Source organism: Vicugna pacos, chromosome 1 (genome assembly GCF_048564905.1).
Source record: "Vicugna pacos chromosome 1, VicPac4, whole genome shotgun sequence".
NCBI classification, from domain to species: domain Eukaryota; kingdom Metazoa; phylum Chordata; class Mammalia; order Artiodactyla; family Camelidae; genus Vicugna; species Vicugna pacos.
Genome location: NC_132987.1, coordinates 72,692,785 through 72,764,873, shown reverse-complemented (window position 1 = coordinate 72,764,873; position 72,089 = coordinate 72,692,785). Strand labels below are relative to the sequence as shown.

The 72,089-nt window shown below is 42.4% G+C and overlaps 1 protein-coding gene across 1 annotated transcript; it reads right to left on the bottom strand.

Moving 5' to 3' along the window:
* Window positions 1-17,195: 17,195 nt before the first annotated feature.
* On the bottom strand, window positions 17,196-50,654 carry DRD3 (dopamine receptor D3). The gene is made up of 6 exons (XM_072967571.1): window positions 50,385-50,654; window positions 40,255-40,367; window positions 29,302-29,444; window positions 22,904-23,100; window positions 18,603-18,885; window positions 17,196-17,452 (listed from the first exon to the last, which is right to left on the bottom strand). The coding sequence occupies exons 1-6, from the start codon at window positions 50,652-50,654 to the stop codon at window positions 17,256-17,258; spliced, it is 1,203 nt and encodes a 400-aa protein (XP_072823672.1). The 3' UTR covers window positions 17,196-17,255.
* Between the last annotated feature and the right edge of the window lie 21,435 nt (window positions 50,655-72,089).

The following is a 72,089-nucleotide window of genomic DNA, read 5'->3' as shown; positions in this document are numbered from 1 at the left end:
TGATTTTTTACAGAGTAATTTAACAAACTTGCAACAAACATAATCTCTACCTTTTGAAAAAGAAATAACCCTGACCAAGATGAACTGACCCCCAAAATGCAAAATGATTTCACATCAAGAAATCTATTAATATACTACACCACACAACCAACTAAAAGGGAAAAAACTATATGATTAACTTAATAGATACAGAAAAAAGAAAGCACATTTGATAAAATTAAACATTCATGCATTCTCTTATTTGTTCATTTAAAGGATAAAAGCAGCAGAGTAAGTTGGAGAGTTGAGAATTGCTATTATATATAAAGTGTGCCTTTTATAGGTGACCCTTGAGTAGAGACCTGAAGGAGGTGAGGCAGAGAGCCATGCTGATGTCTGGGGAAGAATGTTAGGGATATAGACTCTGAGATGAGGACACGTGTGCTTTTTAAGTCATAAAGACACAAACAACTAAACTTTAAGGGTAAAAAGAAACACCCTTAATTGGACAAAAGTTATCTATCAAAATCTTGCAGAAAGTTAATAATGAAACTAGTAAACTATATCACCACTTCTATTCCTTATTTTTCTGAACATCCTAGACAACATAGTAAGATGAGAAAAAGAGTAAGAGATACAAAAATTACAAAGACGTTCCAAAACAGATCTCATCATCAGTCAACTTATCTGATGACATAGGAAATGTAGAGAATCTATAAGAGTTAATCTGAGAGTCACTGAGGATTTCTGGATACAAGAGCAATATAAAATGATTACTTGTATTTCTATATTCCCCTAATAAGCAAATTGCAATTGCAACAAATAATGATATTTCATCAACAGTAACAAGAAAACTAGAAAGTGTCTAAGAACAAATAATACCCATTAGATCAGCAACTGAAGTAGTTAACAACTCAAAAGATTTGAAAGAATATGAATAAATGGGAACTCATACACTAAAGATGGGGAAGTAAATTAATACAACCACTTTGGAGAAAAAATTTGATAATATCTACTAAAGTAGAAGCTGTGCAAAGCTTTCTACAATAATTTCTCTTATAGATTTATATCCTAGAGAAAATTCAGCAGGTATGCTCAAGGATATATGTATAAAAATATTCATGATAGCTTTTTAAAACAATAAAGACGGGAACAGATTGAATGATTATCAACAGGAAAATGGTATGTTTATACAGAGTTAAAATGAATGATTGAACTAAACCTACATGTATCAACTTACGTGAAAAGAGAATTATCAGAGAATAGTACTTATATATGCTTCAAAAGCGTAAAATACAGTACAATGTGACTATATTCATATGTAGCAAAGCATAAACCATGATGAAAATGCTAAACATTCAATGCCAAATAGTGATTCCTTCTGGGCATGGAAGGAGGAAAATGATATGAGGATGATTACTGAGTGTATTTGTAATGTAACATTTCTTTTAAAAGATCTGAAATGAATATGGCAAAATGTTACGGCAAAATGTTAACAGCTGATAAAGATAACAGGTGCACTATTATTCTCTAAAGTTTTCTGAGTGTTTGATACTTTTATAGTATTTTCAAAAGTGAAATAAATCATCTAAGAAGACATTTTTAATGTCATGGACCACTCCCAGGGTTGCAGAGTTTAGTATTCCTACCATTTGGATGTTCCAACTCCCTTCTGCGCTCCTTGTCTTCTCTTTAAAAAGTTAGTATGAGGTCATGTCTGTGTAACCGCCAGGGCAGCCCGACAAGAATCAACTGTTTATTTGTTCTCTATAGTTTTTTTTTTTTTCCCCTCTCCTGACAGGAATTAAAACTCATGTTCTATCTCCAACCCCATGATGTTGCTCATGGATTGATGTTATTAAATGAATAAGAATTTTGAAGTTTCTCCTACATTTTCTCAGATCAAAACCTGATAAAGGTTTGAAGGTGATGGTAGGGGGAAGTGGGAACATGCGTGGGACCGCATTACCTGACAAGCTTTGTTTTCTTCATTGAAAGGATTTACTCCTCTGCATTTGTAGCTTCTTTCTAGCTTCTCACTGAATTCTTTATTTCTTTTATTAAAACTTTTCTTTTTAAATTGAAGTACTGTTAGTTACAATGTGTCAATTTCTGGTGTACAGTGCAATGTCCCAACTGTGCATATACATACATATATTAGTTTTCATATTCTTTTTCATTTAAGATTATTACAAGATATTGAACATAGTTCCCTATGCTATACAGAAGAAAATTTTTTTAAAATCTATTTTTATATATAGTGGCTAATATTTGTAAATCTCAAACTCCCAAATTTATCCCTTCCCACCCCCTTTCCCCAGTAACTGTAAGATAGTTTACTATGTCTGTGAGTCTGTTCCTATAAAACATTTTTTACTGGTGTAGTTGATTTACAATATTAGTTTCAGATGTACTGCCAAGTGATTCAGTTATACATATACACACATATATATTTTCTTTTCAGATTTTTTCCATTATGTTATTACATAGAAATCGAATATATCTCTTTTTGCTATATAGTAAGTTCTTTATTTCTTACTAACATATCTTGCAACTTCTCTTTTTTCTAAACCATAATTTAATTTGTTTTCACTTGATAAAGCTGTTTTCCTACTTCCTTTCTATTTCTACTCTAGGCAGCACAATATCCCTTATCTCCCAGAACCTTTGCTCCCTCACTTGACCTCTTTTTGCAAATCCTGAGCAAGCCTCACCCTTATCTCCCCTCTCCTCACTCCATCTCAGTCTTCTGGACAGCTTTGTCTTTATATTTTCAAAAGTGAAATGAATCACCTAAGAGGACAGTAACATTGTTATCTCCTGAAACACTCCTACTTCCTCAGCCTTTCTTTAATTCCCTTGTGTGTGAGGACAGGGTAATTTTTTATTAAAAACAAACGAACAAACCCTTAGTTCTCAGTGTTCCTTGCTCAAAATCCTCCCTAAAGATTGTTCATTTCTACCAGTTGTACACTCAAAACTCTCATCTTTGCTATTTTCAGGCAACATATCCATGGTTAAGCACAAGTAGTAGATATTCTTTTGTAGATAGATAATGTTTTCCAGTTTATACTTTCTTACACATGATTTTTTTTTCCTCCAACAACTCTGTAGACAGGACAGAGATCCCTGCCCTCATTTTACCCCTGAAGAGGCTGAGGCATAGATTTACTCCGTAGAGTTAGTCAGCAGAAGAAGCTGGACTTTAATTGAAGTTGATAGAAGCAGAATAGGTAGGAAATAGAAACCCCCACCTGTCAGGGGTTCCAGACAGAGACAGCCAACTCCCTGCAGAAGTGCTTCCTCCACTGGGCTCCACTCATGGGCTTTTTTGGAGGCAGGTGGTAGGTGGGTTTGCCTGGTACAACAAAGGCTGATTCCAATACAGGAACAGAAAGTATTTCAGTTCAACATAAGCAGAGTCTGGGAGAGAAGCCCAGGGACCTTGCACAGATCCTGGAAGGAGGCAGGAAAACACCCAGAGGGGAAAAGGACAGGAGGGGAGTGGGAGGGGGATGGAGAGTAAGCAACGGAGAAGAAAAAAGGTGTGAAATAATTTGCCCCCAACTTGGCTTTATGAAAATTTGATATATGAAAATTCCTGCATGAAAATGAGATAAATAAAGAGGTAATTATTTGCATTACAAATCAACTCTTCACTTCAAAAGAGTATTTACCGCAGGTGTGATTCTGTGATGTGCGACTTTAGAAAGGAATGTGACTTGGGGGAGGTGAGAGATTTAAACAATAAAATCCTGGTTATAATATAATAGGAAATAATCCAGTGGTAAAGGGGGAGACATCTAAAGAAGGGAGTGGTTGTATAGGGAGCTCTCTGCAGAGCTCAGGCTTTTAAAAGGACATGCACAAAAGACAGAGAAAAGGGATTATAGATAAGCTTGAACACAAAGACTGTCATGAACCCATGAACCTTCAAGAACAGAATAAAGAAGACTAAAGTCAAGAATAAGCCTAGCCTTACAAAAAGTGGTAAAGACCGCTATAAGGACCCTAAAATTTTTGTTAGGGTAAGGGGAACAAACATGGAGTAAGTAAGGTGGTGTAATGTTTAACAGAAGTTAAGTAGTTCTTACTTTTTCCTATTGTTTATTTTGTTTGTCTTCACCAGTGTGCAAAAAGGTGGAACAAACTGTATTTCTCTCAGATAATGTGGAAAGAGCATATTGATATTATCCCATTTGGAAAAGGAATGAAGATTCCCACAGTCTGGGCACCAAAGACAGAAGACTTGGGAGCCCCAAGGCCAAATTTGGGGGGGGGGATGGTGAAGAGAAGAAAAAGGAGGGAGATCAAGCCAGGAAGATGTTGACCTGCCCCTCCCCCGCTTCCCCACTGTGCTCAGATCTTGAGTAAATTCTACTAATACTTGGTAATTGGTTAATGTGAGTGGATTTCTTATGGAAATAGGAGATGGAACTCAGCACGGTTCCCTAGGGTACCTGGGGAAAATAAAAACCTACTTTCATATGTAGGAGCCAGACGAAGAGGACACCAGGATATATACCACATTCAGTTTTGAAAGGAAGGTGCAGGGAGAATGGAAGTCCCATACAAGCGAGCAATTAAGAAAACACAGACCCTCTCTAAGTGAATTTATGTTTCTAGAGCTGGAGAAATGAAATGCCAATAAACTGAAAAGGTGTGCAGCACAGAGGGATTCTGAGAGCCTCTATCAGTAATCCTCTGGGGATTACAGCAATAGGAGAGGAGCCCAAAGGCTGAAGGCTTTTCACACAGAGGAACGGATTAGATTCTATCAACTGTGGATCAGGAAGCCTTGACATCCATGCCATTGCAGATGATTGGTTAAAGTCTAAACCAATCATAGTATTCCATTCCCCTTACCAGGATGGATTTTAGAGTGCTACAGACTTAGTCCTGGTTAATAAGACACAAGGGGAAATGAACTGGGGGTAACAGGTAAGGAAATGACATGAGGAGAAGTGTGATTCTGTTAGTGGATAGAGGGACCCCTAAATTAGGAGTCCCACCAAAGTGTGGGTCCTTGCCGCCAGCTGGGAAAGAATTCACTTAGCAGAGGCAGAGGGATGAAGTGAACAGCCGCTTTATTGCTCAGAAGGGGAAATGGAAGGAAAGTGCTTGAGCAGGGAGAACGAAAGCAAAGTGCTCAAGCAAGGAAAAGGCGCTCCAGCCAGGAGCCATCAGCCAAGATGCCTGAGACAGCTCCGGCTGCCATCTGGGCCTCGGGGTTTTTTATTAGAAGCCTCTGCCATTATTATTTTCATTCTGGTGGCGGTGTTAATTATTTTCTGTTACAGACTCCTTCCTCCCTTGGAGAAACTTCAGAGGGAATAAAGGAAGAGCTACTGGGGTATGTCCTGGATTTTAAGGAGCCAGCTGTGGGATAAGAGAAACGTCCTGCCTTTCCATCAGCTGGGTACATCCTTCCCCTTGTTAATTAGCCAGGGTCAGTAAGCCTGCCTGATCACCTCTCTCAGTTCTGCTGATGCAGCTGGGCAATGTTGTATCAAATAGGATTCCTGGCATTGCTCCATCATTACCTTCTGCTCATGGAGGTGGGGTGGGGGGAACCATTTTGGGTGCCAGTACTCTGAGACATTAGCAGAGAGGTGATCTGGAAAGAGCTTGAATTCATGGTGACATTGCTAAACCACTGAATCTGCCAGCCTGAAGCTCATACTTCTTGTTGACGTCTTCATAAGTTATCATAACAAACTTTCTCAATACTTAAGGCAATTTGAGTGAGGGGCTTTTGATATTTGGGCAAAGAAATTCTGATACAAAGGTATATATTGAATTCAACATTTCATTGATATTTTTATAATATTCTGGTTACAAAAGTATCTTGTGGTCCAGATAATGATAACTGTAAGTACATTTGTGGATGGCTGCAAGAGTGGTGAGAACCGGTGCAAGTTCTACAAATATTGTCTGACTCTGAAGATCGAAGCCTCAATGTTTCATCTGTAATATGGCAACATTTGCTCTGATGTCTCCTTCCCATTTGAAGATAACTCAAATCTCAAAGAAACTCTAAGGCAGAAGATGGAATTAAAATTCAAAGTGACTTCCCAGGCTGGCATGCTAGGATGAAACCAGTAAGTTGAATAGATGACAAATCCAACATCCAGCACTGGCTCCAAAAATCTACGTCAGAAGTTCATGATGAGGGAGACTTGGTTTAGTAGAACATTAGTGGGAAACACCTGGGAACTTTAGTTGAGCACATGTAGTGGATGCTGTTGTCTACTGCCTAGATTGTTCCTTCAGAATAAGGCAGTAATTCCCCTAGCTAATAGCCAATGACTCTCTGCTGAGTTCCTCTTCAGGTATGGTCCTCAGCTGAAGGGAGCCAGGTTGGGCCACAATTTTGGAGACAACTGTTTTTAATCATTGATCAATATGAGTTTATGAAAACCTAGTCCCCACGCCCAAGGGCAGGAGAAGTCTAAAGGGCCACCCCAAATCCAGAGAACTCTGTGGGATCTGCTGAAGCCCTTGTTACAACTGAGTCAGTGTGACTTGAGTCATATGACCTGGTGGAGCCTATGGTATAGAAAAGATCACTGATAGGAAGAGTACTGTGAGGATTTTATAGCAAGCCTCAATAGGAAAACCCAAATAGACTCCAGGACTCATAAGTGAGGCAAGTTATCTGCAGCCAAGAACTATACACGTTTCAAAAAACAGCTCCTGCTGTGCTACGGCTTTTGGTGGAAGTAGAGCACCTGACTGTGGTTACCAAGCATCCATGCAGCCAGAACTGTCCATCATACGTCCTGTCAGACCCCCAGCAACAATCATAAGGGAAAAAGTTATACATCTGGGATCAGACATGAGCAGAGCCAGAGAGCACAAATAAGCTGCATGGTAGGCGCCCCAGACTTCTGGGTCGTTCACCGCTCTTGCACTGATGCTTCACCCGTGCTTCACACTTAAGGCTGCCTGGAGCGAGGGGAAAAGTTGAGTTTGGTTATGGACCAGTAAGATCAGTGGGTGACTGCAAGCCAAATATAGACTATTGTGGTCCTTCGTGGGTGTAGCCCCACTCAGGGGTGTCTCTGAGAGACAGAGATGAGGGGAATTCTTTTTAATGGACAAAGCCTCAGGCAGTATGACTCTCAAGAGAAATATTTTCAGTTATGATTATATGTATTTCATGGGCAGCAGTGAATGACTTGGCCAGTCGACTCACCACAATTGAAGAAATAGAATGTCTTAGCTGGTCAATGTCAGCCAACTTCTACCAGTGCTGGTGCAAGAGTCACATGCATGTGCTAGAAGGTAAGAGATGGAGTCACCAGCCTAGCAAGGCAAACTGACTTTGATCACCAGGAGGAGGTAGTTCTGCTCTTACATAATGGAGACCGAAAAGAATACTCACTTGCCCGTTTATGATGGTAATGGACGAGTACAACAACCATGACCTGTGAAAGGGTGGCAAGGATAGGGGCTATGCCTGGCCCCAAAACGCGGGCTCCCACTAGCTAAGTCTGATCTAATTATTGCGGCTGTTGAATATCCAGCCTGCCAGCAAAAGACACCAACATTGAGCTCCCAGTGTGGCTCCAGCTCTCAAAGTGATCTATCAGCTTCTTAATGGCAAGTTTATTACAATAGGTTCTTCTATCTTGTGATGCCTTCTGATAGGAATTGACTGAGTTGACACATACTCCAGTATACATTTACCTTTCCTACTCAGTCTCACCTCCACAGTGCTTATGTAATATTTGATCCACTGGAAATAGAATCCTGTCAAACATTTCATCAGACCAAGGTAATTGGTTATATGATGGAAGTAAGGCTGTGTGCATGTGACCATGTGATCAGCTGCTTCTGTAACATATTATACCTCCCGGAAGCTGCTAGCCTAACAGAATGTGCAACAGCTTTTTCGATGCACAGTAGAGGCATCAGCCTGGAGATGATACCTTCTGATGATGAGGCAGCAGACTTTGGACAGAATATACACTCTAAATCGAAGACCGTTACGTGGTGCTGACCCAATCAGTAGAATACGTGGATCTGGGAAACAAGAAGCAGAAGTACAAGCACTTTTGCTTGACATTATTCTCCCTGACGCACTGGAGGAATTTTGTACTTCTTGTCCCTGCAATTATGGACTCTGCAGATTTACAGGTCCTTGTTATTTTTTAATAATGATTTTATTGAGGCATACTGTACATAGAGTATAATTTACATATTTCAAGTGTATAATTCAGTGATTTTTAGCGAGTTTACCAAACTGTACAACCATCACAATAAATCAGTTTTGAAACATTGGTATTCTCCCAATAAGCTCCTCATGCCCTTTACATCCCTGTTCCCAACCCCTGAACCAGGCAACCACTGATCTGCTCTCTGTCTCTGTAAATTTGCCTTTTTGGACATTTCATATAAAAAGAATCATACAACATATAGTCTCCTGTGGCTTGCTTATTTCACTTATTAAAGTTTCTGACATTTGTTTGTGTCATAGCATATGTCACTAGTTGATTACTTCTCATTGTTGAATAATATTTTGTTGTACAGATACAGTGAATTTTGTCTATCCATTCATCAATTGATGGACATTTGAGTTGTTTTTAACTTTTGGCTATTATGAATAACGTTGCAAAGAATAATAATGTGCAAGTCTTTGTGTGGATATTTGTTTTAATTTTTCCTGGGTTGATGCCCAGGAGGAGAATCACTGGATGATACGGTAAATTTGTTTAAGTTTTTAAGAGACTGCCAAATTGTTCTCCAAAGTGATTGCACCATTTTACATTCCCATCAGCAATCTAGGAGGGTTCCTATTTCTCCACCTCCTAACATTTGTTATTGTCCGTCTCAAAGATTTCTACCTACATTTTCTATTAGAAGTTGTATTGTTTAGCTCTTACATTTAATTCTAAGATCCATTTTTAGTTAATTTTGAGCGATGGCATGAGGTATGGGCCTAAATTAATGTTTATGCATATGAATATCCAACTGTCCTAACACCATTTGTTTAAAAGTCTCTCCTTTCCTCAACAAATTGCCTTTGTTGATAATCAGTTAACAATAAATGTAAGAATTTCTTTCTAGACTTTTAATTCTATTCAATTGATCTATGTATCCATCCTTATGCCAATCCTATACTGTCTTGATAATTGTAGTTTTATAGTGAGTTTTGAAATTGGGAAGTAAACATTCTCCAACTTAGTTCTTCTTTTCAAAATTATTTTGGCTACTCTGAATCTTTTGCATTTCTATATAAATTTTATAGCCTGCTTTTTTTCTGGGAAAAAAAGAAGGTCGGCTTGACTTTTGGGAGGCATTGTATGAAATACATAGATCAATTTGGAGAAAATTGCCATCTTAATGATATTGAGTCTTCCAATCCAAGGGCATAGAATCTAATTCCTTGTTCTTTTTAACCTCTTTTTAAAATTAAAAAAAATTATTGAGATGGAATTCACATAACATGGAATCAACTATTTTGAAGTGAACGATTCAGTAGCATTTAGTACCTCTATCTATTATGCAACCACTACCTATATAGTTCCAAAACATTTCCATCACCCCTAAAGAAAAACATGTACCCATTACGCAGTTACTTCCTATTCCCTCTCTTCCCACCCTTGGGAACCACCAGTCATCTTTCTGTCTCTATGGATTTACCTATTCTGGGTATTTCATATAAATGAAATCGTAATATTTGACTTTTCGTGTCTGACTTCCTCCATTTATCATGTTTTTGAGGTTCACCCACATTGTAACATGTATTGTTACTTTGTTCCTTTTTATGGCTGAATAATTTTCATATATAGATATACCATAATTTATTTGTTGATTAATCAGTTGATGGATATTTGGCTTCTTTCTTAAATTTTGGCTATTATGAATAGTGCTATACTATGTACATTTCCATGCAAGTAGTTGAACATTCATTTTCAATTTGGGGATATATACATATGAGTTGCTGGCTCATATAGCAATGCTATGTTTAACTTTTTGAGATAAAGATCTTTCTTCTTAAAGGAGGAACATGTCCACTACAGGATAAGAATCCCATTAAGCTTTAAGTTATAGCTTCCACCTAGTCATCTGGAGCTCCTTGTGCCAGGAGGCCAACAGGCAAGTGATGGAGCATCCTGGCAAGTAGAATTGAATCTTGATCATTAGAAGTTAGGGATGTTGTTACACAGTGGGAACAGGGAAGAATACACCTGCTATCTGGATAGAATCCATGGAGGTATCTCTCTGTATTCCCTCACTTAATTTTAATGGTAATGGGGGAGTGCAGAACCTATAGCCTGAGAAAGTTACCATGTTCCTCAGGGTCATTGCACCAGGTAAGCCACCTAGACAAGAAAGGTGTTAATCAATAGTGAGGGAAATCTAGAGTAGATAGTAGAAGGGGTGATGATGAGAATTGCTTTGGATTTGAAACCAGTTGCTGTGGCAGAAGTTATAGTCCATCCCCCTGAACTTCCATAGGAAGAGAGACCAACTAGATTCCTAAGGAAGCTGCTTCTAGAATTTATTATTATATGAAGAAAGTGGAGCGGAATGTCACAAAGGGTGAGCGGTAATGGATGTAGTGGTGTGCCACCCAGATCCCTCTTCAGGACTGAGGAATGTGTTCCCCCAGTTGCTAGGAGTGTTGACAGTCGAAAGCTTTCAACTGAAGAGCGAGTCCTTGCCTAAGTCCCGCCTCCGTCCCAGAGGTAGCCCTCATCCAATTACTGGCTGGGGCTATAAAGGCCCTGCCCCCTCCAGAACTCCCTGTAGTATCATCTGAGTTCTTTGTGTGACTGCATCACAGTTCAGCTCCTCCCTCTGCTGATCCTACCGTCTTCAAGTATAGATGCTGATCCTTAAGGCATGTCACATTAAACTTAACCATTCAGGATGCAAATTTCTTTCTTAACGTTTCAATATGGGTCATTAAAAATTGAATATTCCAATCATGCAGAATAATGAGTCCACAGTTAAACAACATATAGAAGATTGAATTCCGTTTTGGGGTCTCATATTTTAACAGAAATACTAATAACATGGCTACATCCAGAGGAAAGCAACCAAGACGAATAGTGTAAGAACATGTAACTTGAAGTAGAGATACAGGGATTGAAACTTTGGAGAACTGTCTTAATCACACAAAGGCTGTCATTGAGAAGAAACAGAGGAGAGAATAGGGACCAAAAGGTAGATTTTATAAGAGGGTGAATTTTGGTTTGAAGGAGGGAGGAATTTTCTAAAGGATGACTTGTCATATGTCTTGGAAAGAAGTGAGCTAGCTCCTTATTACAGTTGGGTGATTGTAGATCAGAGATGTTAGAGAGAATTTCTACAATAACTAATGGATTGGACTAAAGTGCCCTCCAACTCACAAACCCCATAATTATACATTGTGGTGAATTTCAAACTTTTTAAGAGTCTTTACTATGGAGTCTTTTGGAGTCTGCTCAGATCACAATGCAAGAATCAGTTCTGTCAGTTCTTCTTAAGGGATCCTCCCCTTCACCTTAGTCAGTCTGAAGTGGTGCTGCATGGAGGAGGAGAGCCACGTGATAGTTCCTCAGCTCTCTTCCTCAATCCAGTGAGTTTCCTTTTGAATTCCTTTCTTTCTTTTTTTTCCTTTTTTTAAGACACAGAGAAGCAACCGAGAATTGTCTTTGGACAGTTTTGACTTTCATTAATAAGCATGTTTGTAAGACTTTAGGGCTCAGAAGATAATTTATATCCTTCTAGAATTGTGTCTTGTCATAGCTTAGAAATTCAGACTTATCACTTTTACTGTTAAGAAAGTTGACCTCCAGGAAGTTTGCAGACTTGACTTGGGCCACTGAGAGGATTATATGACGAGGCTAGAAACTGACCTCTTACATACTGAATGCCAGAGCTTTTGTACACTTCCCCAAGTCATCCAAGTTCCAAGTCCTCTTGCCTTTGGCGACCATGTTCACCATATTTTATGGATTTATTTGTATTCCCACAAAAAGATATGTTGAAGTCTTAATCCCCCCAGAACCTGTCAATGTGATCTTATTTAAAATAGGGTCACTGCAGACGTACTCAAGTTAACATGAGGTTATACTGGATTGGGGTGAGACCTAACTCAGTGATTTATAAGAAGAGGGAAATTGGGCCTGGACACACAAGACAGAGCCCCGTATGAAGATGGAAGCTGAGACTGGAGTTATGCTGTCACAAGCTAAGAAACACCAAGGGTTGCTGGCAGCCACCAGAAACAAGGAAGAGGCAAAAAAAAGATCTTCCTTTACCGGCTTCAGGGATAGCATGGCCCTGCCAACACCTTGATTTTGGGCTCCAGCTCCTGGAACTGTGAAAAATAGAGTTCTCTTGTTTTAAGTCACCCAGTTTGTGGTAATTTGTTATAGTAGCCCCATGATACTAGTGCACCAGATCCAATGCTCTTGTCTCAGGCAGGAAAAGATGGAGTAAAGGCTCAGATATCATGAGGAACAAAGATGGAAAGTCTTGAGGAATAGAAGTGTTCTGCTCCTTTTTCCTAGCCTGGGGAGGGGAGGAACAGAGGTCCTGAGGTCGCTTTAGCAAGCCAGCATCAGCCGTCAGTCTGCTGTTAGATCATGCCACACTCAGGCACTTGGCTGTGTGAGCAGGGAAGAGTGCCCTGTTAGGGACTCTCCAATTGCTTAACAATCTGACTACAAATTCAGCCAAGTATCCTGGGCACATGTAGGGAATAAAAAAGACAAGAGAAAAATCAGATTTCATGTGGGAGGCTATACAGATTGTGCCTAATAACTTGAGACAATTAGAGAATCAGCAAAGAGAGAGCAAAGTGGGCTGTGAACCAGTTAGTTGTTTCTTAGGGGGAAATAATAATAATGATGATGATGATGATGATGATAATAATAATAATAATAACAACAATAATAATAATAAAAATATCAATGATAATAATAATCTCTTATATTTGTTAGAGCTATTATAGTTGACAAAACACTTCTAATATTAGCCATTTAATCTTTAAATGGTCTATGGGGAAATCTAGGCCTTCAGGTCACCATTCTATTAATGAGGAAGTTGAGGCGCATAGAGGTTAAACACTTGCCCAAGGTCGCTTGTCCCTGCCTGCACTCCGGTCTTCGAATCATTTCTGTCCGTCGTTTTTCCCAAAAGGGGGTCAGAGCCATCTTGGACGCAGCCCAGCTCTCTCTCTAGGGCACATCCTCAGAAGCCTATGGCCGTCTCTCCTCTCCTCGCAGTACCCAGCACACTGCACCGCAGGGACTTGATGGACGACGGAGGAGGCTGGGCGATTAACTGAGGTGAGGGTAGGCGGAGCAAAAGGTCTTGCTCCTGGTGCACACTCCCAGGTTCCGCCTCTGCCGGTGTGTGTGCTCCGGAGCCAAGCCAACACTGGCGTCACCCTCGACTGAGTCTCTATGTCAGGAGGTAGTCATGGAAACTCACTCTCTTTCTAAGCTGATGAGGAGAGAATTAGGTAGAAAGGTGGAATCAAGTTAATTGCCTGTCATCTCCTCTCTGCTCTCTGTGTGTTGATTCAAATTAAGCTTTTTCAGTTTTCTGATGTCAGCAGGTACCATACGAACGGAGCACAGGCCTTGGGAGTCAGGATCTCCAGGAAACAGCAAGTTCTCAGCAAATCCTTTAACCATTCTGCTTCTTTGTTTAGTTCTGACCCAAGCATTCAGGAAGACAAATCTCTTCACCTGACCTCTCTTGATTTCTGACCCAAACTCTCTGAACTGCCTTAATTTTAACAATCTTTGACTCTACAGCCACTCAACTAGCCATTTCTCCTCTTGTAGAGAAATGAGCAGAGACTTCAAATCGAATTCTGCGTTTGTTAAAATTCACTGTAGCTCAGAGAGAAGTAAAGTGAGTCAATGATAAATGTTCTGCCATGTGTGTTGCCCACATGCAGGGAAGCAGAAGATCTTGAGATCTTCTGCCAGGGGTGTCACCACCAGCTCAGCTGCCACATGAGCAGAGCTGGAGGAGGTCTCCTAAGATGAGGCCCTTTCCTTCCCTGTCCTGTCCCTAGGGTCTCGTCTCTACAGCCAGATGAGGTTATTTGAGATTCCTTGCATATTCCTTGCTTGTTCTTTTCCTTAGCTTTTCAGAGGTTTTCTCTGCCTGGAACACTCTTCCTACTTTTTAATTATGTCTCAACTCTGACAATACATACCTGGGAAGCCTTCTCAAGGCTGAGTATGTAATTCCAAACACCATGAATCCCTTTATTGTAGACAACAAATGGGTCATCACTGCACCCAGGATTTCTTCCTCCTCACTGGACTACGAACTTCTCAAAGCAAGGACTATGTCTTCCTTGATCATGTTGCCCAGCACCAAGCACCATGCTTGGCACATACAAAGTAATCAATCAACATTTATTGAGTAAGAGATTGATTTAGTTAATGAGTAATGAATAGAATATTTTTTTAGGATGGTGTCCTAGAAGAAGGACATATTTACATAAGGTCTCGAGTTGAATGTTGGTTGTAATCTACTTGAGTTTCCCTACTATTTGCATTTCACCCAAATAGTACGTGGGCTGCTGTGAGATGTCTTTGGGCTCCAGACCTGGTTTGCCCCAAGAACTCTGCTCTGCTTTATTCAGGCCAACATCTCTCCTGGGATTTTTGGCCATACTGGCTCTCAATGTAGCACGCTCTGAGGTTAAGAATGCTGGTTCGTGGTGGGAAGTAGAGGTAGAGAGGACAGAATGCAGAATCCCAGGATGAAGAGGCCGAAGTGAGTGTTTGGGATTCCCCTAGGAGGCTCTTCCAGGACCAGAAGGGAATTCTGGGAAGGAGACGTTGTCTAGGGGAAAAGTGCCTCTCAGTTTAATCATGGAGGTGACGATATGACTTTCTCCTTGTTATCTGTAATGGAGTGTATAGTTTTCATGGGGCTCTCGGGGAGTGCGGTGAAGTAGAAAGAGCACTGAACTAGGATTCAGCAGATATGAGTACTTGTCTGTCATTAAGCAGCTGTGGGACAATTCTGGACCTCTGCTTCCTTTTCTGTAATTGAAGGAGAGGGTAGAATCAAATAGTCCCTCAGGTCTGTTCCATGATTCTGTAGAAGTAGACTTTGGGTGTTCCGTGTGACTGTTTCAGAAGTTGGACTTGGCAGCGGAGTGAGAGTAATGCCTTGGGCTGGGTTCTTCGGAAAGTCTAAGGTGGAGGTGGGTGGGGCAGGGTGAGGCTCTCTCAGGGATTTTTTTGTTCCATTTTTTTCTTGCCACCCCTTTACCCCTCTGGTGGGAGGTGACGTGTCATAGTGTTTAATTTATGAGCTTGGGAATCAGGCAGATGTACACTTGACTCCCAGCTGTGCCACTTACTGACTGTGTGACCTGAGGCATATTTCTTAACCTCACCCTGCCCCAGTTTCCTCATCTGGAAAATGATTATCTTTCTAAAGTTATCATAAGGGTTGAATTTGCTATCATTCTTCCTCACAAATATATTAATACCTATGCTGTTTATACCTCTCTCTTTGAAACTCTGATTTTGACATGAAATTCTGTAAGCTTTCACCCCACTGTCCCACCCGTTTGCTGTTTATTTTGCGTGGAAAAACTTAGGTATCATGTACTTTTACTTCTTCTGATATTCAGTTGTCTCCGTCTCCAGTTCTACTTGTACATTAAACCTATTAAGCTAGATGGTACCAGGTACAAAAACTAGTGGGCAGACAGCATTGTTATAGACAGTAACTTTTAAAAATTTTGGCATTGAAAGCATTCAGGAGTAACAATAGCTGACTCACTGAGGAGTATGTATTTCCTTCTTATAAATACTTAAGGGTTAGAGGAATGGGGCAAGGGAAGCCTTGGATTCCATATAAAGTTCCTGTGCATTCTGAGATTTTTAATAGCATTGCAGCAAGTATCTATCATGCCTATGCACTAACAGGTCTTAACAGTAAATTTACTGAAGTTCAGGATGATAACATTTCATAAATTATCCACAAATTGTATCTTGATTCTGCAATCAATAAGAAATAGCTTCTGTAGGTGAAAGGCAAAAAAAATGGTAAGAATATTCAAGTTCCTTACAGATGCAATTTTGAACGACATTAGCATGTTACTTCTATTATACCTTTCATCTCAGTTGTTGGAGTGATGATGTTTAGGATCTGCACTAGGACTTTACAAAGACTGTCCCAGTGATGGCTTTGGACTGCTACTCCGCCTGCTGTCCTTTGTTCTGAGGTCCCCTGGCCGTCTTGGTGAGTCCCCACCACCTTTCAACAAGTAAATGGCCAAACACAGGAGAAGGTGGTGGGCTCCATGCGGGCAGGAGCTGTCTTATTGATTGTCATATATGCAGAGCCTGGGAGGTGAAGAGCATTTTATAGACACTTAATACTTAATGGGCTTCAGGGTCTGAAAGTAATGGATCTCTGTTAAGAAGGAGACGGAGATGCCTGAGTAGGGAAACCTTACAGTGCTATGAAAAGCATGTCTAAAGCACATCCTGAACCACAAGTTTCAACAGTGGTGCTACAGTGGGAATTGTCATTGCTTTTTCACTTCATATGCCCATCTTGCATTACTGTGGAGTTTAAACTCTGAGAGTAAGGGGATGGAATCAAAGGGGCTTCTTAGCTAGAGTTAAAATACAGTGGGAGCAAGGTTAGAAATGAAGCACAGGTCCTAATGTGGGACCATGTCTTCCTCAGGGTGACGAATTTCTCTCACCAAAGGGAGCCAATCAGATTCTATAGAAAGACAGAAGCCCTGGCCTTGCAGTTATATTTCAGGATAGAGTGAAGGAAAGGAATGACCAAAGGGAGTGAGCCCACGAAAGTACAAGGTTAGCCTGACAGTTAATTAGAAGTTTGAAGGAAGAGAGACTGGCTGTTCTGCAAGATGGTTTACTGCCTGCGTTTTCAAGGACCCCTGGCAACTGGAGAATTATGAGATCTGTTCCTTTTTCCTTCACTGCAATGAATCATGCCTCTGATGACAATCATATGTGTGTGTGTGGAATCGTGTTCTATCAGCTTCTCTCTGAATTATTGCTTATCACTCAGGGGCCCCCCAACCACTTGAAGATTGCCAGGATGACATTCAGAGTTGAGCTGGGAAGGTAAGACATTCTGTTCTGGAGGACGTGGTTGGTTACACCTGCCACTCAGGGATGTCCTGGCTCCAGGAATCTTCTCGCTGCCACATGCCAGAGGACATCGCATAGTCGTTCTGAGCAGGCCCTGGCAGTGGCCCAGTGGCCTGGCAGCTAGAGGTGGGCACAGGGAGTGTTTTTTCCTCTCCTTCTTCAGCAAGACAGGATCTTGAGGAAGGCTTTGCGGAACTCGACATTGAAGGTGGTATAGATCACGGGGTTGAGGGCGCTGTTCACGTAGCCCAGCCACGTTGTGGCACTGTAAAGCTCCGGGGACACGTGGCATGCTTGGCAGTGGGTATTGAGAACGTGGGTCAAGAAGAAAGGCAGCCAACAGACAATGAAGGTCCCTACGTTGCGTAGGACAAGAAAAACTGGGTAAGGGGTTTGCTTACTCCCTCTGTTGTAACATAAAAATGAGTCACAGCTGTCTACCTTGTGGCAGCCACTATGCTGGAAGTTTTAATACCCTTTTAATTTTCACACCAACTCTATGAAGTAGGTGTGATTAGTAACTTTTTTTTTTGGATGAGAAAACTACATGCTAACGTCTTTGACTCTTCCCAGGCCTTTGCTCCTAAATCAATTTTCTAGTTTGATCTCTAGATAGTTCTTTACTAGTTTTTTTCTACTTCTCAATTCAATTCAAATATTTATTTAATGTCTGTCCATACATGACATAAGCCTAGGCACTCACAGGATAGAGAAGAAGACCTTAAAGGCACAATTGACACAGTTAAGTCTGCTGAGATTAACATAGGGGCTCCCTAGATATGAGAAGTCCCTGAGATAGGAGAAGTTTGCAGCTCTTCAGTGACAATAAGCAATGACAATGAAAGTTAGTGAACTGCCTTCACTAACTCCATGGTACCTGTGACCTTCCAATTTTTCATTTCTTTATTTAAATAAAGTTGATATTTTTCTACTATAAAAACTAGCACTGATTTTATACATTATGGAAGACTTGGTAAATATGGAAAAATAGAGAAAAGCAAAATAATCACCCACCACCCAAAGACAATCAATCACTTTGACATCTTAGTGAATTAATTTTCAGTATTTTTTCCTCTGTATTTAAAATAATCTCGATGTTATAATGCCATATGACAGTAGTTTTTTGCATCTCTGTTTTTTCACTTTATATTTGAAAATAGGTAAGCATTTAGTAAATATCCAATGTGTGCCAGACACTTCTATTGAATCATTATTTATTGTTTGATTTATTCATTATAATTCCAAGTGATACACAAAATCTACAGCTCAATTAGGTGATATGTTTGGTTTCATAAATTTCAGTTTAGGTCTTTTGAGTTTCCATCAGAGTTAACATTTACACACAAACTCCTTTCATTTATATTATAAACATTTATCAATAAGTACAATCATTGGATTTCCAATTTCTGTCAAAAATGGTTACCTTAGTATCCTCTGCCAGCTCCACTAAACTCAGTCTAACCCATCAAAATCCAACCCATCCAACTTAACCTGACTCAAACTCACCGAGTACGATGACCAGCATCTGGGTGGCCTTCTTCTCCCGAAGTGGCATTCCCCGAGGTTGCAAGGGCCCCAGCTTCAAGGATGTTGACAACCTGCCGTTACTGAGTTTTCGAACCTCTAAGCTGAGCTTGGGTGTCATGGTGGGGCTGAGGGAGTTCCGAGTCCTCCCCTCCCTTTTCAACTCTCCTTCCCCTTCTTGGAAGCCTGGTCTCCCCAAGGCAGTATCTTGGCAGATGCTGTAGTAGCGTTTCAGCTCCATGTGTGTCTGGCCAGGGGAGAGGGGCTGCAGGTGTAACAAGAGAGAGTCCTGACATTTCTGGGGATATTGTTTATCTTCTGACTGTTCCTGAAAGGGAAACAGAATACAAAGAAGGAAGAAAACAACATTATTGTGTGAAACCTACCGACGGTACATCTGAGAGTGGTGGGCTCGTGGGAAGTTAAGGTGAAAAAAATCTGCTTCTGTCTTTACAGCTAAAAAGTATCTACCACATATAGAACATTTGAGAATCACAACAATCCCTTGAGGAGGGTAGCACAGAATTACAGCCTGGCCTTTTTGAGTTGGAATGACCTGGGTAGACGGAGGAACATATTAAATGACACCCCTGGGATATAAACAGAAAAATCTGAATGTGGAAAACTACAAAACAAATTACTCAGTTTCTTCAACAAGTGAGTTGCAATGACAACACCATCACATTTACCAGGTGCAGAGTGTGGGTCCTTTTTAAATTTGGTTCAAATAAACCAACTATAAAAAATTTACAAGACAATTGGGGAAATCTGAACATTGGATATTCAGTGATACTAGGAAATTGTTAATATTTTTGTGTGTGTGTGTGATGTCTTGTGATTAAGTGTATTTATAAAAGAGCCTATATTCTTTAGAGGGTTTCACAGAAATATTTTTGGTTGAAATGTTATGTTTGAGATCTGTTTTATAACAATCGAGTAGGGGTGTGTGACATAGGTGGGAGTGTCAGTTGAAGTAAGATGGGCCATGAGTTGACAATTGCTGAAGCTGGCTGATGGCTATTGAAGGATTAGTTATATTTATCTTTCTACTTTTTTATTTTTGAAATTTTCAATAATAAAAAATATAAAAAAATAGGATTTTGGTCTCAGCTTCCTACTTAGTGGACACATCCTTGGGGGAAGTTTAATTAACTTTCAATTAACAGAGACATTTAATTAATGTCCCTGAGCCTCATTTGTAAAACAAAAAAGAAATGAAAGTAAATGGGTTGGGATGAGTAGACAGAGTAGAAAACTGAAGACATGCGGCTGTTTCCGGTGTTTTGGGAGGATGCATGTGTGCTCAGCCTCTGAACTTCATCCCGTGTTTGAAGAGTCAGATGCTGTGTCAGTCTTGGGTAGAAGGTAGGATTCCCCAGCACCCTTACTGAAGCCACCAAAGCCAGATACTCGCTCTCTGCAACCTCCCCACCGGGCAGCTAGAACTCTGGTACGTGAACCAAGCCCAGCCAGTCGGAAACTCGCACCTACGACCGTGAACTGGAGCACAGCAAGCAGGGAGACTTCAGAATTCACTTGGCAGTGGTGACAGTCAGTGTCCAGCGTCCCAGGTATTCTACGCAGAGTCTTCCCTAGGTGTGAACAGCATCTTCTGAAGCTGTCCTTCAGCCTTCCCACTGAGTCTGAGCGCCTTGATATCCTCCCAGTAAATTCCCTTTTTGCATAAGTTAGTCAGTGTCAGCAACCAAAACCCTCATTAGTCTCTCTTTAGTTCAAGGAATCATAGTCTTCCAGTTACAGAGGGCCAAGTACACAGTATACACTCAGAAATATGGTTGAATAAGTGAATGAATAAATGAATGCAAGTGGCCTTCAAGATGATTTAATGTTTTAAAAACTGCTCCACAGAGGTATTTGTAGGGATTTTATCATATTTTTTTTAAATTTGTTTTTCGTTTTGATGGAATTTTCTAATAACTAATATAAGTATATTGTGTTTTATCTGAATGACCATTGTAACCAAGATTATATTTATGATTGAGCATCTAGTGATCTTCTAAAAGTGACAATATTTGACTTCAAATGCATTATATCTGAAACTAAAGGACTGGGGACAGTTTTGAGAGTACTTAGGAAATCTCAGATTTGAGAACTCTGATCTAGTACAGCTTGTTCCCATTTCTCAGATTTGGAAATTCATTCCTATAGAAGGAAAGTGATTCTTTCAAAACTGTGTATTGGTGAGTGTATTTTTCGGCTCTCTCTGCAAACTTTTATCACGACCTCCATGACTGACATGAAAAACACTGGGTTCCTTTGGATCTGGCTGGCGGAGCCCTCCACTCCCAGATGGCAGGACAGAACCTAATTCTCCACACTCCGCGCAGTGCCAGCTTCTTGGTTCTCTAATCTCATTGTGGTCACCACTCTTGCTTCTTTTATCCTTGGAGCCTTCTCAGAACTTGAATTTGCCATAGGCAACTTTAAAGCTATTATTCATTAAAAAAAATCATTTACAGCAGGAATCTGTAACTGCTACATGAGGCCTGTGTAAGGGTGGTTAATTAATTATACAGAGATTAGACAAGGCTCAGACCTTCATCATTATGGGCTTTTGAAGTTTCATTCCTAATATTTACTTGGCTGTGGCGTTCAGGGAGAAGAATACTGGTCTTTTATTTAACACCTTCAGGCCCCACTCCACACATGGCTTGCTTGGGGAGGCAGGGCTGGCTTGAATTGGAAGAACAAGTCACAGATCATGAAATTGTCTTGGCTTTTCCCACACTTAGTGGCAAATAGGCACTTAAAAGTCTCCCATTAACCTCCCTTGGCTCTGCACATACCTGTTACCGTGATGCGCTCCCTGTTCCCTCTAATGCAGGTGGTTCTGGGTGGTATCTTTACAACACATACATCCAAGAGTCATTGGCTCCAATCATCGGGATCCAGCCAATAGTCATGTGCTTTCTGAATATCATTAGATAGTTCCTATTCTGAAGCTCAAATCAGATAGGATCTCAGATCTGTTATTTAGTATAGATACAACTGTGGGACTGGGGATAGATTCCATTTGAGGGTAGAAGTGAAAGTAAGTCAAGCCAATGTCTTGAGAAAAGATCTCTTAATCTTTTCCTACAATCAGAGGTATGGCTTACTTACCATTTTCCCTGTGGCATCTGATGGAAATCTGGCCCTTATTGAAAACTGCCGAATAGGGTGCAGCCGCAGACAGGAGGACTAGGGTGGGTTGAAGGGGAAACAGTTGTGGGTTAAGCTCTACGTAGTTGGGTCATTCAGATGACAATGCTTTGAATACAATATATTCATATCCTCAGTTTGGGTCCTGACCTCCTGTTTCAGGGGGACCAATATTCTTATTCTACACAAGCCTTGGGATTTGAGTTTAAGACTCTGACTCTGACTCAAGTCATCATAGGTCGATCAAGACATCCAATTTGGACCTGCCTTCAAGATCAAACTCAGTTTTTACTCTATGAAGCCTTGAACATATTGACTTCTATTATCTTATAACCTCACCAGAATTTAATATTTAGCTGCTTAATTGTCTTCATCTCACATTTGGCAAACATCCCATTCAGTTTTAGGCTGCTCATTAACCTTGGCTGGAGGTGTGTTTTGTTTGTTTGTCTAAGATTCTAAGCTGTATAATATTCCTTCTGTTTCTTTCCTAGCAAATTTCAAGTGATTGGCAATCATCCATTCATGCTTCAAGTACATCTTAAAGTGTTTGCCAGGCACGGGAACAAGCAGAATTTACAGCCCAAGCAATTGGAAGATTTCCACGACCTTCCTTTTCAGAGTCTCGAAAGATCTAATAAAATCTGTCATCAGCATCCCATCCCACCAGCTGGTTAGGGTTTTGGCACAGAGGCAGAGTAAGGGAAAGAAGTTTCAGTGGATACCCAGTGATTCTTGATATGAATGGTCTGGCCAAAAAGCCATTTCTGGGAACCCACCAGCAGTGAATGGTAAAGCTGCCACACTAAAACTTCATACCTGTGTGACATCTGAACTGCAGGCCATTTGGGGGCCATGGAAGACTTTGGAGGGAAGTAGAACAAGCCCAGAAACTATCCTATCGATTTGCCAAGTAAAGTGTGCTCTAGGGAAGACTATCAGCGCACTTCTGAGATTGGATTTCCTACTTCTAAAGCACAGCCAATGCCTGCAGATTAAAAGGTGGGTGTCAAACGTGTGTCCCCGGTGTAGCAGTGCAGGCAAGGACATGCACTGCTGGACACAGTCGGGGAGGCCTGGGGCTGGGTGCTGTCTTCCTCCTGCCCCTCCAGGGTGCTTACCTGCTGGGGGAAGCCAGGCCTGACACTGAGGCACTGACTGTTCTGTCGAGTGAGGATCCGTTTCCGTCTCCTCTGTCTCAACACCACATAGATCCTGGCATAGACGAGGACAGTCACTCCAAAGGGCAAGTAGAAGGACACCACTGATGAGTAGAGGACAAAGTCAGGGTTGGAGATGGAGCAGACGCTGGGGTCCCCTGTGAGTGAGAGAAGGGGAGAAAGCAAAGCCGTCGGCCAAGTAGGGACCTCAGCAGGGAGCACAAAACATGGTGTCTCCACCATCTAATCCACATGGAGCATTGAGAAGCACTGGGGGCTGGTCCCACCTACCCCATCTTCATGTCCCAGGTTATGTGCTGCCTCCTCCATGGAGGCTTCCTTGCTTGAGTTTCTCAGTCAGAAGCAACTCTCACTTCCTTTATGTCCCACAGCCCTTTACTTTTGTCACTTTTGTGTGTTTAAGTTGTGAGGGTGGGGGTGGGGGACAGTCTCAGACACCTACAATGTCAACTTGGTGAGGATACGAGGTCTCATTCATCATTGTGCAGCTCACAGGTCACTTAAAAAGAAAATTTACCAGTGATTATATGCCAGACACTGCTCTACACTGGGGCTGCAAAGATGAATAAGATATCGTGTCCGCCCTTGAAGGAGCTCACAGGCTAGACAGACAGATGATCCCTTCCGCATACTGTGCTAAGTGTCACAGAGGAACATGGCCTGGGGCGCTGGGTGGAGAGTCACAGAACAGCTGAGCAGAGGCTCCCTGGAGGGCCTCCCAGTAAAGGGCCTGCTGGTGTGGAGGCATCAAAGGATGGGTGAATGCAATGAAAGAAAGGAGAAAGACTTCTTTGCTGAGAATGCCAGGTCTCCGATTGTGAATCCCAATTATGGGGCAGGTGGTGGCTGAATGGAGGCAATTCTATTTTTCAGGGAATCCCAGTTATGCTCAGGGGTGCGATGGGAAAAGAGCCAGTGAACATATTGTCATCGTGGACAACGTGAATTGAGTTGTGTCCTTGTCCTTGCTTTATGTCCTGAAATGCTCCTGCCACTCTTCCTGAGGAGGTCCCTGCAGCCTTTTCTTCTGAACTCTGTATTTTACACACTAACTACTACTTTAAAAAAAAAAACAGGAGCAAAAGTAGGTATAGCATGCTCCCATCTGTGTAAAAATCGACACACACACACACTCACAGGTGTGCTGCATGAGTGTGTGTATGTACTTGTTCCAAGCACTATCTTTTAAGAATATTGGTGTTTACATCTAGGGAGGGAGACAGGGGAACTGGTAATCTACATGTAAAGATGTATATATATATCTCATTACACCTTATGTTTTATCATGTTCCAGTATTTATTTTTCCATTAAAAATATTGAAAGCATATGTCTGAAAAATGGAAAGTGAAGGGAGAACACAGAGCTATTTTGGGATCGCTGATCAAAGGAAGGCCCTCAATATACAATCACTGAACCCACGCTGTCATACCTTCCTTCCTCCCCTACATAAAAAACTGCTGCTTGTCCTTAGACTGAGTTTTGCAGCCTCTCCTGTGCATCCCATGAGGCTGGTCAGTAGGCGGAGTGACAATGGGCAGTGAGTGGGGCCCTGCCCCAACCTTCAGTGGCCTGGCCTTGGTGTGTGTCCTGGGGGCAGGGCAGAGTGAAGCACCACACATGACAATTCTGAAAGCTTCTCTCTGCTAATTCCCCAGGGAGGTGGCAAGGGTAGTGAGGCACCCAGGAGCTAGGCTTCTCCAGGAGATGAGGTGCCTGGTCCTAATTATTTAACTGAAACAGCACTGTGCTGTCAGCACCATGGTTGTTGAATGAATACATGAACGATGAATAAATGAGCCACGTGTACAGATGAGCATTTAGTTAAGCAGTCACTAGCTGATAATGGGGAAGGCCGGTAGGGGGACTCCCCATTCTCTGAAATTGGGATGTTTGTCCCAGTGAATCACAGCAGTTAAGGAGGAAAGAATGATGATGAGGACCCATCCACGTACACATTCAACACACGCTTACAGAGTACCTGCTATATTTCAGGCACTGTGCTGGGTGGTAAAACACCAAATATGTTTTGTGGGCTAGCCTAGGAACTTGAGTCCTGCAGTGATGTGAACAGCAAGACCACAAGCAAGTTAACTTGAGAGATTCATGAACTTCTGGCTCATTGAAGGATTTGTCCTCAACTTGTTTCCAAGATAGGAGATCCTGATGAATTTGATTTTACAATAAGCCTTTTAACTTAGTGCTTCTCAACCAAGCCCCACCACACCCAGCTCCAGTGTTCTGAAAGCCAGATGAGGCGTTCTATTGCTAAAATCTAAAAAGCCATCCTCTGTTTCCTTGTTTCCAAGGAAAATTAAGACAGTTCATAAGACTTAACTTTAAGTTTTCCTGTCCTTGAAAGTTTCTTAAACCCTCGTCACCAGCTATTGCTTATCCATTCTGGAATTTTTAATAACACAATAGCCACCTGATTTAGCAGAAATTTTTATTTTTAAATTTTTTATTGAAGTATAGTTAATTACAATGTGTCAATTTCTGGTGTACAGCAGAATGTTTCAGTCATGCATATACATACATATATTTGTTTTCATATTCTTTTTCATTGTAGGTATTGAATATGGTTCCCTGAGCTATACAGAAAAAAATTGTTTTATATCTATTTTACGTATAGTAGTTAGTATCTGCAAATCTTGAACTCTCATTTTATCCCTTCCTACCTCCTTTCCCCCAGTAACCATGTTTGTTTACTATGTCTGTGAGTCTGATTTAGCAGAAATTTAAATACTAGTTATTTTTCTTATCTGTGAAATGAAAGGGTCAATGACCTTTAGGGTTTCCTCTAGTATTACCACTCCATCCTCTGCTGCCATGAGGGGCTCTTGATGTGATATTTGGCTCCTGAAGGCTGGGCCTCTGCTGGGAGTGGGGGCAACACGGGTCAGCCAGACCCCAAGGCCTTGGAACTCTCAGTGACCCAAGATCCTACCTTCTGTGTGTGCGCCCAGAAAGGCATGACACTCTTTTCTTAGACAATAAGAGCGATTCCAAGTTGGAAGAAACTGAAGTTCAACTTTGCTCTGCCTCATGCTCTCTGACAATTCACAATCCCCCTGGCAGCCCATTTCATAAAAAGAAGAGCTATGCCAGGAAGTTCTGTTTTGTGTCACACTTAGTGAACATCCAGCCACTGGTGGTGTTGGCAGAATCCTGCCCTTTCCTCTTCTACTTTTCATGAAGGGAGTAGGAAAAAAAATGGCTAAGAGAAGTCATTTATATTGGGCTTTCGAATGAAGTTGGGAACTTCCTTACAGATGCAAGAGGTGCTCGAGGAACCCACATCCATCAAGATAATGAAGCTATGCTGTGAAGGTCGGACTGAGGCAGAGGAGGACTGGGCTCATGAGTCCTGCTCGCAAATTCCCTGAACTGCATTCTGGGGTGAGACTACCAGGCTCCTTTCTGACCACCAGCAGAGCAACCACTGTTTAGACTGTCCTTGGAGCAGGGGCATAGTTAAATGTGGAGGCAGAGGAAACTTTTCTTACATAATAATAACAACAATAACACTAGCTAATATCTATTGGGTTTTTTACAGTGGACCTGACGCTTTAACACAGTATATGAATAAGTGGAGAGCTTAATCTAGTTAATGCATCTAAAAGTTCTGGATTTGCAGATACTAACTACTATGCATAAAACAGATAAACAACAAGGTCCTACTGTATAGCATAGGGGACTATATTCAATACCTTGTAATAACCTATAATGGAAAAGAATGTGAAAAGGAATACATATATGTATACATGTATAACTAAATCACTGCTGTGCACCAAAAATTAACACAACATTGTAAATCAACTATATTTCAATAAAAAAATTTTTAATTAAAAATTTAAAAAATAAATAAAATAAATAAAAGTAAAGCAGAGAGAGATGAGACAGAGGTGAGCCTGTATGTGCTAAGTCATGAGCCTTTTTTGCCTTCTCAATTCTACTTGAAAATTCTTTTGGAAAGATTTTTCTGAATTTTGTTTCTGGAACAATGATCTCACTGGTGGCAACAACACTGCAAGTAGTTCATCATTCTCCTGCACTTTATATGTTGACATTAACTGGAAATCCTGTCTAACATCAGATTTTGAGACTAAATGTTACCAGCATGTGTGTATGTCTGTGTCTGTGAGCATGAGTAAGGCCACCCCCGTCAGCCTCCAAGAATGAGTAAGAGGAATCACGCAGCCCAGTGAACGTTGGTGGGGGTCTGCTGCTGGCCGGGGTAAGGACTGCCTCAGTCTATCAGTGGTAGTAAGCGCCCTGTACTGCAAATTCTAACTTAGAATGCATTTTCTTCCAGAAACAAGGATATAGAAGGTGGCTTAGTTATCAGACTAACCCAAAAAGCCCACTTAGAGTCATCAAAATGGTATTTTAGTGCCAGAGTCAGCCTCTCTAGTGGTGTTTGAGAACGTTGCGTTGGTGTGATGCACACGCGTGTTTGTGTGTATAACGTGTCATTGCTGAGTGGTAATGGTAAGTGGCACTGAGTCATGCAAAGATAATAATGGCATATTTTAGGGACACTTTGAGTTAACCAGGCAAATATTTGTTGGATAACTTGGCTGCTTAACCTCTAATGTGGCAGAGAAACAAGTCTGACCTTGAGCAGGTGGTATGTGCTTGGCATGTCTATGTGTGTTATCCCAATTTAATCCTCACTTAATTGTAAAAAAAAGCTCTGTGAAGGAGGCAGAGGGAAATTATATCCTATGTAGGCTTAGATTCTAAAGTCAATGATTAAAACGAAAATTATATAGAGTCAAAATTCAATTAGTAAGTCCCCTCAATCACATAAAGATTTACAGGGTTTGATTACAACCTTAAACAGTAACAAGTAAAGCTGTATGACACATGCAGTAAGATGTCAAGTATTATAAAGAGTTAATTTTTTTAAAATTATTATTTTTTGGGGGGGTTGGTAATCAGGTTTATTTATTTACTTAAATGGAGGTATTGGGGATTGAACCCAGGACCTCACGCATGCTAGGCAGCCACTCTACCACTGAGCTATACCCTCCCCTCAAACATGTAATTTTAGAGATGAAGTTGCTGGACTTATCTGCAGGAAGCCATATATAAAAATAAATGTTGAAAAGTTCCTAACTAAATACATAGACTGAATCTACATACTCGATTTTGCTCAGGTTTATGCCCCGCTGTATTATCATTCCACATTTAGCAGTAGGGAAGTGTAACTCAGAAGTCAAGTAACTTGTTCAAGGGAGACACAGCTGTTAAGTGGTGGAACTGGAGTTCGAATCTAGGTTTTTCTGACTCCAGAACCTCTGTCTTCCAAAATGGATTTTGACTTCTAAATAATTGTCCAGCAAATGCCTCTTTGAAGACAATTTATAAGTTAAGATTTGCCTGTATTTATACGTAATGTGTTACAATATAATGTATTTGTGTAAACACAAGTACACAGCTATGTGACTTGTACGTATATACTAGAAATTTATGAACTTGGAACATAGTAGGAAATGAACAAACCACTTCAAATGGACAGAACAAGAAATCTACATGAACACCAGAACATGAGTCCATCAGTTCTCAGTGAACACTCAGAGCTTATTGTCAACACCTACAACTTTACTGTATGTGCTAAAAGTTTTCATTCAACACATGAAATTCCTGAGGTTGGAAAATCATGGTCATGGAACAGACACTGAAGGCACTGACCCTTATGAGGTGCAAATCTGGATCAGTGTCATAGCTAAAAATCCCAGACGTCTAGGTATACACAGTGTTCATCCATGTGTTCGTCCATCCATCCATCTATCCATCCAAAAGAAGATTTACTATGTGCCAAGTATCATGGCCAGAACTTTCATGTATTAAAAAATATAAAATAAATCTTGCAATAATTTAGGAATTTATCATGCTAGAAATGATTCTTACTGAGTAAAAAGTTAGAAATGGATATCCCACTCTAGGGCTTTTATGATGTTATTTTGCATTGTAAATCCATTATGAATTATTGTTTTTTCACTAGCAAAACCTCACCTGAATTATTCATATAGCATAGCTTTTTAACTGGCACATTTCTTCAAATGAATACAATGGCATTTCTTTCAAAATAGGAATAAGTCAGACGTTTCACTAATTAGGGCAGAACTTTATTCCTATGCCATTAACTGAAGAGGCTTTGCTTTCTATTTTATTTATAATCAGTAAAGGCCAAAGCCTTGCAGTCTATAGCATCCTCATTTGATTACAAAGTGCCTTGACCAGGGGCCAGACATTTCAGGGCTGAGCACCACTCACAGCCACTCAGATGTGCTGTGACTCAAGCAGGCGTTGGAAGTGGGGGCATCATTGTTACCTGTAGTGTTGAAGCCAAAGAGGAGAGGGCAGGACACGGCAAAAGCCAGTACCCAGACGGCCGTGATCATGAGGGCCACGCGCCGACAGGAGCCCTGGCCCGTGCCATGTTGGTAGTGCACTGGCATGACCACTGCAGTGTACCTAGAAAAGGAAGGGGAGAGAGGATAGATGTGACGAGAAAGATTCAAAAGACAGGCTGAAAGAGGTCACTGGAGAAACAACCGGGTTGATACATGCGGCAGGAGAAAGATAAGTTGGTTGGAGAAACGTAGAGAGAAAGGGTATTTGAGTGAACATGGAAGAAAGACTGAGATAAGACAGATGAAGAAGTCACTGGGAAAGGTGATCAGAGAAAGGAAGAAAGAATAAAAAGGTTAGCAGAGCAACACGAGGATATCGGAGAGCTTCTTTCCCCAGTGCTGGTTGACAGCCCAGCAGATCCCAGCCTTGTATTCACACACCCTTGACCCTGAAGTCTCTGGGGATGGTTTTGGTGCCTTCACTTTCTCCCACAGTTTTTCAGATAATGATGGAACTGTGCCCAAAGAGGATGTTTATCCCTGCTTGTACCGTAACATTAATTCTAACCCTCATAGAGACAACTATTCCAAGTAGCAGAGATTTTGTAAGTAGAGGTGAGTAATATCTAAGGAAGGCTTATTTAAAAATCAAGTTTTCATGCTGTCTTAGTCAGTTCAGGCTGCTATTTCAAAAATACCATAGACTGGGTGGCTTAAAGAACAACTACTTATTCTTCACAGACCAGGAGGCTGGGAAGCCCAGAGCAACGTGCCGGCACATCTGGTGTCTGGCGAAGGCCCACTGCTTGCTTTGTAGATGGCTGTCTTCTTGCTGTGTTTTCACACGGTGGGAGGGATGAGGGAGCTTTCTGGGGTCTCTTTTATTAGGGCACTAATCCCATTCATGAGAGTGGAGCCCTAATCACCATCCAAAGGTCCCATATCCTACTCCCATCACACTGGGGGTTAGGATTTTGAGGGGACACAAACATTCAGCCTACAGCACAGGCTTTTATCTGGTCAAAGCATGGTTCCTTATTCTCATTGGATCTTGTCTTTTCTGTGGTATCTCCTCACATACATTTCCAGCTGCTTACTGGACATACCTGAACAACTTTCCATGGTTGTCTCAAACTGAAATTGTCTGAAACAGATGTAATTCCTCACATCTCTAAATCTGACTTTACTTCCTGCCTTTCTTCAAGACATCCACACCCTTTACTTAGGCTTTTTTACTTTTCTTTGGCCCTTTCATGCCATTTGCTCCCCCATCCCTTTAACCTTTCATTCATTCAATATTTATTGACTTCTTACTATACATCAGGCTCTGTTCTGGAAATATAGAGATGTGCAAATGGGACATTGCCTCTGTCCTTATTGAGCTTGGAGCTTAGTGGAGTGGAGGGAAAAACATGTTAATATAAAATGAAGAGTATTAGGAAAGAAATAAGCTTTAAGGATAAGGGAGGCTGTAAGAAGGAGCAAAGCAACATAAGTGGATAGAGGAATGGGTGAGCCAGAAGGTGCCAGCCATGAGTTAAGGCAGAAGAGCATTTTGGACAGAAGGATAGCATGTCCTGTGAATGTGCCCATTATGGTGTCTTCCCCATTTATCCCTGCATTTCTTTTCTACCACTGTTCTCTGTGATGGCCACAGCCCCCTGGCTGGTCTCCTGCAGCCAGATCCCAAAATAGATTTCATTATTCCCCTCTCTCACTCCATGGCCCCCCAGCTGAAAACGGAGTTGGGCAGGATTCTAAGATGGCCTTCCAAATTTATGCCCTGGAGAGCTAGAGGAACTCTGTGGTTAGATCACATAGCAGTAGATGGAGTTCATCAAAAAGGAGATTATCAGCAACCTAAATGTCCATCAACAGAAAGATGTGGTACAAATATGCACAATGGAATACTACCCACCATAAAAAAGAATGAAATAATGTCACTTGCAGCAACATGGATGGACCTAGAGATTATCATACTAAATGAAGTAAGTCAGACAGAGAAAGACAAATACCATATGATACCACTTATACATAGAATCTAAAAAATGATACAAATGAACTAATTTACAAAACAGAAATAGACTCACAGACAGAAAACAAACTTATGGGTACCAAAGGGGAAAGGAGGGGAGGGATAAATTGGGAGTTTGGGATTAGTAGATAGAAACTACTATATATAAAACAGATAAACAACAAGATCTTACTGTACAGCACAGGGAACTATATTCAGTATCTTATAATAACCTAAAATAAAAAAGAATATGAAAACAAATATATACGTATAAATGAAATACTTTGCTGTATATCGGTAACTAATGCAACATTGTAAATGAACTATATATCCAAAACAACAACAACAACAACAAAAAAAAAAGAAAGAAAGAAAGAAAAGAAAAGAAAAGAAAAGAAAAGAAAAGAAAAGAAAAGACAAGGGAGATTATACTGGGTGGGCTTGACCTAATCAGGCGAGCCCTTAAAAGGGACTGGGCCTTCTTTAATCCAGAGAGATTCAAAGCATGAGAAATAATCCTGCTGGTGTTGAAGGGGCAAATGGCCGTGTTTCGGAAAAGATCATTTGGCAGAGAACAGCAAAAGGCCTATAGAAGCTGAGAACGGCCCCTGGTTGACAACTGCCAAGGAGGTGGGGACCTCAGTCCTGTAACTGCCAGGAACTGAATTCCACTGACAACCGGAGTGAGTCTGGAAGATGAAAACCCAAGTCAGCCTACATCTCGTTTTCGCCCCGAGAGACCCTGAGCAGAGAAGCTACCTACACTGTGCACAGATTTCTAACCTGTGAGGTAAAAAAATGGATACAGTTTGTCACTGCATTTGTGATCATTAGTTACACAGCAACAGAAGACAAATACAATGTCAATTCTTAGCCTTTCCCAACATGACCTCAACTTGCCTTGCCAACCTGACCTCCTGTTGGTCCCTGACACTTACTTATAACTGCAGCCAAACTGTCTAAGTGATGGGGAAACTTCAACAGCCTTTGTTCAATCCATTATCCCTTTTCCTTCCCTGGATAGCTCATTCCTTCCTTCCTTTCATCCCACATGAGCTCTTCAGTAACTTGCCCAGTCCTTTCCATCTTACAGAGACCTCTAACTCTGAATGCAGAGCATTCCTATCTAATCAATCACGTTTCCCTTCTGCATGCAGTTGTCTTGCCTCATTACTGAACTTGCCTCATGGCTGCAGAGAGATAGCCCTCCATATGATTTAAATTACGTGATGGCTCAAATCATCTCATAGCCTTGGTATTCCATGTAGGTCTTTGCACAAAGCAAGTTTTAAGAAGCTGTTGACTGACTGCCTCATGGATCCTGAAGGCCTCCTTCCCCATAAGAGGACAATGTTAACCCTATGCCAGCTCAAAGGAGCTAATATGTACAGTTGGGTCTACGCATGCTCGATTTTTCATGTCTTCTCAGCATCCAGGGAACCTGGAGGCCAGATGCAGAGCAGGAGCCTCCTTAACTCCTCTTGTGCACCTGAAGGCTTGAGGCTGAGGAAGGAAAGGACAGACCCTGGGCTGGAGCATGTGGGGCACTGCTCCCTGATGCCCCTCCTGTATGTGCCAGCTGCCTGAATTTTCTGTGTCTGACATCTGAACATCTGGCCCTAGAGTTCATGTGTTAGCATTTGTATTCCCAGAAGAACAGCTGGAGGGCTGAGACTCTGTAGAGTCTACAGGCAGACTCTGTAGAATTTGCCCTTGGCACCCTGACGGGTGACAGAGGTGGCTTCTTTCTCAAAACAGAGAAAGAGAGGTTCTTATGTAATAAGGTCAAATGAAGACCCCACTACCAACCCCAAGGGAGGCCCATGATCACCCAGTTCCCTTCCCCTGGTGCCCATACACTACCAGTCCTCCCCTGAAGCCCTGACTTGGCCATGAAGAAGCAGGGCAAGTATCACCTGACATTCTTCCGGGCCTGTCACTCACCCCAGGACTTTAGACTCTGCTGGGGCAGTGAGCTGGGGCTTCAAGTCAAATATGCTGACCAGAGCCTAGCCCTCAGCTGTGATCCCCGAGGTACCTCGGAGGAGAGGCTGAACCTTGAGCCTGCAGCTGTCATGGCCAAACAGCTGCTGATGGTCAGGAAGGAAAGGTATGACCCTTCCTCCTGTCCAGACCTGCAGTTGGGCCCAGGCCTTCATTTGCATAATGGCCTTTGATGCAAATGAAACTGACCATCCCATACCTCCAGTGGCCTGCTGCTTGATGGCTAACAACTGGCTCTCCAAGTGAAAAAAGCCCTAATTTATACCATTTGTCAACATCTGTGGTACCAACACTCCCACCGTTGTCCATTTCAAGTTACACCTCAGGTTTAATAACTGGCTCAAAAAGCTCCCAGAATTGTGCCAATCATCTCTCACCAGCCGTTTCGAGCTGACACCAAGCCCACCATTGAGAGCTGTGCACTTTCCTGAATCTGCTTTAATGTTCAGCAAAGGCTTGGAGGCTCCCACTAATTCAATGAGTCAGTGAGTATAGGGAGCATTGGCTCCATTTTATAAAGGAGGACTCAGCCACAGAGAGGTTACCTGATGACCCCAAGGTCTCACAGCAGGTGGCGGCAGAGCCCCGGAGGCTAGGTCTCTTCTGGGTGCCTCACTCCCTCTAAAGGGCACTGTAAGCCTCTGAGGCCTTGTGGGGACAAGGGCGTCTCCAGGAAAGGTGGCGCTGAAGGGTGGTTTATACTGAGACCACCCGCGGCTGCCCAGAACGGAGCTTCCCCAATTAGCTTGATTCTATTAATTGCCTAGGGGGTCCTGTTAAAAACACATTTCAAGGCCACGCCCTTGGGCATTTTGTTCCACTCCAGAGGTGTGTATTTCTAACAAGCAAGTGCATCTTATGATTAGACAAGTTCCAGAAAGTCTGCATTAGGGAAAACCTGTATCAAAAATTCTTGTTCACTTGGGTAAGAAGTGAGAGATGAGACTACATTTACATTAATCTTTTTTCTCCTTATTTTAAAAGCACAATTAAACTTTTAGCATACATGAGGCCCCTCAATTGGCTCCCAGGGTTTTTCCCCCCCGCTACAAGTTTGCCATAGGGGCTGAGACCGAGACCGTTCCGCAATTGGCCACCGGAGGGCACCAGAATGCAAGAACGGCGCCAGCTCGGCGGGGTGAGAAGTTCACTGCTCACCTGGGGGCTCTCCAGGCCCGGTGGGGAGGCTGGGAGGGAAAGCTCGGCACCCCCAGCTTCCTGCAGCCCTGCAGGGACCCTGAATTCCCACTCAAGCGGACCGCTCAGCCTCTGGTCTCCTCCCGAGTCGGTCGCAGATGACCGGCCTCAGGCGAGGGCAGGGCTGGGCGTGGGCCGCGTGCGCTCACGCCTCTCTTCCCGCTCCAGCGCGCGTGCATTGCGCGCCGTCCCGGCCGCTCCCTCGTCAGGCCCCCTCCCTTTGCGCTCCCAGCTTTCTGGGTCCTTTCTGAAGTGGCCCGCACACTGGCAGTGTGCACAGTGGGTAAGTCAATGGGCGTTGGAAACAGACTGATTAGCGTCTGAATCCCCCTTGTCCTGCCGCCTATAATCCGTGTGGCCGTGGACCAGAGATCTGACTTCTGGGAGACTCAGGTTCTTCATGTGCACGATGGGGATGATGATTCTGCCCGACAGGGCTGTTACGAATATTGAAGGAGATGATCTCTGTGAAGTTTTTTTTTTTTTTAGCACAATGCCTGGTACATAGTACGCATTAAAAAAACAGTATTATTATTACTACTACTACTATTGACATTATTATTGTGCTAGCCCAAGAATCTGTGATTGTTCATACCAGTGAGAGTTCAGAGGTGTCTGCCCCTTATTCCTGATTAGCAGGGAACATTAAATGTATTTATTTATCAAACAAACAAGTATACAGCACTTTCTATGTGCCAGGTGACTATTTGAAGTGCTTTACAAATATTAACTCATTAATCATAACAACCCTTTTGCTATTATCTCTACACAACAGATAAGGGAACTGAGGGCCAGAGAGGTTAACTGACTTGCTCAAGGTCACATTGCTATTCAGTGTCAGAGCCAGGATTTCCGGCCAGGCAGTGTGACTCAGAGCTAGGGGCCCAGAGGACAGCTAAGTGCCTCAGAAAGGCAATGAGCTGGAGTAGAAAGAGGCTGACTGTGCCCTTACTCCTGCACCTACCAGCTGTGTGACCTGGGCAAGCTTACCTACACAGTCTAGCCTCAAGAGTCTTGTGAAATGCGGCTAGTATACCTCCCTTGCTGCGGTGTTGGGAAGGTTAGCAAAAGTGAAACGCTCTTGGTGCCTGGCCCGTAGCACATGCTGAAGAAATTGCTATTGCTCCTGCGGTTGCTTTTAGACTCCCTCAAGTTAGGATTAGCACAGAGGAGCCAGGGCATTGCAGACAAAGGAAACGTGCCTGATTTACAGTCCCAGGAAACAGCACCTAGAGAGGTGGACTGCCGGCATGGCCAAGGCTCCTCCCTTGGAGTCCCATCCCCACCTCCACCAGTGAAGGGCCGCTCGTTGGAACAGAATCTTGGTAGGGGCGTCAGAAGACGCCGGTTCTAGTCCCAGACCTAAGAGGCTGCAGGACCCCACGTGCACATGTAACATTTCTGCACGAATGAGTTAAGCTCGAATGCTCCTTCTGATTCCCAGTTCTAGGACTGGGGTTTGCGCGCTTGTCACTCTGCTAAAGGTCTCAGGATCCTCGTGGGATTCTGCCTCCACCTGGAGCCCTGTCCCCGGGAGGGAGGTGTGTGTGGGGAACTGCTGACGGTGCCTCAGAGGAAGCTGCAGTAGGGGAGGAAGGAGGCTGGGCTGGGTGGGAGGGCCTGAGTCTAACTCCCCGCCTGGGTTTAATGAGCCCCGAGCTCTGTGAGGGCTGCTTTTCACCACCTTTTATTTGGTCAGACAGGGGGCTCAATAAAGCTTTAGTTCTGTGGACTCCCCTCATGGAATTGTTGAAGGAGAAAGCTTTTTGCAAATGACTGGAAAGCCCTTTGCAAATATAAAGTGCTTATTTAGATGCAAACGAAAAATCCAAGGTGCCTGTGACTCATCTGGTACCTATTGTGCTCGCTGCAAAGACGCGGAGGCTTGCCTGTGTGATGGGTGCCATTTGAGAGCCACTTAAAGAACTCCCTGGTGAATGAATTTGGTTGCATTATTCCTGGGCTCCTCGCGGAGGACTCGAATTCTCACTGCTCGCATGGTGTCCTCCTCCTCTGACACTTTCTCAGCCCTCTCCCCCAGTTAGTTCTGACCCAGATGCAGTGGGAGGGGGCTGGCCTACTGGGAGGCAGGGAGCCAAGGGGGGAGCGTGGGGGCTGTCCTCACCCACTCTGCTTTTTAAAAAAGAAAAGGCGGCATTGATCCCAGCATCCAGAGCTCTGCCTGAGAATCTAATGACAATAGTATTACTTGCTTTCAAAACCCCTTTTATCATTTCCTTTTCTTTCCTATCTCTTACTACCCTGTTATTACAGATCAGGGCTTCATGACCAAAAACTGCTGAATCCATTTGGTCAAGTTTGTCAGCCGGGTGACTAGCATTGTGTGAAGACCAAAGGTCTGCGTGAGTGACTGCATTTTTAATGAATTGACCAGCTATTTGGCATCCCATGAACAGAATTTAATGCTGTGTACTGCAAACTGCTGTGAAGGATAATGGAGACAGCTTTTCCAAGGCCTATTTTCATTCCTAGAAGAGGGAGGAGGCTCCATTTGGAAGTTTGGTGAGGATTGATTCCTATAGACTGGAAGCCAAGACGGGAGCATCCTTGTCCACTGGGGTCTAAGGCAGGACTTGTTCCTCGGGCTTCAGGTAGGTGAGTGCTGTGCATTCTGGGGGTTCTCCCCGTATGGAACAGAAGCCAGTTCAAGGATTGTTCTTGTTGGTTGTGTCTTAAATGGTTCAAGTAGAAGTGACTATTAAGCATGGCTGCTGCCAGCAGAATGGTGCTCTTGTGCAAGTTAGAATAAGATACCCTCTCCTGGCTGGCCAGTTGCAGAAAGGCACCCTCTCCTGATCCACTCCAGGCCTGGCACTGGAGCCCTGGCTGAACTCAGTTCCCACAGCCCAGTGCAGGGAGCAGCCTGCAGTCTCCCCTGCCTGCCTGCCGTGTGTGAAGGTGTGAGGGTGCAGTGTCTAGGCCCACTCTCAACGATGGCAGAGAGCGGGGTCGGAACTGGGAGGCTGGGAGGGGGCTGTTCAGAGCGTCTCCTAGAAGCCGTCTTTATCCAGTTCCTCCCTCCCTCCTCCACGGCTGATCTTCTCCTCTTGCTCATGTCCTTTCTGAAGATGCATACTGTGATAGAAACCCTGACTACCTTCAGGCAGGGACCATGGAATCCAGTTTAATATTCTTTGTTCAAAGCTCTGTCCTGGGCACATCAGAGAGCCTCACAAGTGAGGAGGGGTTAGGACTAGCATCATAGCTTGTGGTGGTGGAGGTGATGATGTAGTAAACCAGATGCAGTCCACGAGTTCTGTAAATAATATGTTCCTGAAAATATCTACTGATTGTCCAGAAATCACACAAAAGACACAGATATTATAAGAGGAGTTCTGTTCTCAGAGGGCTAAAAATATTATAGAATCCTTAATGATCCCTTTGCTTTTGAACAGCTTTATCAAGATACAGTTCACACACCACACAATTCATCCAATTTAAAGTGTAAAAACCAGTGTTTTGGGGGTATATTTACAGCGTTATGCAACCATGTCCCTTTATTTTTAAACACATTCTTTAACGGTTTTAGTTCCAGCATTATGGACACATATTTAATGTTCCTTCTCAGGGTAGCTGATCAAGTAATGAAAGTCCAGTGATAGCCAATCAAATGCTGTAAGTCAAAAGGCCATCGAGTTGGCTGGTTGGTTTGCAGTGCCACATTAGGCTAGGGTTTTCATGGACCTATCCTAATCCCTTTGGTTGCACACACGCAAGGATATTTAGGGCTGTTGATACAGAGGGCACAATGCTAGATCGTATGAATGTCACACTTGGGGAAGTGAGGAGGACCTGCATTAGGACTCTTGGCAAAGGGCAGCCTGGAGATGCCGCGACACCATGACAGAGGAAGCAGGGGAGAGTTCAGGGGTGACTGAATTCCGTTGTGGACATTTGGAAGGGCTTCACAGAAAAGGAGGCCGGTGTGATAAGCGTTGGAATGTGAGAGGGCTGGAGAGCAACCCAGACAGAGATGAGATGGGAAAGTTAGACTGAGGCCATAGAGTGGACAGCTGTGTATCTTAGGCTGTGAAGTTAACTTTAATTTTTATTCCAGGGGCCAAAGAGACACTGAAGGAGTTAGAGTAAGGCAGTGGACATTTGGCCTTTACTTCTGGGGGAATAATTCTGAGAGTGGTTGAAGGGCCAGTTAGGGGGCTGTGGCAGAAGCCTGGGTGAGAGGACATAGGAACCTAAAATAAGCAGGAGCAGTAAGAAAGGATAGATGGGGCACTTTTAGAAAAAACTTCTGTAAGCACTAACTGCTAAGATGTGGGAGATGAGGAAGAGAAAGGAGTCAAACAAAATTCAAGATTCCAGGAAAATGACGTTGCCAGTAAGAGATAACCAAGTCCAGCTGGTTTGGTGCTTTGATGGTTTGAAGGTTTGGTTTTTAACATTTTGCCTTGTATGGAGCCAGAGATATATCCAGGCAGTGATGTGGTCTGGAAATCAGGGGAGAAATTAGAGGTGTAGCTGGAGATTTGACAGGGCTTAGCACAAAGCCTAAATTATTCACTTGCAGCCAGATAGACATGAATTCAAATCCTGGCACTGCTTCATACTAGCTATGTGACTTTGGGCAGATTCCTTAATTAGTCTAAGAAGCTGGAAGTACCTAAGAGTTGTCATGAAGATGGAATGAGGAAGGCTTTGACATGCCTTAGCACAAAGTGGTAAATTCTCAATAAATGGCAGATCCTATGTGGAGTCACCTGTTAGAGCAATGGAGTGGATGGATACTAGTCCTGGGAGAAAGAGTGTCGGAAGAGAAGAGGTGGCCGGGGACTCTTGACTGGCAACAGAGGCCATAGCTGGAAAGCGACCTCCCTTCCCCAGGCACGCAGGGGGCCTGGAGATGTCCCTGGAGCCATGGCAAATCTAAGACTGGCAGGGGACATGGAAAGAGGAGAGGAAACAAAAGGAGGAGGGCAGTGAGGAACACAGGGCCCCAGAGCCAGGGCAGGGCACGCTGAGGGACAGAAAGCAATGTTACGCTGGTGGAACGAACACACAGAGTCGAGTCAAAGATCATGGAAACCCACTCCAGCAACCAAAAGGCAGTCCTAAAAAACATCATTCTTTACTTGTTTTTCTTCAGCTCTATGAAGGAAAATAATAAATAGATCACGGAAGTAAATAACTAGATATGAAGATATCATTTATATCTTTCTGTAAGTAATAGTAAAGTACCCTTCTTCCCTACCCTCCTCTCCCCTTGCCCTCCTCCCAAAGACTCCCAAGATTTCCTGTCCCCTCTCTCTGTCTTCCCTCCCTTTACCGCAAACAAACAAAATGACAACAGGAGAATTTTCTCCCAACTGTGTCAGCTCACCTCAACTCCTTGTCCTCCTTCCCCCTTTCTCTGCACAAAAAATTATGAACCACAAAAGCCCCAAGGATAGTGGAAAAGCAAAACCAGGATCCTCTTTAGGGATCTGGGGGAAAGGGAAGCTTATATGATAGTTATTTCTCTCTGGGGACAGGAGTTTCATCTCACCTACAGACCATAGTTGAAAAGAAAAAGAGAGGAAAGACAATGTCCCAGTGGTAAGTTGTGCTTGGCAGTGACCCCAGTGCCCTCAGAGGCAAAGCCCGTGTCTCAAATGCAGCAAGAGCAGCTTCCCCGGGTGGCTTCCCTCACCGCCTGACCTAGGCACCCCCTCCTAAGCTAGGAGGGGAAGCCCAGCCCTACCTGTCGATGCTGATGGCACAGAGGTTCAGGATGCTGGCTGTACACATCATGACATCCAGAGTGACAAAAACATCACAGCAAACTCGGCTGAAAGTCCAGACTCCGCCTGTCACCTGGGCATCAGAGACAAGGATGTTAGTGTTTCCCCCAGTGAAGGGACAACAACCCAGTCAACTCTGCTGCCTTCCCTAGGCTGCCTGGCGCAGACTCAGACAAGCCCTCGCTTTTGGTACATCATTACCAAGGGTAGGTAGACGCCGAAGGAATGTCAGGCTGCCTAAGGTTGATTGCATAAGAAAGGACGAATTCACGGATTGGGAGTGCTGAAGGGATCTTCCAAATCATTTTGTGCAGCGTTTCTCCAAGTGTGGTCCGCAGTGGGGTGCTCATGAAAGATGGAGATTTCCCTAGACCTACTGAGTGACAGTCTCTGGATCTGAGGCCCATGAATCTTAATTTTTAAATAAACAAACTCCCCTCTGTCCCGTCACACCAAGGTTTGCGAATCACCAGTTGGGTTCAAACTCAGGAGGCAACTAAATCTCGTTGTGGTTAAGTGATCCTCCCTTCGATACACAGCTGGTAGCAGGAGAGCTTGGGGACTGCCAGGTGCGTGCACTGTGCCAGAACCGCCTCTCCGAGCCCTCCGCCCGGTGGAGAGCTCACCGTGTTCCAGAAAATAAGCTGAGAACGCATTCTGGCTGCTGGTTTTAAAGCTTGGAAGCTTTACCAACATCTGTAAGCGTCTACGTAAAATAAGTCAGTGTCAGCGGGCCTGCCTTCCACATCATGGTCCTAATCACCGAGAGTGGTGGTGGGAGGTGGAGGGGGGCAGAAAGGTGTGTTCAGGGCATTGAAAAGGGGCCCAGATCCTCTTTACCACTCCCAGGATCAGTGAGATGGTTCTGACCTCCCGCATTTACACGTGTGTTCCAAGTTCCATAACTCCTCTGAATAGCACTTACAGGTAAGTCAGGAATTTAGGTAATTTAAGGTAATTTATATTCTAGCACACTTCTGTTTTATTTGAAAAGATTTTGACATAACCTAATTGAGCCAGAGAGATGTGTCAGGGAGACTATGACTTTGGTCCACAGGTGCCACACTTGGGGCCCCGAGGCTTTTCTGCTCTTGCCAGCTTCCTGTCCCTGGGGCTGCCGTTCTTGGGGACCATGGTTCTCAGGGAGAAACATGGGCAGCTTTGTGCTCCTGGCTGCAGCTGGGTGTTCATGATATCCCTGCTGGGCAAACCCACCGACTATTTAAGAGAAAGGGGAGTGAAGCAGAGGGACAGTAGCTTCTTAAGGAAAAAACAGTGCAAGTGACAGTGCATAAAGACGTTGCTCTCATCTAGGACGCTTGTTACATCACGAGGTCATGTGCCGCACATCCTTGTTTTATGGCACTAACGCAAGGTCCTGAGAGGCTCTCTCCCTCTCCCCTTCCCTCATCACTTCTTTCCCCTTGGATTTATTTCCTTTTCAGCATCCAGTCTTCTTCCTATATTTGGCCCTCTCCAAACTCCATTACGAGAAACTCTGACCAAAAATACTTCATTTAAAAGCAGCAATGAGAATTTCAAACTAGTGATGAAGTCATCATTTTTGTTCATTTAGGTGTGGATTTACTTTTTCTCTTTTAGTCCAACCATTTGACTATATAAATAAAGGCCTAGTAAGAATTTATTGGAATTCTGAGAATGAAAAACTTTTTAAAAGGGACATGTATAGTCATAACATAAAGATTTAAGGGGCCAGGAGAATAGAAGTTGGTTTCGCTCAGTCCATGGGACAGTTGTAAGCTGTAAAACTTCTTGCAAAAGGTGAATCTTGTATAGTAAATCTCTTTTAACGTATGTCTACTATGCAATTTGTGTCTTAAATTGGGGAAGAAAATCACTTTTTTGTGCAAAATTGTGAGTGCCTGTCTGTGAATGTGTGTTGGGGGACTGTGTAGGCGAGAGAGGGTAGTTAGAACAATAGCAAACTCCAGTGCTTGCTCCGTGTCTGTTTGTTTATTGGCTCATTCGTTCATAAAGCAAGAAATTGTGATACTCCTAATACTTAGTTCATAGGAGGGTATGTTATGTGTTTTAAGAGGTTTTTGAAAAAGTTCTTCAGGCCCTGTCCTTGAAGAACTTATAACTGGAGAAGCAAGGCATTCTTAAATAGAATAATTAGATATTCTATTAGATATGAGACCCTAATATTGTTAATACAAACTAAAATTTATTGAGAACTCAGTCTACATGGGTCACTGGCTCACATGACCCATTCCAGAAATTTCTATGACCTTGACACTTTGGATTCTGATAACTTGTTATCAGTCACGTTATCAGACTTCACCCACCCGACAGGACCAGGGACTTTTCCTTGTTGGCTGCTGCAGCCGGCCCCTAGAGCAGAGTCCTGCATGTAAATATATTCTGAAAGAATGAATGGTCTCTGACATAATCTGTGTTAATACTAAGAATTACCATTTATTGAATGTTTACTAAGTGCCCGATGTCTGCCATGCACTTTTTATGTACATGACCTCTATTGCTGATCATTGTCCTGAAAGCACCATTGTTATCTTCATTGCAGAGAAAGAGGATAAAGCTTAGAGAGGTTCAGGGTGGCGTGGCTGGTAGAGGCAGCTGGAATGCAGGCTGTTACACACCCTGCTGTAGGGGAGTGTCAGGTGAGGAGGGGCGGCTGTTGGAAAGGAATGGAGGTGGGTGGACACAAGGCGGGAAGGAGGAAACTGTATGCTCATCAAAGATTTTGTGGGACAGACTGCACCATCTCCCTTCTAGGGAACCAGACACCATCTGATTGCCTGTATCGCAGGGTAGCAGAGAAACAGTGCAGAACAGTGGAGGCTGCTGACTCTGGGCCTAGTGAAAGTACACACCTGGCAGGTTTCTTTGGTCCCTGGTTTCCTGAGCCCCGCAAGCTGCCCTCTGGCTTCCAGCCCCCACTGTGCAAGCCCATTCTGGGTGTCTTCTTTTCCTGTCTTTGATTCTAACATCAAAATCGCCCTTCCCTCTGTGATCTCAGTTAAGTGTCAAGAAGAAAACAATCTGATTAGTAATTCCCGCTATGGTGCCATCTCTTGGCCTTTCCTGGAGCTTACTCATCAAGATGAGTCTCTAATTAGTGGGATGTGTAATGGAAATACTTTTTTTTTTTAACTGGAATCCTCCACACCAAGTAAATAATAGTGAGTGATCAATAAAGAGCTGAAAGGGCCAGGAACAAGCTAAGCAACTCTCACAGCAAGCGAATGAGGTAAATATTATTTCCAATTTGTAGATAAAGAAATAGTGCCTGAGGGGGGTTGAATAATTTGCCTACGGGCACACAGCTAGTAAAAGTTGTGGGAATTTCAAGCCCTTAATATTAACCGTTACCGTGTTTCACGGCTCGGAGGTCAGCACCTTGACGCGCTGCTTCTGGGAAGTGTGCCGTTTAACTCCATTCCTGTATCACAGGAGGGAGGGGAGTCTGCACGTCCGTCCACCACCCACCCACATGCCCAGTGTTTACTGAGTGCCGTCAAGGGCTGCTCCTTTGCTGGGCGGGTGTACTGACATGCATTAAACCTGTGTCTGTCCCCAAGGCCTCAGAACATAGTGTGTGCCTGTCAAGGGGAGTAATGTGTGAATGGGGACGGGTGAACCGAGGGCCGGGGAGATGGACACCGAGAAACTGACTATGAGGCGATACAATGAATGCTGACAGTGAGATGAGTACAGAATGTTGGGAGAACGTGAAAAATAAGGTGATTTTTGAAATTAAAGCCGAAGGAAAACAAACAAAAAAAGCCCTGATTGATTGAAGGCTTTTTAGAGGCATGATTCTACCTTCCTCCTAAATTTTAATGAATAACTCACTTCTGAATTATACAGCAGCCAGGTGGTGTTACTCTCACTTGCTAATGAATATAACTAACTCCCTTTGGCAATACAGAAGGTGGGAGAAGCACGAGAGTGTCTTCAGGTACTGAAGTTGGCTATTGATTTTCAACAGACACAGCCTAAGGCAGCATTTCCCAAATTTACTGATAAGACATTTCCCAAATCACCTGAGGCTCTTGTTAAAATGATTCTTAGTCCCCAGCAGAATGATAAGTCCCTCCATGGATTCCTGCTGCCTGGGAGGTTTAGGAACCACTGGTCTACGGGGTGTGGGGAGCATGACTTGATCTTCGGAGATGCTGGTCCCTAGGACTCCTTAAGCATCCTTTATTCCGTGGGTCCCTTTGGCCTCCTGGTTCCTTCGTAGAAGAATGTTTTTAAATGCGTAAATAGAAAACAATGGCTCACAAAGGATACCAGTTGTATTAAAATATAGTTACCAAAAATTTTTAAAAATATATGTGATTCTTTAATAATGCATTAAACGACAAGACCTAGGGGCAGGTTCAAAATTCCCGTAGTTTCAATGTACTGATGAATGGAAACGGTATTTCAGTGTCTGCAACAACCGTGATGCAATTTGAAAATATAAACATCTGCAGTTTCTACCTGTGACACTAAGGATTTCTTCTGCTGTGGGTTGATACTTGCATTCATAATCGAAGCAAGTGCTTACTTTCGGTTTAGTGAAAATAAATAAGTGATTTTGTTTATATCCAAGTTGATGGACTCCCCAGATTAAGAACTCCTGCTCTAAGGGATGGATTTTTAGTTGTTTCGGGGAGATATCCAAGGGTCAAAGATGGAATTATTTCTCTGATTAGCATCTTCACTCCATTTTTGTTTGCCACATTTTGGCATCTTTTCTTTCTTCTCTCTCTCTCTCTCTCTTCAGGAAAGGATGGCTATGGGACAAGATAGGGCAATTTGCAAGGATTTTTCACTTCTCTGAATCCTGATTTCCTCATCTGTGAAATGGGGGTTTTACAGATTAGTGGTTCCTACAAGTCAGTTTGTAGCATATGGCCAGCTGCCTGCACAAATCAGCTGGAGTGGGAGTGGGCCAAGATGAGAGGCAGTTGCTATAAACTTCCAGGACCCCTCCCCTTGGACTTGCGGTTTGGTAGATCTGGGGTAGACCCAACAGTCTGTATTTTGAACAAGCATCTCCCTGTAGTGAAGGTTTAGCTCAGGTGCATGAGAATTATGAAGGAGCCCACTTACAGTACAGACTCTGAGGCCCATCCCCGCAGAGAACCCCGTTCACTAGGATGTGTCCAGACATTTCTTGAGGTCGGATTACACTTTAGAAATGACAAGGGACATGATCTCCAAGCCCTCCAGCTTTAACAGTCTACAGCTTTCATCAAAATCCAGACTTTGGTGGAGAGACCATAAGAATCTCCTGTTTGTTTTCCAGTGGGGAGCTTTTAAATCGCTATCATCTGGGGTTTTTTGAACACTGGTACAAGTCTCCTTAAAAGAGTGTTGATTTTTAATAATTAATATCATTACAAGGTCCAAAGGCACCCAGAACAGTGTCTCTTTTCTGTCATCTCTATCTGACCAGGATCACTCTACGTGAGTTTCTCTACCTGAACCCACCTGGTAATTTTTGGCTTGTCTGTATTACCTAACCCTCAAATCTTTCCTCTGATCCACACTGGGATGCAAGTCCTCTGAGTTTAGTATTCTAAATGGTCCCTGGCTGCTTACACTGCCTTTCTGCCCTGATACAAGTGCATTAAATATCACAAAAGGTGCTTAACCGAGTGGAACAAAATGGGATGTTTGTGCTTGGAGAGGGAGCTCCAAACAGACGGCAGCTGCTAAAGCAGGAAATTAAAAACTTGAGAGGGAATCTGAGACAGAACTGTTTGGTACAGCACAGTAAAGAGTTTTCATGAAAATGTTGCAAACTGGATTAAAGAGACAGCCAGGCCAGGGCGCTCTGGAATATAACTTCCTCTGAGGTCACCCGCATGGTTTTATCCTCAACTTCTCTGCTAGGCCTGAGGGCAGAGAAAACTGGAGAAGGTCGGTTACTGGCTCCTGCTAGTCCTTTTGTATATATTGCCCAAGCCCAGGCTTCGTGTGCCCTATGATGAAAATGGTACCAGTGAAAGCCACTGTGGTGTGTATTTGCTGTCTTCTTTTCCTCTTTCTAATAGTCCTTGGATTCCACTGGGAACCCATGAGATTCCTGAGCTGTTGGTGTGTTCTGTGGAAGGTACCACATAACCTATGCTAAACCACTATTCTATTCAGTGATTAGTTCAGAGAAAATCGTGTACCATAAGCCAGTCCAATCAAAGTACATCTTGCCTCTTCTACTAGAAATTCTGGCACATGGATTTTCAATCTTGCTGTGAATGACATGGCGTGTACACATGAGGTCTGTAGTTTACCCTTTACTTATGGATAAAGCCAATATATGGAAGAAGACGGAGCTGAGAGAATTGTAGAGAAGTAGAACTGGAGCCCTGTTCAGACTGTGCCTGCAGTCCTCTCTGCCACAGGACTTTAAAAGTTCTTGGTATGAGAGCCAATGCATTTTGTTCATTGCTTAAGTCAATCGGAGTCAAGTTTTCTTTTACTTACAACTAAAATTGTCTTAACTGAGATATTTATAGATCGTACTTTTTAGTTATCAAAGCACTTTTTCAACTGATGACAGTTGAGCTTAAATCAACCCTGAGATAGGGAAAATGTAGTTGTCATGCTCATTTTATTCATTTCATTCCGTGCCTGCTGACTCCCAGTTCTGAGTCTTTCTCGTAGCATGACCCTGCTATCAGAATAGCATTCATCCCAGTGAATTCCAGCAGAAGCACAATGTTATGTGACATTTTATTGTCTGCCTCACCCTCGTATCTTCTTTTTTAATAAAACCCACCCTTTCGCTTTTTCTTTTCTGTCCTCCCATATAGCTTAAAGTGGCCTTATGTTCCCGTTCTGGCCAGTTAAACTTAAATGAGGTCCCTTAGGGAGATGCTTCAAGCCACTCCAGGGGAAGGAATCTTTTTTTCTTTCTCTGCTGTTTCTGCCCATCCTAGTTTTGAATAATGCCATGATGCTGGGGGCTCTTGTGAGAAGCATGAGGAAGGGAACCAGTTTGCCAAGGATGGCGAACAGGAAGAATGGGAGAGTCTTGTCCTTGATGACATCTGAGACAGCGGAAGCAACACCAGCAGAACTTCCTCCAGAATTTTTGTGGTTGTGTGAGAAAAGTAACTCCTATTTGTTTAAGCCACAGTGAGCCAGATTTTCCAATATTTACAGCCAAAACCTAGTTAACTCATATATACTGGTGTCTGGCATGATGAGCCATTTTTCCTTTGAAGAAAGATGTCTGGCCAATGTGAGCTGGTATTCCTTTCAAACAAGATGGATATATTCAAGTCAAAGCACAGGAAGGTGTGAATGTGGCAGCTAATTTCCCTCCCTCGTGGTGTTCTTCTCATTTGTCTTTCCTCCTGGGGGCCCTCAAGCCTGTAGCATTCTCTGTGGTCAACACCACACCCTTTCCTCTTTTCAGGGGAGCCCTCGGGTTTGATCATGTAATTACTAGACCTGCTACTCAAACCGCACCATCATTAGGACAAGTTAGTGAGAGTAACACTTTGCTCTTCTCCTAGACACAGAAATTTATATATTCACAATCCCTTTGAGAGATTAAAGTGCTCTTTTTTCTCATTAAAGCACCCAGTCTGCTTCTGGGGTCCACAGAAAGCAGGCAGGCATTTAAGATTAAGGAAAATATGTAGACTGGGGTGGATGGGGGATCTGGTCCTTTGGAACAGAACCTTCTGTTATCTTGGCTAGCTGTCTGCTGATGATGGCTACTTAACGTCATGCTCTAGTTGAGACAGACCCTTAGTTGACTGTTGGGGAAAGTGATGCAGAGATATTAAGTTGCATTTCCTGGAGCCTTGAGACAAGCGGGTAGGACCAAAAAGATGTCCCAAAGCCTGTTTCCTAGGGGAGAGATTCCTCTGCTCCCTCAAATCTTTTTTGTATAATTGCAGACTTATGTGACCATACTCTTGATTATTGAACACCTACCTGTTATAAATCACCTGTTGGACAGAGGTCATATTCGTTTTTATGAGGGGAAACAAGAGCTCCCCCAGAGCTCTTCTCACAGGGGGAAACCCACAGGTAGAACCCATAGAGAGAGAGTCCACTTCACTAAGACCAGATTTCATGCTGGTCCTCTGCAGACTCAGGTGCTCTTCTGTGCTCATTAGTAGACTAGGGCGCCATCCATATTGGCAGGTGTGGCTCGAAAGGGATGCCATGGGAGTCTAGTGTGGGAAAGTCACTATGTCCATCTCCTATTCCCGTATCTGCAGATGTTTTCCAATGTGGTCCATCCAGGTCCCTGGAAGCAATCACAGATGGACAGCCAAAGCGTACCCCGAGTGGCTTTGTTACAGGCACCAAAAACCTGGCTTTATTTCAAAGGCAATTAAAATGCTTATCAGAATAAAGATCCTCTTCCTGCACTTCTTTCTGATATTAATCCTCCTGGAAGACTTAAGAATTCTTGTAGTATATAGGGATGGACAGGAATACTTTTGAGGGAGGTATGGTGATGTTGTGAATCATGGACTCATCCATCCCTACTGGGCTGTAGCACCTAAAATCTGCCTCACTCTTGAACAGAAATATCATTTGCCTCTAACTCCTTTTCAGTGTCATTCTTAAAAAATAAAATAAAAGTAAATAGTTCATTGTAACAATAAATGTAGCTGCAGATGATAGAAGCAAGAGTTGCTCATCTAATGCATACACTGCAGAACAGATTCATTTACTCATTCATATATCAGATATTTATTTGGCACATATTATGTGGCGGGTAGTGTGTTTGGACTACAGGAAAAAAAAAAAAGAACAAAGACATAGCTTCTGGCTTCAAGGATGTCTCAGCCTAAGTGGGTTGACAGAAAAGTGAAGGTAATTACAAGACCCTTTGCTATCAGGATTATCCTAACTAGGAAAAATAAATGCATATTTTTTCCTCCAAAGTATTCCCTTGGCCTTTAGATCCATCCCAGTCAGCCTAGTTGTTTTTATTCTTTTCCTTTTCTTTTCTATCTTCTTGATTTCTTTCCTTTCTGTCTCCCCATTGAGATCATAAGTCTAATTTTAGTTCCCAGTCATTCTTTAATGCGGGTACTCGCCTAAGCAGTCTGTGTTCAAGGTTTTTGCTCTCCTGTGATATGTCATACTTAATTAACTGTCATCTTTACTATTAATATTAACTGAGATATTAATTTGATGAATTTTAATTTCTCTTAATCATAGCATCATTTTGAGCCTTCATTGGATACCTCTTTAGAATGATACACAGTGCAGAGGAGAAATATTAATAGTATGTTAAGGTGTTTAAAAAAAAAAAAACCTCTTTAGTAATTGCGTGTTTTCCTGGTAGGAATATCTGTTCTTGAACAGGTGCAGGCATCTCGATTTCCTTGTTAGCAAGTGGATGTTTTGTCTTGATCACCTCCTGACTCTGTTTTGCACTTTCAAATGAAAATACTTTCAAATTTAGGAAATGTTTCTCTCCAGAAGAATTCTCCAGGGTCTGCTGCATTATCTAACTGGCGAGGGCTCTGTACTATTAATGGAGGCATCAAAAATATAAATTTGTTCTGTTCCTTTGGAAGCAGAATCTGTGGAGTGCTGGTACCCAGGAGGAAAATGCTGAGTCCGAGGGCAACTGAACCATCAGAAGAGGTCTGATCTATTTGCAGACTGTTCTTTCCCTCTTTTCCTCTCATTGACTAATTTTTTTTTTAATAATTGCTTTTGCCCCTGCGTGCCTCCTGCACATCCTCACCCCTGTATACATTGAAACACTGATGAAGATGGCCACTGGACTGCCTCCCCCAGCCCCCCACGTCTTTGCGACATGAGTGGCACAGAAAGTAAACCTAAAAGTGCATTTTTAGGAAGAGTCCCATCGCTCAAGTCCAGTCACCTGGATGCTGGAGGCCCAGGAACGGAATCATTCCCAGCTTCCTGGTTTTGATGTGGTTAAGTGATACAGGATATTGGCTGCTCTCAAGACCTTCAGTTCCCTCATGAAAGGGAGAATGACAGGAGCTCTCCTGCCTCAGACTCTGATCATGGCTGGGAGCATTCTGAGCCCAGAAGGACAGGAGTTCAGGGAAGACAAAGACAAGCACGACATGTGGGCATCTTGCACTCGCAGCCTACTCACCTCCAGGTACACCACCCAGGGCATCACCAAAGTGGCCACCAGCAGGTCTGCCACGGCCAGGCTCACCACCAGGTAGTTGGTGGTGGTCTGCAGGGCCCGTTCCCTCAGCACGGCCACACACACCAGACCATTGCCGAAGACGATGGCCAGGATGAGCGCGCAGTAGGAGAGGGCATAGTAGGCGTGCGTGCGGGCCCGGCTGGCCCCTGTGGCGTTCTCTGCAGCACAGGTGGAGTTGATGTGGCCACCCAGCTGGCTCAGAGGCGCCATGGCCTTGAGGGAGAGGAGCAACCCCAACACGTTTCCTGAGAGGAGATGGAGAACAGTGTCGGTGAAGTCAGACCTTTTGAGTTTGGCTGCTTGGATACGTTTTAGAATTTATCCCTTCAACAAATATTTTATTGAGCACTTTTAATATGCTGGGCAATATTCTAAGCACTGGATATACAGCAATGAAAAAAGCGATAAAAATCCCTGCCCTCATTAAGCCTCCATTCTAGAGAAGAAGACAGTAATAAACAAGATAAATAAAAGATGTAGTTTATTTGATGATGGTATGTGTTTTGGAGAACAATAAATTAGGGAAGGGAGTGAGGACAGGGTGAAGATGGTGTGTGTGTGAGTAGGGTGTCTGAGTGCAGTTCTTAACTGGGGTTATCAGGAAGCCCTCAGGGAAATGGAGACAACTGAGTCAGGACCTGGGGGACCTGAGAGAGCCGTCCGTGCAGCTATCCAAGCAGGAGGAACAGCAGGTCCAAAGGCAGGGCAGCTGGCATGTGGAGAGTACAGCAGGGAGGCCAGTGTGGCTGGAGCCAGGCGAGGCAGGGGCAGAGGGGAAGGATGTGAGGTCGAGAGGTTGCGCAGGGCCGCTGGAAGAACCACACATGGACTCTGAGTGAGATGGGGAGTTGCTGCAGGATGGGAAGCCCAGCTCTGCCGCTTCCTAGCTCTGGGGCCTTGGGCGTGTTACTCCACCTGTCTGAGCTTCATTTTACTTCTCTGTAAAATGGGGGAAGTAATGGGACTCATCCCATAGGGATTTTGTAAAGATTAAATGAGCTATTATGTATGTAAGACATTGACAGATGTAGAAAGCTATGTGAGCATTAGCTCTTTTTCTCTTATTAGTCTGTTTCTCTTAGCTTCCCATCCCCCTTTCCTTGTTTCCTCTCTCCCACCCTCTGTTGCCCCCATTTGCCTTTTCGCCTGCCTCTCTCTGTCTCTCTTCACTTTCTTCAATCTCCCACTTTCTCTTTTGGATCTTACGAGGTAGGACATGATGGGTTTGGGAGACTGGGTTGTGGGAGAAAATCTTGAGAGTAATGGGGGTTAGAGGTAGCTCAGTGGTTTTTATATTTAGGGAAAAATCCACGTGTGATATTTTATTTGAAACATCCTAATTTTTAAAGATTCCTTACCAATTTAAAAAATCTTTAAGCCTATGAAGTCTCCCATCTCTCCCCTAAATCCCACATCCATGGCCAATGACTCTCCCCTAAATCCCACATCCATGCATCACCAGGTTTTAACCTCTGACCTAGTCTGATGCCCTCATTTTTCAAACAGGGAAACTAGACCCAGAGAGGTGAGTGACACACCTTAAGTCATACAGCTTCTCATGGGCAGAACCAACATGCAGGGCCCGTTCCCTCAGCACGGCCACAGACACCAGACTATTGCCGAAGACGATGGCCAGGATGAGCACGCAGTAGGAGAGGGCATAGTAGGCATGCAGGCGGGCGGCCCGGCTGGCCCCTGTGGAGTTCTCTGCTGCACAATGCTCTGCTTTGGCATCTGACAGCCATAGCAACTGTCATGCCACTATTGCAATGGGAAAAGCCAATCCGCCAACTGTGGGGACTTTGGACGCAGAGTGGGAAAGGCATCAGAGCCCATCAGCTGCCCCAAGACGTGAGCCTGTTGGGGCCAGAAGGGGCCCTGGGCTCTTAAACTCAGGTCTGTGTGTGTCTGTGGGGGACAAAGGTGACCATGTCCTGAAGAAAAATAAAGAAATGCCTGTGTGCCAAGGGTAGGAGTGCATCAAAGCCATGCTTGGGGAAGCACAGGCGTATCGCCCGTGGTGTGGCTCTGAGACCTGGGTAAGAGTGACTCCTGCCCCGGGCTCTGTGCTTCCGAGGACCCTACTCTGGACCCCATCTGGTTGTACCCTCCCCCCAGGATGAGGTCATGCCCTCCCATGGCACCAAGGAGCAGATCCACCAAAAGTCCACACCCATCCTAGACCACACTCTGGGTACCATGATCACAGGATTCTCTGCCCAAACTCCTTGGAGCCTATTTCTAGGGTGACATGGGCTTTGTTTTAGATCTGTTGCCTCAAGGGTAGACTGTGCCAATATGTGTGGGACCCCAGGGTTCAAGGCGTAGCTCATGGAGGAGCTCAGATGAATAGCTTGGATGTACCCTGAGGTGGAGGGTGAAGAGGACAAAGTCCCTGAGACGGAGTCCCTGAGGGCTGCTTCTGCCCTCTCACATTTTGTGTGCAATTCTTAAAGGGCCTAGGAATCCTGAACTCAAACCTGGCCTTCCAGATTATTAAGAAGGTACCTTTATCAAGACAGGAGGATTAAATATCTCATTCAATGGTCTGTTGGTTATAACTAAAATATGTAGACACGGAGTATATGGGCCTCCATGGGAACTCTTGCTCCAGGCCCCTGGCAGAGGTAGAGGCTGGCTTGGTGGCCAGGATTTGCTCTCAATTCTACTAACTGCAGCTCTCCTTTGATTAGGAGATTGGCTTAATCGTGGCTGTCACTTTATACCTCATTTTGAATGTTTCAGCCTGGAATGTGAACCTGTTAAAATGAGCAAATAATTGTAAGGGGCGAGTGACTTGGAATGAATTCAGAGAATTGTTTAAAATAATTGTTCTTTATCTTGGCACACTGTTTGCACTCAATATATTTTAAAGCATAATAATAATTTTTGATAATAATTATAATTTTCTCATTATTTGGAGAAGGGCAGCCACTACCCCAGAGATAGCACTGTTGCTGCCAAGAGCTTTCGGAAAAATGCAATGCTTTCTGATTGTTCAAGGATATTTTCACCTTTGAGGCAGGCTCAGTCCCAGAATGCCTTTCCCTCTGCAACTGGGCCACCTTGGAAATCAGTGGCCAGAGATCACTCTTTCCTGGGATCTGCAGTTGGCTAATGATGTCATAGCCTCATCTCACCTGTCAGGTAGGAGGGAAGCATAAAACCTCAGGATATTTGTTACCATCTTGCCGGACATTTTACTCTGCTGAGGTTTGACAGCTACTTAAAAATAGTACAGCTGAGTGTCAGTGACTAATTGTATGAAGGGAACCCCTCAGCTCTGAAAATCAATTCTGAGCCTGTTGTTGGAATTACACTCGCATGAATTTCTGATTGACTTATTTTTTGCATTGCATGGTCTCTGGTCTTAGATTCTTTATCATGGCAGGTGGGGGTTAAGCCTTGGTTGTCCAGGCAGTTCCTGATGCATTGTGGGTGTGGGAGATGAAAGCAGAAAATGAGAGAGATGCTAGATTACTCTCTACTCCTACTTCTCAGCTAATTATTTCAACTTCCTCCCTCCTTAGATCTATTTTTTTTTTTAAACCGGCATTGGTTATATAACAAAGAACTAGGCTAGGTTTTCTCTTTTCTTTCTCCTTTTGATAGATATGCTAACAGATCTCAGGTAGGAGAAGTAAAGAGCCTAGAGAATGCATTCCCTCAATAATCACTCCTTAAGTATTTCATGATAGCCTGGCCTTCTCATCATAAAATGAGGATAATCATACCCACTCTATAGGGTTATTGTGGCAATTAAATAAAATTATATATGTAAATTCTTGGCACTATTGACAGCCAGGGCTGGATAGTTCTTTGCTGTGGGGGGCTGGCCTGTGCTCTGCAGGATATTTGGCACATCACTCACTGGATGCCAGTAGCACTCCCCTTCTCCCAAATTGTGACAATAAAAAATGTCTCCAGACACCGTCAAATGTTCCCTGTGGGCCAACATTGCTCTTCCCATTGAGAATCATGGCTCAAACAGAATGTCTGGCACAGAGCACTTGAAATGTCGCTTTTATTGTTAAAGGGCAAGTGGGGATAGGTGAAGGGGTCAAATAAACTACAACTGCAGACTGTCTAATGGACTTGAAAATTAGAAGATTACTGATGACCTTGGCAAAGAGCGTTAGCGAAGAGTGGGTGAGAGGTGAGAAAGTGGAGAAACCAAACACTAGAAGATTACTGCTGGTCTTACTCTTTTAAGAATCATTACATAGAACATTACTGACACATTTTCATGAACCTTTGAGTTTCTTACAAAGTATTGACTTATCTTTGTCTTTACAGTTTATTCCAGCATCTCTTAAACTGAGTGCATGATCTAATAAAAAGCAGAGGGACAGAGTGTGGTCAGGCCCCCATCCTCTGTGACACACATCCTGCTTTGCTGATACTCAGTCCCTCAGTGTGGACCTAGAGTCTGCCTGGAACAGCTGTGAGTTGCCTTGTTTGGGCTTCTGGTTCTGTTTCAGGCTCCCACTGAGTTTGTTGGGAAGATATTCATTATGACTTACAGGGTTTTAATTATTTGTTCTCTTTCCTTAAGGATATTGAGTCAAGCCAAAAAAACAAACAAGAAAAACAAAAACACCTTGGGTTCTTCAAACTCCTTTTGAAGACACTAGTCACTCCCACTCCTGGCACTAATACTTTACAGACGTTACCTTGGGTTAATGTTTATAGTAACCCTGAAGGTGGATATTGATGTCTTTCTTTTACAGATTAAAAAACTAAGACAGAAGCTCTGTAACTTTCCCAAGATTACACAGTGTGCAAGGAGCTACATTGAGCCCAGCTTTGGTCTTGTGGCTCCCTAAATCCAAAGCTTGGGACTTATTTATTGTGTCTATGCTGGGGGTGGGTTGAGGTGGGCAGTCATTTCTAGATAGAAATGATTTCTCCTAAACCCAGAACAAAACACCTTGATAGCAGAGTTGCAAGACCAGTTAGCTATATCATAGATCCCTGTCTTTTGCCGTCTCTAGCTTTTCACTCAGTTATATCCTGACCTCTAGTCTCCAGAGCTTTTCTGGCTCTGGGCTTCAGTGCAGACTTGCTGTATTGCCTGAAAAAAATGGATGATTATAGCTAACATTTATAAGCATTATCTTATTTAAACCTCACAAAAACCTGATGAAGGAAATAGGTACTATTATTATCCCCATTTTTGCAGACGAAGAAAATAAGGAAGGTTAAGTATCCTGCTGAGGTCATACACCAGTAATTACGAAAGTGATTCAACCCAAGATCTGTCTGTTTCCAGAGCTCCATGTTCTTCACTTCTCCATTATCGGGGAGAGGGAAAGAAACTTGAAATGGGGACTAATTTTAAAACCTTGCTTTTTCAGAATATCTTGTGCATGTCACCTGACCAAGCTCAGTGAAGTCAATGCAGGTGCACACTGCACGTAGAAACAGTGGGAGTTACATTGTCATTGTTATTAGAGGTAGTCCTTAGCATTTCTATGGCACTTTATTCTTGAAAATTGCTGTCTAGTTTATTTTCCGAGTGAAAATTCACAAGTGCTTTGAAACACACAGCATATTTATATATTTGGGCGCATTTATATTGTTGGCCAATGTATAGAGAAAAATCACAGCTGGTTACTGAGATCCAGTAGCTAAGTAATATAGTTTTTTTTTCCTTAATTAAACTTGCCCAATAAAGCGGAGCATCCCCACTTTCCATCACAAATTCTAATATCTGAGCATCCTACCATTCTATTCAGAGATAAAATGGGGAGCTCAGCAGATTAGTCAATCAATCAATAAGCAAATATTAATTGATGACAAACTTCAACACATTAGAAATTGAATTTAATATTGGGTAAAATCTGCTTGATGTTTTCTTTAATTAATATTCCATAGAAAGCAACCTTCTGTATAGATGCTTTAATATCAGACATTCATTTGGAAACTGCCAATATTTTTCTTGCTCAACACCCCTATACAGTGCTAGCCAAGCAGACCCTTGAAAATGTTCAAACTATAAATAAACAAGTGTCTAAGTAAGAATCTTTTTCATGTTGTGTCTGCTTCTCTTTGGCTACAAAGGATCCAATGTTGTGTCAAGCAGCGATTTTTCACTCTTACCCAAGTACAGACATTTTACTGACCTTTTAGTGTCAGTTAGCAAAGGGCTTCACCTGTAAAGTGCAAACAGGCATGCAGAATGAGTTTAGAATCCAAGTTGCACTTTGCTATTGCTGCATTATTACTGTGCATTCATTCTGATAGTATTTGATTAAGCTAAAGGCATGAACTGGAACAAATGCCTAATTGCAACAACTTCTATTGACCCAATAAGCTACATTAAGTAATGAAAGTCCCCCAATTAAACAACAGTACCTTCAAAATCATATGTCACCATTAAAGAAAATATACACAATCATCATTTCAAGTACTGCATATCTCTGTTGGGAACAATTGGATTCTGACTTGGAAACAGCCTGACTTAAAATAGACCATGGAAAACAGTGCCTCTCCAAACCCTCAGCCCTGGATTACCAGGGTGCTGAATTGGGGAGTTTAAAATAACAGACCCTTTCAATTAAGTAAAACCCTTAAGAGGAAAACAATCAACTTTTTTACAAATCCCAGGAATAGAAACAGCTTTTTTATTTTCCACCTTTTAATTCTGCCTTAATATAGATTCTAGAGCCAATGAGGATCTAATTTTGGGGAAAAAAAAAAGAGAAAGAGAACAGGTTTCTACTGTCCAGAAAATAAGGAGAAAATGAACACAGTTTCCTTAGGGGTTCAGGTTTTTAAATAAGAGAGGGTACAGAGTTTTAATGCGTATTCTTAGAGAACCACAGAACCCCAAGCTGATTAAATAACCTCTCAGAAAAACACTGTGTTTTAAATTAGAAACAGAAAGAGAAATTACTTACCCTGAAAATTTCTTCTGGTTTCTGGAGACCGTGGGGTTTAGCACCTCAGGTCCTGCAGCCATTTACTGACAGCAGACATACCCAAGCAAAGCAGACTTTACCTTTCCCAGGACACAGAAACTGTGAAAATAAGCAGAAAGAAAATCACCCATTTTTGCCTCTAAGGTGGAATCACTTGTAAGCTGCTCTTCCAGCTTCCCTATTAGACCTTACTGCATGTTTCATAGCTGCTTTTGAATGCATCATTTTCTCTAGAGGATTTGGGAGGGACCCTAACTTGAGTGTTGCTTGGGTCAGCGCTTCAGAGGCTCTGTCCTTGGTGCTGAAAGAGAGTTGTTGCAGGCAGAAGCAGGATCCGTTTTCTACCTCGCTCTCCTCTCTTCCCTCTGCCTCTATGTGCTCGGAGCTATGCTTTTTAGTACATGTGTGTTTCCCCTTCAGTGCTCTTTTGAATCCCAGTTTTTCCATTGTCTTTACTTCTATACTTTAATTTCTCTTGAATAATTTTCACCTTCCTCAATTTAATTCTCATTCCGGCTTTTGGTGGGTGTAAAGATGATTGCTATAGAAGAAGGAACAGATCAACAAATTGATACAAGTGGTTAATAGAAATCAGTACAATTTAAAACACAACTGACAGAGTAATTGAACTTGGAGGTGTAAGCCTGTCTTGGAAAGTAATGTTAAAGGAAATATATTACAGTGGGTGCAAAACTGAGGCATGAAGTATAACTAGTGATAAAGATGAAATAAGCTTGATACTGTGAGAAATGTTAAAGGCTTATTTAGCAGGACTCCTTGTTTTCAGAGAACTTTACAAAAATATTGGCCAATTCATTCTTACTGCCCCTCTAAGATACATGTGAGTATTATTTCTTCATTTAACTTTAGACCTGGCTAAAGGGAGATGCAATGAAGGGCAATGTCTGTGAAAGTCAGTCTCTGAGGCAACAGTAGAATTTAGACAATCTTCATTCATGGGCACCTTCTCGTATAACATTTGACCATAGAATCCTAACTATTCCCTACTCTCTTGTTTTTGATTTCTTCTCCTTCCTTCAGAAAGTGTGGTAATTCTTTCACCACTTTCTCTGCCAGTAGTCCATTTGCTTGGCAGCTGCAGGGCAGACTGTCCTGGGGAAGCTAGTCCTAGTCTGACAATGATGGAGACCTCTTCTGGCTGAGAAAGGCAGCAGCAACATGGTCTAAATACTGCTATTAATAACAGCTATCATTTATTGAGCACATTCTATTAGCCAGTCATTTTAATGCAGTCTCTCTTTTAATCTTTCAACAACCCTAAAAGGTAGGTACTGCTTATACATCTCTAATTTTTATATAGGATAATAGAAGCTTAGAAAAGTTGAAATTATTTCTGAAAGTCACACAGCTAGCAAGTAGTTAGCTAGAGCCAGAATTTGGATCTAGACATCTTAATTCTGGAGCATGTTCTCTTAACTGCTATGCTACATTTCTCCTAAAGGTGGAAAACACAGATTTCCTGGGAGACTGACAATATGTCATACAGAATAAGAGTTATGATGACAAAAATGATGATATCAATGATATAATATTGTTACGGTGACTTATAATTTATGAGGCATTTTCTAATTCATGTTCCCATCTGCATCTTGCATAAATCCTCCTGATGCCCATTTCTACAGAGGTTATTTTGGGTTAAATTGTATGCCTCCTAAATGCATATGTTGAAGCCTTAACCTCAGAATGTGATTATATTTGGAGATAAGGCCTTTAAAGAAGTTATCAAGTAAAAATGAGGCTGTTATGGTATGCCCTTATCCCGTCTGACTGGTGTCCTTATAAGAAGAGGGGGAGACACCGGGGTGACACATACAGAGGAAAGGCCATGCACGTGAGGACACAGTAAGGAGGTAGCGTTCTGCAAGCCAAGAAGAGAGTCCTTAGGAGAAACTAAACTTGCCAACAACTTGATTTTGAACTTCTAGCCTCCAGGATTGTGAGAAAATTAATTTGTGTTGTTTAAGCCGCCCAGTCTGTGGGATTTTGCTATGTAAACCCTAGCAAACTAATGCCGAGGTTTAGTGAGGTTAGGTGACACATTCAAGGTTGCTCATGATTCATGGGGCATAAATGTACTGATATGTGGCATAACTATATTAAGCATGCCCTAAAACTGGAGCTCCCAGCTTGAATGTAAATCCCCAGAGTCTTCTTTCCTTGGATTTGAGGACCAAGAAGATATGCACTGTCAAGGTTTGGCCTGCCAGATATGCAAAAGCAGAGTGTGAGTAGAATTAAGCAGAGTCATCTTGAAGAACTCAGGGCCTTAATTGCTCGTTTTCAGCATCATGGTTCCACTTTGAGTATCCTATGTTTATTTTCTTTACCATTTGTTGGTAACTCTGCCTGATAATGCATGAGTGAAGCAGGAAAGCTCATATTTCTAAACCTTCAGTGTTGAGAGTATGTGATGTATCCTCACAGAGGACATATAAATGTGGTGGGCAAAATTTCCCTCAGCATTTTTGTAATGCCTTCTTTGGCAAAGTTCAAAGGACAAGAAAGAGGGTTAAAGTCTTATTCTAATTCTATGCAGGAGCAACAGATAGAGAAATTAACTGATGTGCACAAAGTCACATATCTAGGCAGCCAAGTCAGTCTCCACTCAGCTGTCTCTCTGGTAGATTCCCTGACTGCCTTGGAGACGGGAAGGGAATGGTGAATGAGGGGGGTCCTTTCTCTTAGAACAGCAGTGTAGGTGAAGATCAGCAATTGCTCCTTTTAGTCTAACACTTTTCATTCATACAACACTGAACAAGTTTCATTCTTTCAAGTAAATGGAACTCTTATTCATGGTTGACATTGAAGATTTTGAGATCTGCCTTGCGGGAAGGACTCCAGAACGCCTACAGAACAGACATGTTTGGGCAGAAATCAAGAAAAATACAGATCATTCTCTTCATTTTCCTTCCAGGAACCCATCTCAATAGCATGACTGGAACATTATCCTGTGCCAGTCAAACCTGCTTCATCAGGGGAGTCTATCCTTTGAACCTGAGCTGGGAGGTTTAGAGCCAGAGTTGAGAGGTGGTGGGTTTCTGATACATGCGCAGGTTCAGTGGTTTTGTTTGAAAGAGAATTGGTGTGATATATTACCTTCTAGTCTTTGAAATGCTGCTCTGAGGTAGCAGTTCTTTGGTTTCATCACAGGAATCTTGCCTTCAGCACCAAACATTGAGTGAAACGTGACTTTCTCACATTGGTTTAAACTGCCACAGAGCTCACACTCAGCAGGACAGTATGGAGACCAAATGAGGCTGTGTGGGGAGCCAATTTTCAGGACCCTGAATGAACAGAGGAACATTTTGTTTTCATGTATCAACATGACTAGCATTTCTTACTGTGAGCTGATAGATTTGATTATCGTGATGATCTTAAATTGCATGAATACTGTCAAAGAATAGCCCTTTGCTGTGTTTTTCACTGGAATCAGGCCTCAAGTTGTAGATTGCAAATGTAATTTGGCAAATACAGTAAGTGGACCAAGCAATATGGCTGCTTCTTCCCAAGCCAACCCCCATTGCTCGCTGATAACACTGTAGTCTTCCCATAGATGAGAAAGCCTTAGGTTTTATGTTTGAACTCACTCTGCTGCTGTAATATATTTATTGAAAGAGAAAAATAGCTCAACTCATTTATTATTGTCTAGTACTGGGCTCCAGTCTATCTTTTACAAGAGAATGGCAACAAGTTACAGAGGAAGCTTCCCAACCAATCAGATTAGTACCCTCTCCACTCTTTTACAAATAGAGTAAGAAGGAAGTAAAGTTGGCATCAACTTTTCTGTATGCTTGCAGGTTACTTTCTTTTTATACTTCCATCTTCATTTGTCCACCTATTTTCTTCCTGTTTTTCCTACCCTCCATCAGATAATCTTTCATTCCTTTACCTTTTTCTCATCCCCCCTCCTCAATATTCTATTTCTTTTTTCTTCCCCCAAATACATGTATATATTGGGGAAGAAATGGGATTGGGTGTGGGCTAGAAATAGAGAAATTTGTATCTTAATTAATTTGTCATTTGTTTAGAAAGGACTTTGGGTTGATGAGTATGGCAGGTTGTATCTCCTGAAGATGATCACAATGATATCACCCATCCTTCATGCTCTCCTGGAACCTTGCCACTCCACCATCAAGAGGTGGAGTCTATGTCTCTCTTCTTGAATCTGGTAGGCCTTTGTAACTGCCTCAACTAATAAATAGAATGTGGCAGAGGTGATGCTATGTGATTTCCAAGGTCAGGCCCTGAAAATGCCATGTACTTCCATTTTGTTCTCTTGAGACACTTGCTCTTGGAACGCAGTCACCATGCTGTGAGAAAGCCTGGGTAGCCCCTGCAGGGGTTCACATGGAGGGGAATCGAGACAGTTGTCCCACAGCCCTGGCTGAGCTTTCAGCTGAAAGCCAGCATCCACTTGCCAGGCATGAGAATCATTTTGTAAGTGGCTCCTCCAGTCTCCAGTTGATGCCATGTAGAGCGAGATAAGCTATCTCTGCAAAGCTCTGCCCAAATTTCAGATTCATGAGCACAATAGATGTTTGATACTGTTTTAAGCCAATACTTTCATTGTATAGCAGTAAGTATTACACTGAGATTCAGTCTTTCTAGAACTTGTCATACTTAGTGTTCAAAGGAACACATCTCAAATTCTATCAAGTCCCATCACATTTTGAAGCAATTGCCACTTAATTATTTAGTGTGTTTTGTTTGAATCTCACATGCTTTTAGGTACCGATTTTATAAAACTGTGTTACTCAAAGTACGGGCCATGTACCAGGAGCAGCAATAATAGCTTCACTTAGGAAGTTGTTAGAAATGGAAAATCTTGAGTACGACCCCAGACTTGCTGAATCTAGAATCTGCATCTTTACAAGATGCTCAGGTTATTCATTAAAATTTGAGACACACTAGTATAAAGAACAAACCCTTAAAAGAGATGCAGTTATAGACACTACATGAAGAGTATATTGTTTGGTTTCCACTTGTTTTTATTGCTTCCCTGGAAATCAGGAGGCTGTATGTGTGTGTGTCGGGGGGGTGGGGGGGAGATGAGGGAGATGGAGGAGAAATGTTGTGACAGAAGTGGAAATAGGGAGGAGGGTATAGCTCAAGTGGTAAAGTGCATGCTTAGCATGCACGAGATCCTGGGTTCAATCCCCCATACCTCCTCAAATCATAAATAAATGAATAAACCTAATACCTCAAGAAGAAGAAGAAGTAGAAATAGCTGGGAAAGCAAGGATCTCGGAGCCCAAAAGGGGCTGAGAAACTCTAGCCTGGGTGAGGCATATTTCAACTATTTTCATTAATGGGTGAGGGACATTATGGGGAATAAGACGGAGGGACAGGAGAGGTTCTTTAACTTTTTCATAGTTGACAACATTCTATTATAGACTAGGTTCTGCTTTTTTTTTTTCAGTTACCTGCATATATATATGAAAAATAGATGTTTATTTTGTAAAAACATAGTTTTAAACCCTTTCTTAGGAGGAAATGTTCTCTAAGTTTAGAAATGACTATGATTATTGATGTCATAAACTGAGATTGGAGTGTTCACACACCATGCCTGTCTTGGGTAAGTGCCTTTGTAATAGTTTGATCCCTGCCCTAGAGCACAAAGGAGCTCCTTTATCTTCATATCTGATTTTTCAAGATTCTCAGCATGTATAAAGTATATTTGCAGTCCAGTCTCTATGGGCTACATTTTTCTAATCCTCAAAAGTTCAGTTCTCCCCAGTAGACAGGACTTGTAGAACTTTGTATGTTAATGACAATAATCTTGCGTTCAGTGGTAGCTTTTGTCCCCTCCACAGTCCCTTTGCAAACTTGTCATTGATGTCCAGATATCCTAGTTCACTGCCATGATAGAAATACAGTCACTCCCAGAGTAAAGAAAAATGACAGACTATTACAAAGTAGCTGGTTTGAAGAGGACAAATATTAGCATCTAAACAAGGGTATTTGGTGTCACTAGAACTCCTGGGGGAATTTTTAAAAATTCAGATTTATTGGGATGGCATTCCTAGTCCTAGAAATGCTCATTCCCTCCTCTTTCCTATCTTATTTTCTCTTAAGAGAGGGTTTCTTTCCCAAACTGGTTTCAATTGTCCTATGGATGTTATAACTATTTCAAGGATGCCATATTAAAGTGCTGATGGTCATCAGTTTCTGGGAACATTAGGGTACTTAGTGGACCCATAACTGGTAGCTCAGGCACATGGATTGTGCTTGTACCCATCCTGATTACAGCCCTGAAGTGAGATACTAGAGAGTTTCAATGTAGTCATGCTGCCTATGCCTTAGGAAGAGGAAAGAAGAAAATACGGGGTATGCTCCTCTCTCCACAAAGGTATTCCAGTGTGCTTCCTAAAATATAAGGGAGAGAATCAAGTTTATTGTTTTGGCTGGGGCTTTGACAAACAACAGAAAACCCTTTTCTCAACTGAATTAAATGTTAAGGAGTTGATTATCTCTTGTAAGATGTGCAGAAGTAGGTGACTTTACACTAATTAATTAGGGATCATTTTTATCTTTCTGCTCTGCCAATCTCAGCATACAGGTCTTGTTCTCAGGCTGGCTTGCCTAATGGTCACATGATAGCTGCAGCAGCTCCAAGTGTTCATATTTCTACAACAACATCCAGAAGTGAAGAGACCTGCTTTTAAGATTAGGAAACCCATTCCAAGTAGTTCCACACCAAATTCTCTTTATGTTCCATTTGCCAGATTTATATCATATGTCCATGCTTGAACCAATCACTAGCAAAGGGAATGGAAACACTGCTTTTGACAGATTTATCAGGATATTCTCCTGAGTCACAGGGAAAAGCTTGGATAACTGAATAAAACATGAGGTTTTGCTAACAAGGAAGAAGGTAGGAAGTGGCAAATGGCTACCCTTGAGATTAAAATGAACCCCCATGTTAAAGAGAATAATCTAAAATGCTATAAGGAATATCATTACGGCATTAAAATGATTTTAAAAAGAATAACAATAATCATGCCACTCAAATTAATTTCATTTTGCAAATTTTATTTATCTTTGTCCACATGCACACCTACTTTTACATAGCTGAAATCTTAATTTTGTAGTCATTGTTTATTATGTAAAGAAATTGTGAGTAATATATGTTTACATTTTACATTACTGTTAAATTTAATGACTAAATTCCCTTTTAGTTATTTAGTCATATCATCCTGAGTTGACATAACATTTTAATCCAGCATCTATCGCTTGAATCTTTTACTGTTATTAATATCACTGTGATAAAGCTTTAAACTGATATTTATATTAAGCAAACATGAATTGTAAGGTTGTTACTAACACACAGGAAAAGTGAAGGCAAGTAGCTGAAAAATCATCAGACTTGGAGACTAGAGCTTTGTCTCTGCTATGTGCTTGCTGTGTGCCTTTTGACTGGTTTATCAACTTTTGGCCTCCAGTTCTTTCACTTGGAAAGATGAAGTTGGAGAAAATAAGTTCTAAGATCATTTTCAGCCCCAACTGTCCATAATTTTATGAATTCTTAGATTCTTTGGAAAGCATCAGTGCTTGGGCCTCAGGCTAGGGTACGTACTTAATAGAGGCAAAGAGATTGAAAACTGGTGGCCACGTTGTGCCCGGCCACATTAAACTTGGGTTTAGCCAGCACATTTTTATGTAAAGTGAATGCAAACGCTTTAGAGAGAGAGCAGGCACTGTCCATTCTGGCTGTAGTTTTCTCAGCTCTGTCATTCCACACTTTCTACTTTCAGGGCTACCCAGTTGCCCTGAAGGGCTTTGAGTTTGCAGCTTCTGGAAGGACGTAAGACTGTAGTGGTTAAATAAATCACCCACCTGAACACAGCACCCAGATTTCCATGGAAGTCTTCCTTCGGAGGACTGTGAAAGGCAGCCTTACTTGTTTGTGAGATCTATTGATGGTTTCCATGCTATGCACATAAACACCTTGTCAGGCACCAGAGACAGGTTGGAGAGGATGATTGATGGGAGTGGGCTTGTGAAATCACACCTGCTGTCACAGCAGATGGGGAAAGAAGCCGGAGTCACCTGTGGAGCTGCTGATCTTTTTTGAAAATTCACTTCTTAAAACGTTACTTTAGCTCTTTTACATTCTTTGGAAAGAGCTAGTATTACAAACCAGACACTAGGAGAACGACTACTGTATGAGTTTTCAGGAGTATAATTTCAGTAAAATAGCAAGAAGCCTTCACCAACCAGGTGAACTGGTGTTTGAGCTCCAGGGTGGTAAAGCAACTCTTTTTTTGCCAAGCAAAAAAAAAAAAAAAAAAAAAAAAAATGTCATTCAAGCTGCAGTTTCTGGCTGGCTGCCCGCTGGCCATATAGGCCTGTCCTCAGTTATTTTATCCCAATCCATGCAGAGCATTGCCTTTGGAGCACAGAATGCAATCCAGAGAGGGAAAAAGAGAGAAAACAACTATGCACAGAGAAAAACCAATGAATGGGCCATGGGAAGCATGGACCATTACACCAAGAGGGAATCCATGTGGATCTGAGGAAATGCTCTGAGGTCTGCGTTTTGACCTCATTCATCGTTGGCCCTGTTCTACGCCTCATGTTATGCTAATTTTACCTGATAGCCAGTTAAGAAAAGTCATTCAACAGCCAGTTACTGAGTTTTTGCTACATTCATTGCACTGTTTCATGGAAGGCACAAAAATGTGTGTTTGGGTGGGTAGAACATGCACAGGCCCTCAGCTAAGAAGCAAGGGAAGAGTTTAACGGGATTAAGCAGGAGGCTTCAAGGCAGAGGACTCAAGGTGGGATATAATCAAATTCAAATGAACCCTTCAGATAGAGCTGTGTATGAGGAAGAGAGAAAGCTGGGAAGACTTTCCAGAGAAGCTGGAAATTGACTTGGGTGTGACAGTGCCTAGGAGTGAGGCTTGAGCTAGGGTTTGGTGAGGGAGAACAGCATCCCCGCCCAGACTCCAAAGTCGCAGGCAGTTCAATTTTTCATTTATTCTCTGTTTGTTCAACAAATATTTTCTGAGCATCAATTTGATGCCAGATCTGTTTTAGGCCTGAGGATACAGTGGATAATCATGACACACAGATCCTTCCTCTGGTAGAGGAAGAAAGAGAATGAAACCAACTAACAAAAGAAAGTCTCAGGTAGTGGTGAGCATTACACAGAGATGTAGAGTTGGATGATGTGACAGTGATTGGGTGACTATGGTAGAGTAGGTGTTTTTCTTGCTTCTCTGAAAAGGTGATGGCTAAGCTCAGATCTGAACAACAGAAAAGCAGTCAGCTGTGCAAAGGTCGGGGGAAGGGTATTCTTGGCAGAGGGAACAGCTGGTGCGGAGGCCCTGAGATGGAAACATGTTTGGCACATTTGAGAAGGCCAGTGTCACTGGAGTGTAGTGGATGACAGGAGGGTGGAACAAGGTGAGGCCGGAGAGGGAGCATGCCAGATGGTATCAGAGTTTGGATTTTATTCTAAGTGGGATGGAAGCCATTTGAAGCCTTAAACTGAGAAATGATATATCTGATATGCAGATCTCTCTGGCTGCTGTATGAGAATGGATCACAGCAGGAGCAAGAGAGGAAGCAATGATGGGTGAAGAGGCCACTGTGGCAATCCAGAGCACGTGGGTGGTTCCTCGGACTCCACTGGTGGTGCTGGAGATGGGGGAGAGGTAAATCCATTTTGGTTAGATATAGACAGATTGGATATAGAGTTGACAGGACTTATGGATAGACTGGATATGGGCACGAGGGAAATCGAGCTGCCAAGACAGTGATAGAATTGGACTTGGTTATTAAGAATGTGCAAGCTTCTCTGAAATGCTGATGGAACCTCTGTCATCTATCATGAACAGCACTGAGGTCTCCAAACTAAAGTAAGCATATTGTGGAAATAAATGAAGACCAACTAAGTGAGAAAACCAAAGGCAATTCATTCAGAGCATGCTATGTCAAGGGAATCAACCACTACCATGTGTGTTTTGGTAGAGGTTCAAAATTAGGCAGACATCCAAAGGCAGGCAGCTTTTTAGTGACAAAAAGGGAAGACTTCCGGCATGCCCTGATTGGCAGCTGTTGGCATGAGGAAGCTCTAAGTGGGCTACCGGGAAGCAGGTCACCCTGGGTGATTCGTTAGGGGTGAATATTTGGCTTTCTCTGGTTGGTTCTAAGTTGGAAGTGGGGACAAATATTAGGGAATTCATCAAGTTATTATTGATCAGTTATTATGATCAGTTATTAATAAAGCCCTGGCCAACTTTTCTGAAGATTGTTACGTATGCTTCCTGGATTGTCTCTAGAGATAGCAGCCTGACTTCCTGCAAGTCTAATTTGTAGCAAGATGGCTTCCAGAGTTATTAGAAATGATGGGTTGGTTTCCTGGACAGGTTGTTGCAGGTGGTAGGGCAAAGTTCTATTTTTATATATGGTCTGACCATTGTCTGAATGTATATTCAGTCTTTCAATGTCTTGATTAAACTTATTTTTATTTTTGAAGCAGGTCATAAATTTCTATATATTCCTTTCTCCAAGCTCCTGCATATCTAGCTCTCTCCACCTGTCCATGATTTCCTGTTTTTCTCTCTGTTTCAATCTCAGTTTTCTACTAGAGATTAGGTTCCCCTTCAGTGGCTTATACAGTTCTCACCTCTCTTGGGTGACTATTTTATGACAGATACTAATTGAGCTTTCAATCCCAAGACCCGGGGTTGCTTATTGACATTTATAGCCACCGATTCCAATTGTCAAAATGACATTTTCTAGGGTGCAAAGCATGGTTTACCAAATAGGACCAGTAGGTGAACTTTGTTACTGGTCTGAGACAAGATCAGTGCAGAAACTGAGAGTAAACATTCTCTCAAGAAGAAACATTTATAATAATTTGACAAAATAATTTTATCTGTGTTAAACATAATATTTAAAGTTTAGACTTGTATGCTTTTTTTTTCATTTCACCAATACAGTGTATGGATTGGAAAAAATTTTTTTAAAGCCCTGAACTTTCATAACATATAGTTTGAGAAGTTCTGTGCTAGCTTTCTGACAGTGGCATGAGGAGAGAAGTAAAGAGGACGGCGGGCAGTTAATAATTCCGTGGGCCGTCAGGGACAATGGCTGACCTCGCTGACGAAGGGAGGCTTCTCCAGCCCAGAAGGCTCCCTCTCCCCGCCTCTCAGGGGATTTTGAGTCAGCTGGGCCTGCACTGGACTTCTGCTTCTCAAGCTCTGCTGACACAGAGCATCCCTACTGCGTGTGCGGGCCTTTATGGCTTGGTGGGCACAAGTGGGGTGGGGAGGGTTTGAGGAGGAATGCACTTTACTTGTATCCTAACTGGAATTCTTCTCGAACACTCTCCCCTCCCCTTCCTGGGGTTTATGTGTACCTAAACCTTAGAGTCCTTCATACATTAGAGACAAAGGGATACAATATCAGGGTCTAGCAAGGAAATATTTTTTAAAAATCATTTTTATTTATTTATTTTTTGAGGGGGAGAGGTAATTAGGTTTATTCATTTTAATGGAGGTGCTAGGGATTGAACCCAGGACCTTGTGCATGCCAAGCAGGTGCTCTACCACTGAGCTACACTCTCCCTGCTAAGAAAATCTTAAAATAAGCATCTTAAATTTCATTTTTTTCCAGTCTTTTTGTGGGTGTAAATGAACACGTACAAGAGTTGGAGTGTGTGAGCCAGTTTCAGTTAGCTTTTTTGTGGAGTTCGCTGAGTAGATACAACTTAGATTGTCTTGTTGCTCTATTCTTTTGTCACCACACATTCTGGAGTTTTCTGATCAGTTTTAGTTTAAAATATTCTATCCTATGAGTAAATTCTTATCTGTCAGATCGTGTGTTCTGATTTTTGGTTCATAAAATATGGTCAGAGTATCAACTAGCTTCTACCCCTGTTCACCTGGCTGCCCGAGATAGCACGCCCTAAATGATATCCCAAAATGACACAGCCAGTGTCACTTTTGTCCACCTTAGTTTCCATCCAACTGGTGGTTCTCCCATTTATCTGTGTTTCAGAAGGCATGCCATGGCAGGATTCCCTAACCCTGAACCCACTGTGCTTTCTGCCTTTCATGTCTCTAAAGAAGGCCAGCATTCCTGATCTAACACAACCGTGTTGTCAGCTTTCCGTGTGATGAACTTGGACTTACTACCTGCTTTCTTCTGTCCCCTTGAAGTCAGGAGTGCTGTCTTGTCTGGCAAAAGTCACTTCCTACCTTGCCTCCTTCCATAGGAAAGACAGACATAGTCTTGTAGCCTATTGCAAAGATTTTTTTTTTCCCTTTGAAATCACTTAAGTAAAACAAAGTCTCCTCTTGCTTTCAAGTCATTTTTCACTAATGTTCAGAGCAAAATCTGCTTCATGCAGTCATCCACAATGAAAAGGGAACAACTTTCCTAAGACTTGGGGGAGGCCTGTCTGCTCTCAGTTCTTAGGAAATTCCCCCAGGCAGGTACCTCCAGTCAGCTCTAATCTGCTCATCAGTGATTTTCTTTCAAAAGTAACCACTTGAGGTTGAGCCAGAGACTTGTCAAGCGATTGGTCCTTGTGGGGAACCAGGAAGAAGGGAAGTTGGGTGGGTGAAGATGGGGGAGCTATGGAGGAGCTTATGAATCTGCTGCTAAATAGCAGTGAAACCTTTTCTGAAGGAAGACTCCATGAATTCTAGGAGGAGACTATTATTTCATGCAGTTGCTTTGTTTTATTTTTATTTTGTCTTATTTGCAGTAACTGAGAGATACTTTCCAAAATCTCTGTAAAATGAAGGCCAAGTATGTAGTCAAGGGATGTCAAGTGATACTGTGTTAGCTCACCAGACACGTCCAAGGACAATGACAAACCCTGCAAAAGTGTGAACGTCAACATGAGGCAGTGTTAAATGTTTGTAATCACACAGTCAATGAAATGTATAACATCATGAAAATACCTCAAATACAAGTTAGCCACGCAAAGTAACTAAGTTCCATAGCTGTCTTTATTTCTCATGAGATAATAGAGATGGGCAAATAGAGACACTAAAACATCAAGTGACTTTTAAGTTATTGGCCTTGTGGTTGAAAATCTAGATAGTTTCACTTTGGGGTTTGAAGTTAGTGCAAAGCGAGGAGGCATAACTAGTATGTTGCAATGTTGGACAGTGCAATTAGGATTCAAAAGGGTTAAACAGAAAGCATTTATAACACTATCAAACAGTTTAAAATTATAAAACATCTTGGTCGCATGTAAAATACCAATTGATCTAAACAGAGTATGGGGAGATCTGACTTGACATTACTTATGGGACTAAGGCTTTGGGGGCAATGATTGACTGGATTGTAAGTTTAAAAAGATCTAGCGGTCTGATTAAAGAAAATGTCCACAAAACTTCAAAACTGTGCAGCCTTAGGCAGTATAAACAAAAGTTTACAAATTAGGGAGGGAACATTCCCTTTGTGGCCCAGACTGCTGCTGTAACCTTTGGAATGTCATTGTGGAACAAGAGCACAGTTTGAGCAGGGTGGCCACATTGGTGGAGCCATTGGTATCCATTATGTAGGACTAATGCAGTGTCTTTCATGCTAACTATGCTTCATAATCACCCCTGATTTTTTTTTAAATTGGACTCTAATTGGTGAAATGCCCATATTTAAAATATGCAGTTTGAATGGTTTTAACATAAGTTGGATACCCTTGAAAACATCACTATGATCAAGGTAGTCAACATATTCATCACCCCTAGAAGTTTCCTGTGCCCATTGTAATCCTGCCCAACTATCCTTTCTGTGTCCAACCCCCTCCCCCAGGCAACCACTGCTCTGCTTTCTGTTCATATAAATAGTTTGCATTGTGAAGAATTTTTATTTAAACAGAACCATACAGCATGTATTCTTTTTTACCTTTCACTTGGCATAGTTACTTTATTTTATATCCATTCATGTTGTGGTTTGTATTGATAGTTTATTTCTTTTTAATGTTGAGTAGTATTCTGCTGTTAATCCATATCCAGTTTTTGTTTATTAGAAGCCATGAACATACACATACACATCTTTGTATAGATGGGTGCTTCTTTTCTCTTGGATACATTCCTCAGAGTGGAATGGTTGGATCATGTAATAGATGTAAAACAGTACCACACTGTTTTCCAAAGTGTTTGTACTATTTTACATTCCCACCAACAGTGTATGAAAGTTCCAGTTCCTCCACATCTTTATTGACACTTACATGGCCAGCCTTTTAAATTTTAGTCTTACTGATAGATGAGAGGTGATATTCCATTGTGGTTTTAACTTGTGTTTCTCTAATGAAAAGTGATGTTGGGCATATTTTATGTATTTATTTACCACCTATATATTTTTGTGTTGGTGAAGTGTCTGTTCAAATCTTTCCCCCATTTTATGTTGGACATTTATTTTCTTATTATTGAGTTTTGAGAGTTCATTATGCATGCTCTATACAAGCTCCTTATCTGATATATACTTTGCAAATATATTCTTTCCAGTCTATATCTGTCTTTTCATTCTTTTAATAGTGTGTTTTGAAGGGCAAAAGTTTAATATTTTGATGAAATCCAATTTAGCAATACTTTCTTTTTAATGGATTATGTTTTGATGTCTTATATAAGAAATTGCGCCTAACCCAAGGTCAGAGACTTTCTTGTTTTTTTTTTTTCTAGAGATTTCATAGTATTAAGTTTTATATTTAGGTCTATGATATATTTTGGGTTAG

Bases quoted from the DNA above. Each gene is read 5' to 3' on its own strand.
- DRD3 (XM_072967571.1), bottom strand. From the start codon at position 50,654: ATGGCGCCTCTGAGCCAGCTGGGTGGCCACATCAACTCCACCTGTGCT. The intron at 23,101-29,301 runs GTAACAATGATG...TCTCACTCACAG, and splicing joins CTTTGGCTTCAACACTACAG to GGGACCCCAGCGTCTGCTCC. The intron at 17,453-18,602 runs GTGAGTTTGAGT...TACGCAACGTAG, and splicing joins GATGCTGGTCATCGTACTCG to GGACCTTCATTGTCTGTTGG.